The sequence below is a fragment of the Hyla sarda genome, chromosome 6, assembly GCF_029499605.1.
Source record: "Hyla sarda isolate aHylSar1 chromosome 6, aHylSar1.hap1, whole genome shotgun sequence".
NCBI classification, from domain to species: Eukaryota; Metazoa; Chordata; class Amphibia; order Anura; family Hylidae; genus Hyla; species Hyla sarda.
This window is the reverse complement of record NC_079194.1, coordinates 235,281,631-235,353,719: the sequence shown is the minus strand read 5'-3', so window position 1 is coordinate 235,353,719 and position 72,089 is coordinate 235,281,631.

The following is a 72,089-nucleotide window of genomic DNA, read 5'->3' as shown; positions in this document are numbered from 1 at the left end:
AGAGAGAGCATCGGCCCTAATGTTCTTATCGGCAGGACGAAAGTGAATCTCAAAATTAAATCGGGCAAAGAACAGAGACCACCGGGCCTGGCGAGGATTCAGCCGTTGGGCAGACTGGAGGTAGGAGAGGTTCTTGTGGTCGGTGTAGATAATAACAGGAGAACTTGATCCCTCCAGCAGATGCCTCCATTCCTCAAGTGCTAATTTAATGGCTAGAAGCTCTCGATCCCCGATGGAGTAGTTCCTCTCCGCTGGAGAGAAGGTCCTAGAGAAAAAACCACAAGTGACAGCATGCCCGGAAGAATTTTTTTGTAGAAGAACAGCTCCAGCTCCCACTGAGGAGGCATCAACCTCCAATAGGAAGGGTTTGGAAGGGTCAGGTCTGGAGAGGACGGGAGCCGAAGAAAAGGCAGACTTGAGTCGTTTAAAGGCGTCTTCTGCTTGAGGAGGCCAGGACTTGGGATCAGCATTTTTTTTGGTTAAAGCCACGATAGGAGCCACAATGGTAGAAAAATGTGGAATAAATTGCCTGTAATAATTGGCGAACCCCAAAAAGCGTTGGATAGCACGGAGTCCGGAGGGGCGTGGCCAATCTAAGACGGCAGAGAGTTTGTCTGGATCCATCTGTAGTCCCTGGCCAGAGACCAAATATCCTAGAAAAGGAAGAGATTGGCATTCAAACAGACATTTCTCAATTTTGGCATAGAGTTGGTTGTCACGAAGTCTCTGAAGAACCATACGGACATGCTGGCGGTGTTCTTCTAGATTGGCAGAAAAAAATTAGGATATCGTCCAGATATACAACAACACAGGAGTATAACAGATCACGAAAAATTTCATTGACAAAGTCTTGGAAGACGGCAGGGGCGTTGCACAGTCCAAAGGGCATGACCAGATACTCAAAGTGTCCATCTCTGGTGTTAAATGCCGTTTTCCACTCGTCCCCCTCTCTGATGCGGATGAGGTTATAGGCGCCTCTTAAGTCCAATTTAGTGAAGATGTGGGCACCTTGGAGGCGATCAAAGAGTTCAGAGATGAGGGGTAAGGGGTAGCGGTTCTTAACCGTGATTTTATTAAGACCGCGGTAGTCAATGCAAGGACGTAGGGAGCCATCCTTTTTGGACACAAAGAAAAATCCGGCTCCGGCAGGAGAGGAGGATTTACGGATAAAGCCCTTTTTTAGATTCTCCTGGACGTATTCGGACATGGCAAGAGTCTCTGGGGCAGAGAGAGGATAAATTCTGCCCCGGGGTGGAGTAGTGCCCGGGAGGAGGTCGATAGGGCAATCATAAGGCCTGTGAGGAGGTAGAGTCTCAGCTTGTTTTTTGCAGAAAACATCCGCGAAGTCCATATAGGCCTTAGGGAGACCGGTTACTGGAGGAACCACAGAGTTACGGCAAGGGTTACTGGGAACCGGTTTTAGACAGTTCTTGGAACAAGAGGACCCCCAACTCTTGATCTCCCCAGTGGACCAATCCAGGGTAGGGGAATGAAGTTGAAGCCAGGGAAGTCCAAGGAGAATTTCCGAGGTGCAATTGGGGAGGACCAAAAGTTCAATCCTCTCATGATGAGATCCGATGCTCATAAGAAGGGGCTCCGTGCGGAAACGTATGGTACAGTCCAATCTTTCATTATTTACACAATTGATGTAGAGGGGTCTGGCGAGACTGGTCACCGGGATGTTGAACCTGTTGACGAGAGAGGCCAAAATAAAATTTCCTGCAGATCCAGAGTCCAAGAAGGCCACTGTAGAGAAGGAGAAGGCAGAGGCAGACATCCGCACAGGCACAGTAAGACGTGGAGAAGCTGAGTAGACATCAAGGACTGTCTCACCTTTGTGCGGAGTCAGCGTACGTCTTTCCAGGCGGGGAGGACGGATAGGACAATCTCTCAGGAAGTGTTCGGTACTAGCACAGTACAGGCAGAGGTTCTCCATACGGCGTCGTGTCCTCTCTTGAGGTGTCAGGCGAGACCGGTCGACCTGCATAGCCTCCACGGCGGGAGGCACAGGAACAGATTGCAGGGGACCAGAGGAGAGAGGAGCCGAGGAGAAGAAACGCCTCGTGCGAACAGAGTCCATATCTTGGCGGAGTTCCTGACGCCTTTCGGAAAAACGCATGTCAATGCGAGTGGCTAGGTGAATAAGTTCATGTAGATTAGCAGGAATTTCTCGTGCGGCCAGAACATCTTTAATGTTGCTGGATAGGCCTTTTTTGAAGGTCGCGCAGAGGGCCTCATTATTCCAGGACAATTCTGAAGCAAGAGTACGGAATTGTACGGCATACTCGCCAACGGAAGAATTACCCTGGACCAGGTTCAACAGGGCAGTCTCAGCAGAAGAGGCTCGGGCAGGTTCCTCAAAGACACTTCGGATTTCCGAGAAGAAGGAGTGTACAGAGGCAGTGACGGGGTCATTGCGGTCCCAGAGCGGTGTGGCCCATGACAGGGCTTTTCCGGACAGAAGGCTGACTACGAAAGCCACCTTAGACCTTTCAGTGGGAAACAGGTCCGACATCATCTCCAGATGCAGGGAACATTGGGAAAGAAAGCCACGGCAAAACTTAGAGTCCCCATCAAATTTATCCGGCAAGGATAAGCGTATCCCAGGAGCGGCCACTCGCTGCGGAGGAGGTGCAGGAGCTGGCGGAGGAGATGACTGCTGAAGCTGTGGTAGTAACTGTTGTAGCATAACGGTCAGTTGAGACAGCTGTTGGCCTTGTTGCGCTATCTGTTGTGACTGCTGGGCGACCACCGTGGTGAGGTCAGCGACAACTGGCAGAGGAACTTCAGCGGGATCCATGGCCGGATCTACTGTCACGATGCCGGCTGGCAGGTAGTGGATCCTCTGTGCCAGAGAGGGATTGGCGTGGACCGTGCTAGTGGACCGGTTCTAAGCCACTACTGGTTTTCACCAGAGCCCGCCGCAAAGCGGGATGGTCTTGCTGCGGCGGTAGTGACCAGGTCGTATCCACTAGCAACGGCTCACCTCTCTGGCTGCTGAAGATAGGCGCGGTACAAGGGAGTAGGCAAAAGCAAGGTCGGACGTAGCAGAAGGTCGGGGCAGGCAGCAAGGATCGTAGTCAGGGGCAACGGCAGAAGGTCTGGAAACACAGGCAAGGAACACACAAGGAACGCTTTCACTGGCACTAAGGCAACAAGATCTGGCGAGGGAGTGAAGGGGAAGTGAGGTGATATAGGGAAGTGCACAGGTGTAACCACTAATTGGAACCACTGCGCCAATCAGCGGCGCAGTGGCCCTTTAAATCGCAGAGACCCGGCGCGCGCGCGCCCTAGGGAGCGGGGCCGCGCGCGCCGGGACAGAACAGACGGAGAGCGAGTCAGGTAGGGGAGCCGGGGTGCGCATCGCGAGCGGGCGCTACCCGCATCGCGAATCGCATCCCGGCTGGCAGCGGAATCGCAGCGCCCCGGGTCAGAGGACGTGACCAGAGCGCTGCCGCGGGGAGAGTGAAGCGAGCGCTCCGGGGAGGAGCGGGGACCCGGAGCGCTCGGCGTAACAATCAAATATAATTTCTTTGGTATGTCTATTTTCCTTACAAGCGAAGAGCTTCAAAGTTAGAAAAATTCAACATTTTCTAATTATTCATGAAATTTTGGAATTTTTCACTAAGAAATGAATCAAGTATTGACGAAAATTTGCCACTATGTTAAAGTAGAATATGTCATGAAAAACTATCTCGGAATCAAATTCATAAGTAAAAGCATCCCAGAGTTATTAATGCTTAAATTGACAGTGGTCAGAGGTGCAAAATATTCTCTGGTCCTTAAGGTGAAACAGGGCTTGGTCCTTAAGGGGTTAATGTAGAGAGCCAGGGGCGGACTGACCGGACGGTCCGATAGGATAGGGTCCAAGGGCCTGGCCAGTTAAAGGGCCTGGTTCAGCTACTGAGGGTCCAGGACACTTGTCCTGGATCCCGAGGCAGACAGCGCTGCCTTCTGCTGTATGTGCGGTACACGCACATACAGCGGAAGGCATCCCCTCTGTGTGAGCCGCATCTGCGGCCTACACAGAGAGGAGACGTGACCTCCGCTCCCACGCAGCATGCAGTGCAGGCACCGATGACGTCACTCATAGGCACCTGGACTGTGGAGAAGGGAAGATGCGGGCCCCTGCTGCATTCCGGAGGAGCAGATCGCTTTGTAGGACATCAGGGGAGTATAATTATTTTTTCAATGTGGGAAGGGGGGGGGAGGAACTCTGCTGCATTGACCTCCTGGGGGGGAGGGGGAAAAACTCTGCTGCCTACACCTACTCTGGGGGGGGGAATCCTGCTGCCTACACCTACTCTGGGGAGACCCTAATGCCTACACCTACTCTGGGGAGGATCCTGCTGCCTACACCTACTGTGGGGGGACCCTGCTGCTTACACTTACTATGAGGGGATCCTGCTGCCTACACCTACTGTAGGGGGACCCTTCTGCCTTCACTTACTGTGGGGGGGAACCTTCTGACTACACCTACTCTGGGGGACCCTGCTGCCTAAACCTACTGTGGGGGAACTCTGTTGCCTTACCCCTTAACGATGCAGGACGTAAATGTACGTTCTGGTGAGCTGATACTTAACGCACCAGGACGTACATTTACGTCCTATGCATAACCGCAAGCATCAGAGCGATGCTGGCGTCATGCGCGGCAGGTCCCGGCTGCTGATAGCAGCCAGGGACCCGCCTGTAATGGCGGACATCCGCAGATGTCCACCATTAACCCCTCAGATGCCGTGATCAATACAGATCACGGCATCTGCACCATTGCGGACACTAAAATGGATGATCGGATCGCCCGCAGCGCTGCCGCGGCGATCCGATCATCCAGCATGGCAGCCGGAGGTCCCCTCACCTGCCTCCACTGCCTTCCACAGGTCTTCTGCTCTGGTCTGTGATCGAGCAGACCAGAGCAGAAGATCACAGATAATACTGATCACAAAAAATGAAAATGTAAAAATGGGCTGAGTCCTTAAGGGGCTAAACCTACTGTGGGGAAGCTCTGCTGCCTACACCTACTGTTGGGGATACTCTGCTGCCTATACCTACTGTGCACTAACTCTGCTGCCTACAGCTAATGTGAGGGAACTCTGCTGCCTACACCTAATGTGAGGGACTGTCTACCATGTTCCTGCCTAGCTAATATTGGGACAAACTACCAAACTAATAGGAGGGCTACCTACTACCTACAAAGGGGGTTTTCATACAGGGAACAGCTATCTGGGGGATTTACCTACAGGGGGCAGGACTAACTAACTGGGGTGCATTAACTACCTGGGGGCTGAATCATGTCTAGCTGCTGAGGAAATTTCCTATGGGGGACCTGAAATGTGTCCAGCCACAGCCTTAACCCCAAGTACCACAATACCAAGTTCCTTTTCCTAGGATACAGCGCTCCTAACCTTCACCACAATTGTTTTCTTATTGGATAAGTGTGGATTGCTCTGCCACGAGGACGCTACCTGTCCATCTAGACATCCACAAAAGAAGCTCTGCAGTCCACCCGAAGTGAACCCACTACTTCCTCTGCACACCGGAGACGGCTTAATCTCTAGCAGCGCGCTCCCCGCCCAGGGAGCTGGGACCTCACCGAGACCTCACCGAGACCAGCGCATACCGGTAATGTACTCTATTTGACTATTTGCTTACTCCAGTATTGCACTTTGTGTCCACCAAATCTGTTCACATCTGCTCCATTGCGATACGCCCAAGTCTCCCGTAGCAGGCACTTAGCCATAAGAGCAAGGATTGACACACATACCAGCGAGTGGTAATCACAAACTTATTTGACGTTGCTACAAACTATTTCAGGCTGGATACTTTTTGGCACTACTAGCGCCACACATCATTTGGGGTTTAGCTGACCTGCAAGGGCTCTGTAGGTCGCACACCACTATATTGTAATTATATTATATATTTATTCATTGTATACTGCTATTATTGGTCATGAAAAAGTATTTCACCTACCTTAAAGTGTTTCTTATATTTAAAAATAAATTGTTTATTTTGTGTGTAGGGGTGGTGGAGGGATTTGGGTGGAATAGGGGAAGAAGTGTGACCAGCAGCGGAGCATCGCAGGGAGCCCTTGCTTTTTTTGGCCGGGCAGGGGGAGGCCCTGAGTGTTGTCAGTCCACCCATATATGGAGCAATACATATGGGGATTTGTTAAAGGGGTACTCTGCCCCTAAACATCTTATCCCCTATCCAAAGGATAGAGGATAAGATGTCTGATCGGGGGGTCCATCCTCTGGGACCCCCCCACCCTCATGATCTCCAGTGTGGCACCCCATTCATCTGGTTCAAGGAGAAAACTCCACAGTGGTCATGCCCCCTCCATTTATGTCTATGCGAGGAGGCGTGGCAGCTATGTACTAGCCATCACACCCCCTGCCATAGACATGTATGAAGGAGGCGTGGCGTAACATCATGAACACGGAAGCTCCATCAAACATCTTATCTCCTATCCTTTGGATAGGGGATAAAATGTCTAGGGACAGAGTACCCCTTTAAGAGGTAGGGATTAGACTTCAGTCAGAAGCCTAAATTGTTTGTCTGGCAGATTCTGCATGGCTGGTGGTCTTTCTTCTTTCTACAGTGATTTGTCAATCCATTTACTGTATTTAAAATGCAAAACATATTAAAATGTATAACTCATTTAGTCTGAAATATATTCGGTTACAAGATACAATTTCTTTGAACAATTTCTTCTTTGCAATTAACAATAATACACAATCCATTTCTCATGTCAGCTAATGACTGGTAGAGACCCATCAAACAAAGGTGACCTCCAAATGAGATTTCTGGTTTCATGTTGAAGTAGTATGTCAGTCTCCATTATCTGTAATTATTACACAAATGGATGTACGCTTCCATGGAGCTCTATGATGTGTTTTCAAGCAGCTAACAGCCAGCCCCAGCCCTCTTTATAGACACTAAATTAAGGAGCCTTAATGTATAAAGAGATAAATTATTTCTTTGTGAAATTCTTTGAAATTCCGTGATATGATTAGATTATTCTTGGTTTATAATACTTAATCTCATAATGTATAATGGGTTTTTGTGACACATTGGTTATAAAGTAACAACCTCCATACAGAGTATAACAGAATAAAATCCTAGCCAAACAAATTTACTGTAAAAGTACTGTTTTCCTTTCAAAGAGATTTATGGCATATCTATAAAGTGTTCCAGAAATGTCTAATAAATTGAGGTCCCAAATGTTTAAAATAGGGGTCCTTTGACTCCCAATCTGTCAGCTGATGTGGCCAGTACATCCAGAGATTAAATATGGAGGTGCAGTTCTAGGACCCTGATGAAAAATCAATCACAAACTGTGCTATTTCTATTGCTCACAAAGGACACATAAAAAAAGGAAACATTTAATACCTTTATAATAGGTAATAGTTGTATTAAGCTAGTGGGCATAGCAGTTCCCACTTTGGGGCTATACAAAGAAGGAGACCAATTGCCCCTCAGCCATAAGGTGCATCTAGTAATGACTATGAATAGTGGAAGGTGTGGGGAATGCTGAATATAGATCTATGTTCAGTTTTACTATGTAGACTCTGTCACTGTCATCACTCGTCATGCCCGATGCCGCTAAATATTTAGTGAGGCTATTCCGAACTCCAGAAAATTATTTGCTAACCAAAAACAAATAATAAATAAGGGTAAGGAAACTTATCATGTAACTAAGTGTGTGGCACAATACCCCTTTTAAAATATATTTTATTTTAAAAGGGGTATTGTGCCACACACTTAGTTACACTATTTCGAACTCCTCCTATTTTGAGACTATGCTGTAGATCACACCCAACTGCTTCAGTAAACCTTTTTGAATGGGTATTCCAAAAAGTGATATTTCAATAAAAGATATATAATAATTAGAAATGAGCGAATCGAATCTGATTAATCCAAATTCATTACAAATTTAACCCCTTAACCCCTTAAGGACTCAGCCTATTTTGGCCTTAAGGACTCAGACAATTTAATTTTTACGTTTTCATTTTTTCCTCCTCGCCTTCTAAAAATCATAACTCTTTTATATTTTCATCCACAGACTAGTATGAGGGCTTGTTTTTTGCGCGGCCAGTTGTCCTTTGTAATGACATCACTCATTATATCATAAAATGTATGGCGCAACCAAAAAACACTATTTTTGTGGGGAGATTAAAACGAAAAACGCAATTTTGCTAATTTTGGAAGGTTTTGTTTTCACGCCGTACAATTTATGGTAAAAATGACATGTGTTCTTTATTCTGAGGGTCAATACGATTAAAATGATACCCATTATTATATATTTTTATATTATTGTTGCGCTTAAAAAATTTTTTTAACCAAATTAGTACGTTTATAATCCCTTTATTTTGATGACCTCTAACTTTTTTATTTTTCCGTATAAGCGGAGGTATGGGGGCTCATTTTTTGCGCCATGATCTTTACTTTTTTTTGATACCACATTTGCATATAAAAAACTTTTAATACATTTTTAATAATTTTTTTTTAATAAAATGTATTAAAAAAGTTGGAATTTTGGACTTTTTTTTTTTCGTTCACGCCGTTCACCGTACGGGATCATTAACATTTTATTTTAATAGTTCGGACATTTACGCACGCGGCGATACCAAATATGTCTATAAAAAAAGTTTTTTACGCTTTTTGGGGGTAAAATAGGAAAAAATTGACGTTTTACTTTTTTATTGGGGGAGGGGATTTTTCACTTTTTTTTTACTTTAACTTTTACATTTTTTTACATTTTTTTTTACACTTGAATAGTCCCCATAGGGGACTATTCATAGCAATACCATGATTGCTAATACTGATCTGTTCTATGTATAGGACATAGAACAGATCAGTATTATCGTCATCTCCTGCTCTGGTCTGCTCGATCACAGACCAGAGCAGGAGACGCCGGGAGCCTCACGGAGGAAGGAGAGGGGACCTCCGTCCGGCGTTCTGAATGATCGGATCCCCGCAGCAGCGCTGCGGGCGATCCGATCGTTCATTTAAATCGCGAACTGCCGCAGATGCCGGGATCTGTATTGATCCCGGCACCTGAGGGGTTAATGGCGGACGCCCGCGAGATCGCGGGCGTCGACCATTGCCGGTGGGTCCCTGGCTGCGATCAGCTCGCTCCGATGCCCGCGGTTATGCACTGGACGTAAATGTACGTCCTGGTGCGTTAAGTACCACCACACCAGGACGTACATTTACGTCCTGCGTCCTTAAGGGGTTAAGGACGCAGGGTTTTTCAGTTTTTGCATTTTCGTTTTTTTTCCTCCTTACCTTTTAAAAATCATAACCCTTTTAATTTTCCACCTAAAAATCCATATTATGGCTTATTTTTTGCATCACTAATTCTACTTTGCAGTGACATTAGTCATTTTACCCAAAAATCCACAGCGAAAAAAAATTCACTGTGAGACAAAATCGAAGAAAAAACACCATTTTGTGAATTTTGGGGACTTCCGTTTCTACGCAGTGCATATTTCGGTAAAAATGACACCTTATCATTATTCTGTAGGTCCATACAGTTAAAATGGTACCCTACTTATATAGGTTTAATTTTGTCGTACTTCTGGAAAAAATTATAACTGCATGCAGGAAAATTTATACGTTTCTAAATGTACGTAAATTTATACGTTTCTAATTCTGACCCCTATAACTTTATCATTTTTCCACGCACAGGGCAGTATGAGGGCTAATTTTTTGTGCCGTGATCTGACGTTTTTATTGTTACCATATTTGTTTTGATCAGACTTTTTGATCACTTTTTATAAATTTTTTAATGGTATAAAAAGTGACCAAAAATACGCTTTTTGGGACTTTTGAATTTTTTTACAGTACGCCATTGACTGTGCGGTTTAATTAACGCTATATTTTTATAGTTCAGACATTTACGCATGCGGCGATACCACATGTTTATTTTTATTTACACTTTTTTTTTTAAAGGGAAAAGGGGGTGATTCAAACGTTTATTAGGGAAGGGGTTACATTATGTTTATTAAAACTTTTTTTTTACTTTTTTTTTTGCAGTGTTATAGGGACCTATAACATTACATACACTTATCTATTACACAGATCACAGGCATGTATTAACACCCCTGTGATCAGTGTTATCGGCGCTTGACTGCTCCTTCCTGGACCTCAGGCAGGGAGCAGTCATTCGCCGATCGGACACTGAGGAGGCAGGTAGGGTCCCTCCTGGTGTCCTGTAAGCTGTTCGGGATGCCGCAATTTCACTGCGGCGGTCCCGAACAGCCCGACTGAGCAGCCGGGATAGTTTCACTTTCACTTCAGACGCGGCAGTCAGCTTTGATCGGAGCATCTGAAGGGTTAATACAGGGCATCACCGCGATCGGTGATGTCCTGTATTAGCCGTGGGTACCGGCCGTTGATGGCCGCCGGGACCATCCCCAATTTTTTTAAGCGTACTGTAGCGCATTTTTCTCCCCTCATAAGTGCATACCACATACCTACACCTAAGTGGTGTACTATTTTGTACCTGTTAAACTCTCAAGGGCCTAGATACTGTGAAAGTCCAGGCAAAAGTACTCACCTGCTGGTGTTGTACTCAAATACTTTTTAAGCTTACTGTAGCACATTTTTCTCCCCTCATAAGTGTGTACCACATACGTACATCTAAGTGATGTACAATTTCATTCCTGATAAAGTCTTAAGGGCATAGTTACTGTTTGTTCTAGACAAATACTGTTTTAAGCGTAGTGAAGCGTATTGCACTTCCCTCATATATGCACTAAATATGTCAGACAGAGAAGTGCCAGGATTCTGAATAACAGTATTATTTCACTACCCCAGCACACTCCATATGCATGTAAGAACACAGCAAAGTGTTCTACACCCCTATTGAGGCTCTCTGTAGGCCACAAATAGCAGTTTTTAATATAGATTCGCCGTGAAAAAATTTGGCTCAAACCAAATTTTTTTGAAAAATTGGCAAATCGGCTGAATAGAATTTTTCTAAAGTTCACTCATCTCTAAAGGAGGCTAAAAAGAAGACTGCATTTTACACTCCGGAAGTCCTGTTTCAGTATGTTGTGATGCCATTTGGGTTACATGGGGTCCCTGCTACACTTCAGAGGCTGATGGATCTAATCTTGAGACCACACCATGATTATGCCGCTGCTTACCTGGCCGATCTGTTAATTTTTTTGTCTGACTGGAAAAGTCACCTCTGTAAGGTACAGACTGTGTTAGACGCCATCAGTGATGCAGGCTTAACCATAAACCCTGAGAATTGAGCAATAGGTCTAGAGGAAGCAAAAATACCTTACTTATATTATTGGTAGAGGGCTGGTTAAACCCCAGATCAATAAGATTGAGGCGATACAGAACTGGCTTAGGCCATTAACAAAGAAACAGGTGAAGGCCCTCCCTGGCATAGCCAGGTACTGCCGTCAGTTTGTGTCCAACTTTGCCTTAATTGCTACACCATTGACAGACTTAACAAAGGGCGGTAAGTCAGTAATGGTGAAGTGGACCCACGAGGCAGAAAAGGCTTTTCAGAGCCTTAAGTCTGCCCTGTGTGAACACCCAGTGCTTGTTTCCCCAAATTTCAGCAAACAGTTTCTGGTCCGGACAGATGCGTCTGATACAGGTTTAGGGGCAGTCCTTTCACAAGTGGTAAACGGGGAAGACCATAATTTACCTGAGTAGGAAACTGACCTCAGCAGAGAAAAATTATGCCATAGTGGAAAGAGAGTGTCTTGCCTTCAAGTGGGCATTTGAGTCCCTGAAATATTATCTGCTGGGTAGAGAATTTGTGTTGGTGACAGATCATGCTCCTCTGGCCTGGATAAAACAAAATAATGAGAGAAATGCAAGAGTGACCAGATGGTTTCTCTTAAAGTGGAACACAGACCTGGAAAATTACAAGGGAATGCGGATGCATTGTCCAGGATATACTGTATGGTCACTATAAATGCACAGACCTCTGGTCTGAAGAAGAGGGGGGGGGGTATATGGTAAAGAGGATGGGAAAGTGGTAGATGGGGTTATATATTTCCCCTGGTTTCCTCAGCCAGGCACGATAAGACTAGGATTCCACTTGGTTTTTTGTGCTGCGTTTTTTTGGATAAAAAAAAAAAAACGCCTGAAAAAACGCCAGTGCAATGTCCTGTTGTCAGGATTCGGCAGGCTGGAGGTGGATCCTCTGTGTCAGAGAGGGATTGGTGTGGACCGTGCCGGCGGACCGGTTCTAAGTTGCTACTGGTATTCACCAGAGCCCGCCGCAAAGCGGCATGGTCTTACAGCGGCGGTAGCAACCAGGTCGTATCCACCAGCAATGGCTCAACCTCTCTGACTGCTGAGATAGGCGCGGTACAAGGGATTAGGCAAGAGCAAGGTCGGACGTAGCAGAAGGACAGGGCAGGCAGCAAGGATCGTAGTCAGGGGCAACGGCAAGAGGTCTGGAACACTGGCTTGGGACATACAAAGAACGCTTTCACTGGCACAATGGCAACAAGATCCGGCAAGGAAGGGAAGGGGAAGGGAGGTTATATAGGGAAGTGCACAGGTGAACACACTAATTAGAATCAGGCGCCAATCAGCGGCGCACCGGCCCTTTAAATCGCAGAGAGCCGGCGCACGTGTGCCCTAGGAAGCGGGGCCGCGCGCGCCGGGACAGAACAGACGGGGAACGAGTCTGGTAAGCGGACCGGGATGCGAACCGCGAGCGGGGGCGCGTCCCGCAACGCGGATCGTATCCCGGCTAGGGGCATTATCGCAGCATTCACGGTCAGCTGGTCTGACCGGGGCGCTGGGAACCGGCAGACGCTGCGAGCGCTCCGGGGAGGAGCGGGGACCCGGAGCGCTCGTCGTGACAGTACCCCCCCCCCCCTTGGGTCTCCCCCTCTTTTTGGAACCTGAAAATTTGTGAATGAGGTCCTTGTCGAGAATGTTATCCTCGGGTTCCCACGACCTCTCCTCAGGGCCGCAATTCTCCCAATCCACGAGAATTTTTTTTTTACCTCTGACTGTCTTAGACGCGAGAATTTCTTTAACCGAGAAGGCATCTGAGGACCCGGAGACAGGAGTAGGAGCGACAACATTGGTGAAAGAAGCGGTTAAGGATAAGAGGTTTAAGGAGAGAAACATGAAAAGCGTTAGGAATACGGAGAGAAGGGGGAAGAAGGAGTTTGTAGGAGACAGGATTGATTTGGCACTTGATTTTAAAGGGTCCAAGATAACGTGGTCCCAGTTTATAACTGGGGACACGGAAGCGGATATACTTGGCGGAGAGCCACACCTTGTCTCCAGGAGCAAAGACAGGAGGAGTTCTTCTCTTTTTGTCGGCATGCTTCTTCATCCGGGATGAGGCCTGTAGGAGGGATTTTTGAGTCTCTTTCCAGATGATGGAGAAGTCCCGGGTAACTCGTCAACAGCAGGCAAACCAGAAGGCGTGGGAGTGTTGAGGGGGGGAAGAGGGTGACGGCCGTACACCACAAAGAATGGGGATTTAGCAGAGGATTCAGAGTCTTTGAAATTGTATGAGAATTCAGCCCAGGGTAGAAGTTCGGCCCAATCATCCTGGCGGGAGGAAACAAAATGTTGCAAATAGTCACCAAGAACCTGGTTAACGCTCTCTACTTGCCCATTGGATTGGGGATGATAGGAAGACAAGAAATTTAATTTGATTTTTAGTTGGTTACAGAGAGCTCTCCAGAATTTCGACACAAATTGAACGCCTCTATCCGAGACGATATGCGTGGGAAGCCCATGAAGGCGAAAAATGTGCACAAAAAATTGTTTCGCCAACTGTGGCGCAGAAGGAAGGGAAGTGGAAGTGGAATAAAATGTGCCATCTTGGAAAAACGATCAACGACCACCCAAATGACTGTGTTGCCATGGGATAAAGGCAGATCTGTTATAAAGTCCATGGCAATCTGAGACCATGGTAGCTCAGGGACAGACAAAGGATGAAGGAGGCCGGCAGGCTTCTGGCGAGGAGTCTTGTCCCGGGCACAGACTGTATCAGCAACATCAGCTTCCAGGGTAGGCCACCAATAAAATCGAGAGATGAGTTGGATGGACTTCTTGACGCCAGCATGGCCGGCGAGGTGCGAGGAGTGTCCCCACCTGAGGATCTTGAGGCGTTGGCGTGAAGGGATGAAAGCCTTTTCAGGAGGTGTTTGTCTGAAGGAAGCTGGGGAAGAGGAGATCAGACATTCAGGAGGAACAATGTGTTGCATGGGGGGCTTCCGTTTCGGAGGCATCAGAGGAACGAGAGAGGGCATCAGCCCTGATGTTTTTATCAGCAGGGCGAAAATGAATCTCAAAATTAAAACGGGCAAAAAACAACGACCACCTAGCCTGGCATGGGTTCAGCCGTTGGGCCCACTGAAGATAAGAGAGATTCTTGTGATCAGTATAGATGATAATTGGGTATTTGGAACCCTCCAGCAGGTGCCTCCATTCCTCGAGGGCTAGTTTTATGGCCAGTAGTTCTCGATCACCAATGGAGTAATTTTTCTCCGCCGGGGAGAAAGTCTTAGAAAAGAAACCACAGGTAATATTATGTCCAGAAGAGTCTTTTTGTAGGAGTACAGCTCTGGCTCCCACCGAGGAGGCATCTACCTCCAGTAAGAAGGGTTTAGATGGATCAGGTCTGGAGAGTACAGGAGCAGAAGAAAAGGCAATTTTGAGACGGTTGAATGCCTCGTCCGCTTGTGGAGGCCAGGACTTAGGGTTGGCATTTTTCTTGGTTAGGGCCACAATTGGAGCCACAATGGTAGAAAAATGTGGAATAAATTGTCGGTAGTAATTGGCAAACCCCAAGAAGCGTTGGATAGCTCGGAGTCCGGAGGGGCGTGGCCAATCTAACACGGCTGACAGTTTGTCTGGGTCCATTTGAAGTCCCTGGCCAGAGACTAAATATCCTAGGAAGGGAAGAGATTGGCATTCAAAGAGACATTTCTCCATCTTGGCATATAATTGATTGTCACAGAGTCTCTGGAGCACAAGACGGACATGACGGCAGTGTTCTTCGAGGTTAGAAGAGAAAATCAAAATGTCGTTCACAAAGTCTTGGAAGACAGCAGGGGCGTTGCAGAGCCCAAAGGGCATAACCAGATATTCAAAGTGTCCGTCTCTGGTATTAAATGCGGTCTTCCACTCATCCCCTTCCCTGATGCGGATGAGATTATATGCACCTCTTAAATCCAATTTGGTGAAGATGTTAGCGCCACGTAGGCGGTCAAAGAGTTCTGAGATAAGAGGCAGGGGATAGCGGTTTTTTATAGTGATCTTATTAAGACCGCGGTAATCGATGCATGGCCGTAAGGAACAGTCTTTTTTGGAGACAAAGAAGAACCCCGCTCCGGCAGGGGAGGAAGACTTGCGGATGAATCCCCTTTTTAAATTTTCTTGGATGTAATCCAACATGGCTTGTGTCTCCGGAGCTGACAGAGGGTTGATCCTGCCCCGGGGTGGAGTAGTACCAGGAAGGCGATCAATAGGGCAATCATAAGGCCTGTGAGGAGGCAAAGTCTCTGCTTGTTTTTTGCAAAAAACATCGGCATAGTCCAAATAGGCCTTGGGGAGACCTGGTATAGGAGGAGCCACAGGGGTTTGACTGGCGGGACTGGGGGCAGGCGTGAGGCATTTTTTGTGGCAAGAAGCACCCCAGTTCTTGATTTCCCCGGTGGTCCAGTCAAGGGTAGGGGAATGGCGTTGGAGCCAAGGCGGTCCGAGAAGAATTTCAGAAGTGCAATTAAAGAGGACCAGAAATTCTATTTTTTCGTGATGAGGTCCAATGCACATTAACAGGGGTTCTGTGTGGTAACGCACAGTACAGTCCAATCTTTCTCCATTGACAGAAGCAATGTAGAGAGGTCTGGAGAGACTGGTCACTAGGATGTTGAACCTGTTAACGAAAGAGGCCAAAATAAAATTTCCTGCAGATCCGGAATCCAAGAAGGCCACAGCTGAGAAGGAGGAGTTAGAAGAAGAAATCCGCACAGTCACAGTAAGACGTGGAGAAGCAGAGTTCACACCTAGAGCTGTCTCCCCTTTGTGCGGAATCGGAGTGCGTCTTTCCTGACGTGGAGGACGGATAGGACAATCCTTCAGGAAGTGTTCGGTACTGGCACAGTACAGGCATAGGTTCTCATTGCGGTGGCGTGTCCTCTCTTGTGGTGTCAGGCGACACCGGTCTACTTGCACAGCCTCCACGGCAGAAGGCACAGGAACAGATTGCAGCGGACCAGAGAAGAGAGGAGCCGGGGAGAGAAACCGCCTAGTGCGAACAAAGTCCATATCCTGACGGAGCTCCTGGCGTCTTTCGGAAAAGCGCATGTCAATGCCGGTGGCCAAATGAATAAGTTCATGCAGGTTGGCAGGAATTTCTCGTGCGGCCAGCACATCTTTGATGTTACTGGATAGGCCTTTTTTGAAGGTCGCGCAGAGGGCCTCGTTATTCCAAGATAATTCAGAGGCGAGGGTACGAAATTGGATGGCGTACTCGCCTACGGAAGAATTATCCTGGACCAGGTTCAGCAATGCAGTCTCGGCAGAAGAAGCTCGGGCTGGTTCCTCGAAGACACTACGAAGCTCAGCGAAGAAGGACTGTACAGTGGCAGTGACAGGATCATTGCAGTCCCAGAGCAGTGTGGCCCATGACAGGGCCTTCCCAGACAGGAGACTGACCACGAAAGCCACCTTCGACCGTTCAGTTGGAAATTGGTCCGACATTATCTCCAAATGCAGGGAACATTGCGAGAGAAAACCACGGCAAAGTCTAGAGTCCCCATCGAATTTGTCCGGCAAAGATAAGCGGAGGCTGGAAGCAGCCACTCGCTGCGGAGGAGGTGCAGGAGCTGGTGGAGGAGATGGTTGCTGTAGCTGTGGTAGAAGCTGTTGTAGCATAACAGTCAGTTGAGACAGCTGATGGCCTTGTTGCGCTATCTGTTGCGACTGCTGGGCGACCACTGTGGTAAGGTCAGCGACAACTGGCAGCGGGACCTCAGCGGGATCCATGGCCGGATCTACTGTCAGGATTCGGCAGGCTGGCGGTGGATCCTCTGTGTCAGAGAGGGATTGGCGTGAACCGTGCCGGCGGACCGGTTCTAAGTTGCTACTGGCATTCACCAGAGCCAGCCGCAAAGCAGGATGGTCTTGCAGCGGCGGTAGCAACCAGGTCGTATCCACCGGCAATGGCTCAACCTCTCTGACTGCTGAGATAGGCCTCTCACTCCTGATACCCGCTGTGATCCTCCTGTATAATGTATAGATGCAGCGGCCGCTCTCTTATGGTCCCCTGCACTGCCGGATATATACACATTCCGATTTCCCACAGAGAGCTGTGATTGGCTGGAACCATCTGGCCAATCACAGCTCTCTGTGGGAAATATGAATATGTGTATATGTACGGTAGTGCAGGGTACCAAAGCAGAGCGGCCAGACGCATCTATACATTATGCAGGAGGATTGCAACAGGCTATCTGTCAATTAGTACAGATAATACTACTCCCATCATGGAACAGTGTGTTCCATTCTGGGAGTAGTAATACTACCTAAAGAAAAAGTTTTAAAAAAAGAAAATAAAGTGAAAAACACACACACACCACATTTCTATTATTGTTGGCTACATTGTTAGGTCCCCACCCGCTCACATAAATTGATCCCTGTTTAAAAGTTAATAAAAATTTTGTAATAAAAAAGATACATTTTGTTAGATACTATTTTTTCCTTCACTACTTTATCTTTTTATTTATTTTTTTAATGGTACCCTACAAAATGTTATTTAAAAAGGTATCTCCATCACTTTTTTGGATCGCTAAAGTCCAAAAAAGAGTAAAAACTGCCTGCAAAAACGCCAAAGTTAAAACCCACATATAGTTTTTCTTGGTGTTTTTTCACTCCCATAGACTTCTACGGGAGAAAAATGCCACAATTTTGACAAAAAAAAAAACGCCAGTGGCTCAACATGCTGCAATTACCAACAATTTCAAAAACGAAAGAAAAGAGTGAAAAAACGCAAAAAGGATATAAAAAAGGCCAAAGTGAAAAACGCCAAGTGAAATAAGAATTTAGCGATTTCTCATTGATTTACAGCTAACATCTGGCCACAGAATTGGCGTTTTTCTTGGCGTTTTTCACAGAAAAAGTCTGCTAGGCCTCTTTTGATTAAAACAAACAATAGAAGTCGGGGGTACAGCTCGCAAAAATAGGTAAAACACAACTTTTACTTCACATGGATAAAAACATGGACAAAAGAAGAAAACAAAAACCTATGTACATTAAAAACAAACGCTGACGCGTTTCGAATGTACCAAGAGTTCTCATGGCAAGTAATACATAAAAGAAAAAAGGTTTTTATACATGTGTACCTGAGTACATGGGAGTAGCTCCTGCTGACTCTAGTTAATTTCCTGCGGTCGGTTCCACCGGAACTGACATCACACCCTAACCTTCTTTTATGTATTACTTGCCATGACTAAGAACTCTTAATAAGTTTGAAATGCATCGGCGTACCTATAGGTTTTTGTTTTCTTCTTTTGTCCATGTTTTTTTTATCCATGTGAAGTAAAAGTTATGTTTTACCTATTTTTGTGAGCTGGACCCACACTTCTATTGTTTGTTCTGCACTTTCCGGGATATGTCCCGCACTGTCCGTGCTCCAAGTCCACCTGCAAAGTCGCATGAAAGCCGCAATCCTATTCATTGATGTCTGCAGCGAGTGGTGAGCTGAACAATATTTCCCCTTTTTTTTTTTTCTACTCTTTTGATTAAACTTCATGGGCTGGATTTCCTGGACTGGACGACAGGTTGGATGTGGGAGGGCTCCAGTCCACACCCCTAGTCCACTATGGGTTTCCCTATGTCAAGGTGTCCTCAGGTGAGGTTGGGTGCTGCTGATTGTTGGAGAGACAGAGGAGAAACAGACAGCCAGAGCTGCATCTGAAAACCTACCAGGTCTGAACTTTATTCTATGGACATTTGTGTGAGTTTGCTTGGGTACAGACATTAGGCCCACAGTAGGATAGAGCAGTATCCTGATGTTTAGTTAGAGCTGGAGAGGCTTAGGTTTTGTTTTTTTGTTTGCACCATGCTCTGTGCCTAAAGTTTATTAAAATAAACATCCTCTTGGACGTTTGATACCTACTGCTTGTGTGAATACTGTAATTGCTGACCCCACCGTGTGAGAGGCTCCCTACAATGAATGTGTGTGTGTGTGTATATATATATATATATATATATATATATATATTCCATCTAGAGGTCTGTATTCTCAGTTTTTATATATTCTTCTTTTTACAAACCACTATACCAGAGAGCATCAGAGAGATATCGTTTGTTTCCAAATAGATACATTGTACTGCATTGTATCCAGTGTGCCTAAAAATCCATGGCTGACATTAAAGTCATGTGATGAATCTCTTCTTATAATGCAGTTAGTAAAATTGATTCCAACTGCTCTTAAACAGTGTATATTGCTTCACAATTCACCGAAATAGTCTGAAGATGAGCACTCGGATAGTAATCTCCCTCAAGTTCCATTTATTTACTACAGCCTCTTACATTTGGTTGACAGCTTAAATTAGGGAGAAATACATATCCAATTCTTTTTGGAAGAAGTCAGTCCCAGCTTGCTGTCAGTGAACGCCTCCTTTTTTCCAACACTAATTCCACAACTACTTGGAGATGTAGCAGTTCTAGATTTTGGTATGGTTTATTAGATGTACTGACTTTAAGGGGTACTCCAGCCCTAATACATCTTATCCCCTATCCAAAGGATAGGGGATAAGATGTATGATCGTGGGGGTCCCGCCGCTGGGGAAAGGTGTGTGCGGAATGATAGATTGTGAGGGTCCCCAGCGGCAGAACCCCCTGCGATCATACATCTTATCCCCTATCCTTTGGATAGGGGATAAGATGTTTTAGGGCCGGAGTACACCTTTAAGTACATTTTGTTAAAATGTCTTTCAAGGCTAGGAATCGATCATCCTTAGGCGAATCTCTTTGTGCTCTTAGAGAATCACTGGAATAATAGATAGAATCCAAGCACAGATATTATTTTCTATCAGGACATCTGTCTGTTTTATCATCCCGCTCCAGGTTCAGCATTTCAATGAGAAGGACATCAGGAACATATAAGAAAGATGCGGCAGCAAGGAAATGTTCTGAGGCAGAGAGTCACAAAAAATGAAGGATTTTATTACTTTCAGCCTTTATTTTGTCCGAGCAGCAGGTATGACATTAAAGGGATGTGACAAAGTAAAGGGAAATTATAGATATAAAGTAAGACTACATCAAGGAACATTTTGTGACTAATGTATTGCTAGATCATGTTTTTCTGTGTTAGGTTCTGATACAAAAAGTACTTTTGCTGCTCTGTTATTATATACAGTGTTTATTGAAGGATTTTATATACACAATTTCACGTTCTAATTAGTGTTGCTCGCGAATATTCGCAATGCAAATTTTATTCATGAATAACGCATATTCGCGAATATAGCACTATATGTTCGTAATTACAAATATTTATTTTTTCACAGTGATCACCCCTCTCTGCTTCCAGCTTGTGTGGTGTAAAGAAGGCTCTAATACTACTGTGTGAGACAGACGTGCAAATTTTCGCATATAATAAACGCGAATATTAAGTATATGCGAAATTTACGAATATACGACAGATATTTGTCCATATATTTGCAAAATATCGCAAATTTGAATATGGCCTATGCCGCTCAACACTAGTTCTAATAGACCTGGTATTTAAAATTAACAACTATTCATTGGGAGTAACGGTTTTCTTACTGTATGCATATGTTTTAGTTCCTTAATTATAGTTACATTTTGTAAAAAAAAAAAACTTATACAAAAATAAATCACAATATATGTTTTATTACAGTTATTTTGTTAATGTTAGCACAGTTAGAACACAGTAAAAATATGCATTTCTTCTTTTGGGATGCAGCAATGTAACACCAGCTGATGGGTGCTGGCAGCTGTCTCCTTATTCAAAATGGTAGGAAAAATAACTGTGTCGCTACAGTGTAGCTGCTGTGGTCACTTGGTCTTATAGTGGTCATGCTTTACTTTGAAGAAGCTGTAATTGGCAAAACGTCAGGGTTAGGCTGGATCTGTTTGATGTCTGTGTTTACTATCCTATAAATAAAATAAATTCTATGGTTCTATTGCCACATTCAGTACAGAACAGTTCAGACTAGTGCTCGCCCAAACTACTGTCCATACTTACTTGGACGATGCATCCAAAATGGCAGTAACAACTGGGCTATAGTATATAGGCTTCAGGCAAGTCAGAAAGGGCACATCATCAAGTACTTAGATGACAAACAATGTGTTAATCAGGGACAGGCCAGAAAGCCAAAAATGAACAGGGCAGTGCAGTACACAAACAGGAATTAAAACAGCATCAGAACATGGAAGGGTCAAGTAGCGTAGTACAAAATAAGAAAGCAGAAGGTGAAGTCAGGTCACAAGTATATTTGTTAAGATTAGATTATACAATATCAGAGTGACCGGATGGCAAGTGGATTGGAATTACCTACAATACTGGGAAATTGATGCAGACATAGAGACATTTAAATATCCCATCTCTGGAAGTGCTGGAACAGCAGTTAAATGGACTGGCGTCCATGCCTTCTCATTGGTTGGGTCAGCATGTCACTAGAGACGAATGGCCCTACAACATGCATGACCATTATTAGGACAGTGGAAGACTCTGCCGGGGACACCAAACAGAGACTGGAGACAGTACTGGACCTGGGCTGGGTAATTTGGACTGATTCATTTATTTGTCCACAGTGCATAAAATACTTCCGGAAGAGGTATAGTTGATGTGAGTTTGCAATAAGATATAGTATTACATTTTGGTCATACAACAAAACCTAAAAAACTAACCAAGACAACTTGGTGCACTGTGACTCAAACATTTGGATATATTTCCATTTACACAAGAAATAAATTTGGATATAGTATCTGAGGACTAAATCCTTTTTTGATATGATGTGATGTTGACAGATTAAGTGATATTTGTGATTCTTGCCATCTACTAGCAGAGCAGATTTTCCTTCTCCATTTATTTTCTACCGTTTTTTTTTTTTTTTTTGCCTTGGTTTGTTCATCTGCCTAATTTCTCCAGTAATCCCATGGCAGATTATTATTGCTGGAGAATAGCTATATCATTTGAAGTGACATATCTAAAGTCACCATGTGGTCCTAGCCTTTTGTGTCAGAAAGTGATCAGGCACCAGGGCCCGTCGGCAACTTCTAGCTCTGTTTTCCTGAAGTTACACTTCTGCATATTATGTTCCACAATGAATGAGGTATGATTCACATGAGGTCACAGCTTTTAACCACTGGGGTGTTGTATACTGTTTTTACAAAAATGCCATGCATTTTCAACACATTTAAAAATAGTAATGGAAGAGGATTCATCATCAACAGTGACTAAGTGTGAAACTAAGTGTGAAAGGCTTAATGGATCTGTAACTGTGAGACAATGTAACTGTAAAATAGTAAAACATTCTAAAATAATTAAAAAAAAATAAGTAGAAACTTAGGAGGAAGTGTTAAAGGAAATATCCTATTAATAAATATAAAATTTCTTAAGCTTGCACAACTTATAATTTTTCAATGTAGGGAAAAAGGTACTCCAGTATGTAGACATTACTGGTTCATACTTGCCATAGAGTTCTCTATTTTATATTTAAAATGCTGGTCTTTTATGGTGCAGATGTGCCTTTGGGCCCCTTTAGGCACCAGGGCACAATGCAACTGCTATTTCTGCTAGGGTACGTTCACACTATGGAATTCCACGGGCGGAATTCCACGGTGTGAAATTAACATTAGTGTGAATGGGTCTCCGAGACCCGTTCACACTGCGGAATTTCAGCAGCAGACAATTCCGCCGCTGAAACTGTTCCGTGCAAAGAAAGAACATGTTCATTCTTTGTGTGGATTCCGCGAGCACTGCATAGCCGTCAATGGTGACAGCTCAGTGCCCCGCGGCCCTAGCGCCGAAGTATCTTCGGCGGCGGCAGCTAGACGGAATCTCCGCTCGCCGACTTCAGCGAGCGGAGATTCCGCAGTGTGAACGCACCCTTATAGTTATGCTGTTGACTGTATTTCTGATATTAGTATTAGGAGAAACAAGGCATTATTTGTGTTATCAATTGCTGCTATTAAAGGCTGCTGACATCACACTACTTCCCATTTGTTTTGATGAGCTGAGAAGAAATACATTTATAGTAGTTAAAGGGGTACTCCGGTGGAAAACGTACTATTATTATTTTTTTTATGAACTGGTGCCAGAAAGTTAAACAGATTTGTAAATGACTTCTATTTAAAAATATTAATCCTTCCAGTACAAATTAGCAGCTGTATGCTACAGAGGAAATTATTTTCTTTTTTGTGTTGTCCAGAGTGCTCTCTGCTGACTTCTCTGTTCATGTCGGGAACTGTCCAAAGCAGCATAGGTTTGCTATGGGGATTTTCTCCTGCTCTGGACAGTTCCTTACACGGGCATCAGGTGTCAGCAGAGAGCACTGTGGACAAGACAAAAAAGAAATTCAAAAAGAAAAGAATTTCCTCTGTAGCATACAGCTGCTAATAAAGGAAGGACAAATATTTTTTAATAGAAGTAATTTACAAATCTGTTTAACTTTCTGGCACCAGTTGATTAAAAAAAAATCCACTTGTTTTACCCCTTTCAATGCTCAGAGAAGAGAAGAAAGCACTTTTTTTGACCAATCAATGTGGCCGAATTTTGAATGTACTCTTCTTATTGGTACAAATGCACAGGGATACAAAAAAAAAAATTTAACATAAAAAAAAAAAAAAATTTAATATATATTAAACTAATAGTAGTCAATGTATAGAAAAAAAAAATATTAAATGGTCCCTGCCATTTGACACATCTATCCTCAAGTTGCTAACCTATATATTCCAAACATTTCTTTAAATGACTTAATTTTGCAAAAAAAATACACCTCACTCCAGAAAAAACTGCTGCATGACAAAGACCAATGTATTTTAAGAGACCCACATTAATGGGGCCCATGGGGTTTCCCACTGCTGCCCGTCATTTTGCAGGATTCTAATAGGACAAAACATTTTACATGCAGTGCTATTTTGTCCTGCAATGATGGCACTGAACATAGCCTTTGGCACACATGTGAACATAGCCTTAGTACCATGGATAGTGATATGTAACATGCATGTATTTATCTATATATAAAAAAACTCAACGTGTGTATGTATGTTCCAGCATCACGTCCAAACGGCTAAAGATATTAACATGAAACTTGGCACACATGTTACTTATATGTCAACAACAAACATAGGATAGGTGATTTAACCCTTACTCGCCCCCATTTGCCAGGGGTGGGGTTTATGTGTAAAGTCCCATACAAGTCAATGGGAAATAAGTTACTGCATAACTTCCAAACGGCTGGAGATATTTCGATAATACTTGGTCACATGCTACTTATATATCCACTTAAAATATAGAATAGTTAATTTAACCCTTAACTACCCCCATTTGTGAGGTTTGGGGTTTTTGTTTAAAGTCCCATGCAAATCAATGGGAAATGTATGTTCCCACATAACTTCCGTACGGCTAGAGATATTTAAATAACTGGTACACATATTACAGGTCGGGATAGGAGGACCGGGATATGAAGTCAAAAGCTTCCTCCTTTGTTTATTTTCCTCCCCAACAAGGATTAGGAAGGAAAAAACGGGCAACGCTGGGTACTCAGCTAGTGTATGTGTGTATATATATATATATATATATATATATATATATATATATATATATATATCTCAATGTGTGTGTATGTATGTGTGTGTATGTTCCAGCATCACGTCCACCATGGACTCTGAAATAACTAATATTGGTACGTTGCCTAATTTATCTAATACCATGAGTGTCTTTTCATATACTGAGACTGATGTTACAAGGATACTTGGGAGTGCGTCTGAGGATCCTGCTTTTCTCCACACTCCGTCAATTATTGACATAAAAAGGAATTATGAGTTTTTCACTAAGAAATTGTTAAATTTACAGCTTCATCTAACTATGCTTGCTGAATATTATAAAGTTAAAAGAATCCCACGCGGTCTAAGGTCTCAACCCAGAGATAGTGCATATATGCATGAGAATGAATACCGTAATCGATTTGAGGCCATATCAAATAAATATGCATTGGACCTCATGTTGCTACAAATGGAGTTTCTTCACCAGGATTTGGTTAAAATCAAGGAATCTGTGTCACAGTTGGAATCGACACTTAGGGATAATTTACCTGATATGGACTTTGCTAGCACTCTGGAGAAGCAAAAGGACTTTTTGTCTAAATACCGAGTTGAGTTGGAGGACACTAAAAAACGTAAATGGCACCGCGACCAACAGGACTATACATCGGGTAAAGTCTATAACTGGGGTTCCTCATTCACTAATCAGAGAAGATTCAGGAGGAAAAATCCGGAAGAAACACCACTGCACAGGAGTAATAGTGCACCTAAGGAACGTAGAAACAACACCGAGGAAACCCAGGCACCTAATTTTTTAGGACAGAGCAATCCCCAAGGAGATGCCGTAGGCGGGGTGGCAGAAAACATAACAGAAAATTTAAAAACAAGGAACAAGAGATATGTAGTGACTCCCCAGAACAGACAAACCCGGAAGAAATGAACACAGTGATTAATATTTCTTCCAGAACATTATCTTATGACCAAATTAGACTTTTACAAAAAGGTTTACGTTTTTGCCCAAGTGTGTCTTTTGATTGGTTTCAGCTTGAACTTGATTTTTTACAGTTTATACGTAAACTTAAATTGAAAGTGTGGTTTTCAAAAAATTTGCCAATGTCTGATGTATCTGAATTGTCTGCCCCTGCCAATGATGTCTCTGGATCTCTCCCTCTTCCCTCCAGCAGAACCATGAAGTTACAGGAGTTCGGGTTAAAAACGTGAGTGATTTCTCACCAAACATTGAAACTCATGCAATTGATACTTACCTTGATTGTGTGAAACGTGATTTCTTTAAGTTAAGGTCTAATTGTAACAAATTAAGACATCCGAATATGACTAGGGGAGAAATGGATTCCCTGACTGAGCTTGTCCGTGACCGCATCGTAAAACCGGCAGACAAGGGCGGTGCGGTCGTGGTCATGGACAGGTCTCAGTACGTTAGGGAAGCGGAGAGACAGCTACAGGACCTGACAGTATATGAATGTTTATCTAGAGATCCGAAAAACAAGATTGAGAAAAAAATTAATATGGTTATAGACAGGAGCCTCAGTACAGGGCTCATTGATGAGGAGTTGGCCAAATACCTGGTAGTGTTGTTTCCTGTGACACCTCAACTATATTTATTGCCCAAAGTACATAAAGATCTTACTAATCCCCCGGGTCGCCCCATAGTATCGGGGTGCAATTCTATCACTTCAAAGATCTCGATGTTTCTGGATAAACTACTGAGACCCTTTGCAGTTGGGGCTAAATCGTACATTAGAGACACCTCTGACTTTCTACAGAAAATTGAATGTCTGGAGATACCCGATAATTGTATCATAGCATCTTTTGATGTAGTGAGCCTCTACACCTCCATCCAGCATGATGGGGGTGTGGAGGCAGTGACTAGGAGTTTGATTGATGCCTGCTTTCCTCGTGAGAAAATTGACTTTATTATTTCATTGTTAAAATTGGTATTATATAACAATTATTTTTCGTTTGACGGTAAACTGTATTTACAGCGGAAGGGAACCGCTATGGGGAGCAATGTTGCCCCCACATACGCCAATATTTACATGAGGAATTTTGAGGAACAGTTCGTCTATGTATCTCCCCACTCCAGATATTTACTGGAGTGGTGGAGGTACATAGATGATATTTTTATTATCTGGACTGGTAATTTAACAGATTTGTTATCTTTTCAGGGCTATTTAAACAGCAGACTATCGGACATCAGTTTCACCCTGACACATTCATCTCAATCGGTCAGCTTCCTAGACGTTTTGGTGACAGTAGAAAATGGACATTTAACAACTGACTTATTTACCAAGGACACAGACAGGAATACCATACTCAGGTATGATAGTTGCCACCCAAGGGCTATGGTCAACTCCTTGCCTTACAGCCAAATGCTGCGGGCAAGGAGGATTACTGACACCCCTGATAAATTGCACAAAGCTCTTGACCGGATGACCTTTAATTTCAGACAAAGAGGATATCCACATGAACTTTTAGAGAGACAGAGACGGAGAGTGACAATTGGCAGAGACGGACAAGGACCTATAAGGACACAAAGCAGACGGATAGCATTTGTAAGTACATATAATGACCTGTCACCAATGATAGCAAAAGTTTTGCGCAAGCATTGGCATTTACTAAGTGGATATGAGAGTGTCCCTGAATTTGTTCTTCCTCCTTTGATGTCATATAGGAGGACAACAAATCTCAGAGACAGACTCGTGGTGGCTGATATTTCAAAAAAGACTGGGGGAACACAAAAATACATCTCGGTGGACACAAAGGGTTGCTTTCCGTGTAGAGTGTGTGTCAACTGTAAATATCTAGTGAAAGGTGAAAAATTCCAACACCCTATTACACACCTTGAGTATCCTATCAGGTACTATCTTAATTGTAACTCCTCATATGTAGTGTATGTACTTTGGTGCCCATGTGGTCTTATCTATGTAGGTGAGACCACATGGGACATAAAAACTCGGATAAACCAACATCGGTACACTATTCGAAAAAAGAAAATGGATCTCCCGGTACCAAAACATTTTTTGGACTTGGGACATAGTGAAAGTGAACTGAAATTCATGATTGTGGATCATATCCCACCACTAAAGAGAGGAAGGGATAGACAGGCATTATTGAAGCGCCGTGAACTGAAATGGATCTTTGAACTGGATAGTTTGAAACCAAAGGGTCTAAATGTGGATTTTAAAATATCTTCTAGGACCCTGGGGAAATAGGTACCTTAGGATGTAGCCCATGTCCTCGTACATCAGTTTGAGTATACTCAGTATGATCTATAAATATGAATGTGTTAATATTCTGATTAACAATTTTTTTCTTGTTCCTTTTATAGTGTACTGATGTGGAGACCTCCTCGCTCACCGGATAGTACAGTGGAAGATATATATTTATGATGTAATATTGCTCATTAATAAAATTGTTGATACTTACATCATCGAGGTGTTGTCACATTCATGAGGATGAGCCTCAATCTGGGTGGTGCACATCTGTGTCATGGCAACTAGAAGGTTTTTTGTTTTATTTTTTATTATTATTTTTTCATTTGGTCCATGCATAATTCTGCTCATATGCCTAGGGGTTAATACTTTGTACTTGTAGTGACCGTGAGGGTCATTGGGTTGAGGTAGTGTAAACCTGACCTCTCCGGATATCCACTTGATTGATGGTGACCGTTGAGATGCCGGGTATATGTCTGGGCATCCGACACTTCATTGTGCCGGGTACCGAGCCAATATACTTACCTTACCTTCTCATGTTGCCTCTATACCCTGATTATGGCTAACAGCGGAGTAAGGGCAGATTTGCCAGTCTCTAATATGCCCGCCGTGCGCTCATGAACGCACGGTATTCATATATGGAACCTTTCCCTTAAGTTAAATGGCTGCCGCGCATATGCAGGCGATGTGCGCGTGCGCCGGATTAGTATACTACACTGCACGCAGGCGCAGTATGCAGTTGGTTTGTTGCCATGACGATGGATGATGCACTTCCGGCATTGGTGGCCCCGGCCGGATGTGACGTGACGCCGATGAGACGAATTTGTTAGATAGTGCGACAGACATGCGCATTTGTAATGTTTACAAGCCAGGAACACCTAATCATGTACCAGTGAGTGAGCGCTCCCATAGACACTGTATATTTTGTTTTTAATTGTTTTTAACCATCACCTGGGCATTATGATTTATATAATAATGTCCAATCAAGTAATGTAGCACCATTGGTTGTGATCATGAATGACATCCATGTAATTTTTGCACGTTTTTTCTATATTTAATATTTATATACACAATGTATGCACGTTGTTATTTTTTATATGAGTAATTTTGTATAATTTTGCACTAATTGTATGATTATTGTTATTGATGGCATTTGATGAATGCCCCTATATAAGATGTGTGTGACACTAGATATACTGAGCTTGAAAAAGACCAGGAGAGCTGGTTGAAACGTTGTTCTGGACACTCTGTTTGATGGAATAAACCACTTTTGATTTTTTCACCATTGGATGTGTGCTGTGGATATTCTCTTTTTATCTAAAATGGATCCCTGACCCGGGTCTGGACCTGCGAGCACCATAATACATTTAATATAATTTTTTTGGATGTGCTGTTTTCCTACAACTTCTATATCTATATATATATATATATATATATATATATATATATATATATATATATATATCAATGTGTGTGTATGTATGTGTGTGTATGTTCCAGCATCACGTCCAAATGGCTAAAGATATTAACATGAAACTTGGTACACATGTTACTTATGTCAAAAACAAAAATAGGATGGGTGATTTAACCCTTACTCACCCCCATTTTGTTTTTGTTTAAAGTCCCATTCAAGTCAATGGGAAATATATGTTACTGCATAACTTCCAAACGGCTGGAGATATTTTGATAATACTTGGTCACATGTTACTTATATGTCCACTAAAAATATAGGATATATATTTTAACCCTTAACTACCTCATTTGTGAGTGTCAGGGTTTTTGTTTAAAGTCCCATGCAAAGCAATGGGAAATGTATGTTCCCACATAACTTCCGTGCGGCTGGACATATTTCAATACCTGGTACAAATATTACGGGTCGGGATATGGCAACAATATATGAGGACGGGATATGAAGTCAAAAGCTTCCTCCTTTGTTTATTTTCCTCCCCGACAAGGATTAGGAAGGAAAAACCGGGCAGCACCGGGTACTCGGCTAGTATCTGTATGAAGTGTGTATATGTATGTAATGTGTACAGTAATATTAGTGTTGAGTGTGTATTTGATGTGTATATAAATGTACTGTATACACAGTAATATGTACTGTATGTACAGTATTTACTGTACACTTGTTTAATTTTATATTTAAGTGTCTGTAAAGGCTTCTATAAAGCAATGTCCAGCACTTCTTTCCGGTGTATTGATATTCACAGCTTTATTGTAGATCCATAATACAAAACACCATTGCTATCAACAGCTTTGGTATTTCCTAGCAAGGTTGTCTTGTATTATGGATGTAAAATAAAGCTGTGAATATTAATACACCGGAACAAATTGATGGACTTTTCTCTATGAGGTTTTGTTCTCTATACATTTTTATGGGCCATCTTTGAGTTGTAAAACAGCTGTTTTATGGCTCAAAAAATAGCCCGAATTAATTGTCCATTTTTTATATTGGGCTTCATCAAGCTCAATAGTAAGATGCTGATGGTGCAGATATCTATTATTTGACAGCCATTCTTGTTAACCATAGAATTAAGTATACTTCAACTTATTATTCTTCTGATATGTTGTGATAAGTGAAGGTCCGGCTGCCTAGTCCCCCAACAATTGCTAGAACAAAAGGTTAGAAGCACTGTGTTGATCATTGTTTCCCTTTCTTCTGAAATGCTTTCTTTAGAAAGCTGAGAACACGGAGTATGGATGTTAGTACAGTCTCTATGCCTCTCTCTGAGATTTTCATGGCATCCATACTCCATTTATTCAGATTTTCGGGTGCAGCAGTTGACATATACTTGTATTTTGGCTTGTAATTAAGCAAATATTCTGTGCTGTTCCAAATGAAAATAAATGTTTAGATTTTAGTTTTTTTAGGTTATAAAATATTTTTTATAGCATTTTGTTAGGGGAGGCAGATGCTTTGACAGTATGGCACCTCATAATTTCAGATAGAAGCCCTTGAACTGGCAATTAAGGAAGGAAGTAACTATAGATGTGTACTACTGGCAAACCCAGCTGTGGTGCCAAACCTGAAACAGAGAGAGAAATAGTTGAGCACTATGGAGAGGGCTCTCAGGGACTCAGTAACAGTAAAATCACTTTGTCACCATTTTGAAGGGTTAGTGTAACAACACCTTTGAAGGGACAGGTACACAATAAATAAATGGATGAAAATACATTGATATACAATACCTGTTATCCAACTTTTATATAGGTAACACAAACTGTGACACTTGCCACAAGGGAAAGCAAGGATGTTTATTTAGGCACATGATCCAGAACACACCTCATAGGAACAGCAGCCATTTCATGTGCCACAAAATACTTTATCTGGCCCTTACCTTACCAAGCCCCGTTCCTTAAGTCACATCTAGACATACAATAGTAATGAGTATAAAATCAACACACACAGCACAGATGAGTCGCCTGCATCATATATAAAGTATACAGCAAAATAAAACATATTATGATGTTTAAAAAAACTCTGAACAATTGTCCAGACCTAATGGGCCCAGAGATTCAAATCTCAGCATCAGGAGAAGAGCATCAAGGTTAGGTTCTCCTGACTCAACAGGTGGGTACTGGTTCAATCAGAGGCAAATGTACAAATCAGTGAAATAAAAGCAATGTCCTTGTTCAGCGTATCCTTGCTAAACCTTTGTGTAGATAATGCTGAAGATCAGAAATATCCTTACAGTGGGACTTGGGCTCATCCTTAGAGTGGGACTTGGGTTAGGCTCATTTGTAACTTAAAATAAGACAGGACTAACATTAATGTGGTATATTTGTGGTATATTTGTGGGAGGTTTGCTTGACATTCTTTACTTAAGTTCACAGACTTTATTCAGAAGTGAAAGCAGCTGAGTGATTGACATATGTACCTGGTAAGGAGCTTCTTCAGTGTCCTGTACAGTGCACAGAGTGTACTGGAGATACAACATGGAGCTGCCCCGAACTGGTGTCCATAGGAATAACTAGTCTTGGCATAGATTAACCCCTTAAGGACGCAGCCCATTTGGGCCTTAAAGACGCAGACAATTTAATTTTTACATTTTCGTTTTTTCCTCCTCGCCTTCAAAAAAATCATAACTCTTTTATATTTTCATCCATAGACTAGTATGAGGGCTTGTTTTTTGCGCGACCAGTTGTCCTTTGTAATGCCATCCCTCACTTTACCATTAAATGTATGACACAACCAAAAAAATACTATTTGTGTGCCGAAATTAAAAAGAAAACCGCAATTTTGCTTATTTTGAAAGGTTTTGTTTTCACGCCGTACTATTTACGGTAAAAATGACGTGTTCTTTATTCTTTGGGTCAATATGATTAAAATGATACCCATGATAACAAAATACTCTTCTATTACTGTTACGCTTAAAAATAAATTTGCAAACTTTTTTACCAAATTAGTACATTTAAAATCCCCCTATTTTGAAGGCCTATAACTTTTTCATTTTTCCGTATAAGCAGCGGTATGAGGGCTCATTTTTTGCACCGTGATCTGTACTTTTTATTGATACCATATTTGCTTATATAGAACTTTTAATCCATTTTTTATAAATTATTTTGGGAATAAAAGGTCATAAAAAAGCAGCTATATTTTTATTTTTACGTTCTTGCCGTTCACCGTACGGTATCATTAACATTTTATTTTAATAGTTCAGATATTTACACATGCGGCGATATGAAATATGTACATAAAATATTTTTTTCACACTTTTTGGGGGTGAAATAGGGAAAATGGGACAATTTATGTTTTTATTGGGGGAGGGGGTTTTTCAAATTTTTTTACTTGTTTTACTTTTATTTTTACACTTTAATAGTCCCCTTAGGAGACTATTCATAGCAATCACTCGATTGCTAATATTGTTCAGTGCTATGTATAGGACACAGCACTGATCAGCATTATCGGTCATCTTCTGCTCTGGTCTGTGGGAAGGCAGAACAGAGCAGAAGACGCCAGGAAGGCAGCGGAGCCAGGTGAGGGGACCTCCGTCTGCCGTGCTGGATGATCGCATTGCCGCGGCAGCGCTGTGGGCGATCCGATCATCCATTTTAGTGACCGCGATGCTGCAGATGCCGTGATCTGTATTGATCACGGTATCTGAGGGGTTAATGGCGGACATCGGCCGGATGTCCGCCATTACAGGCGTGTCCCTGGCTGCGATCAGCAGCCAGGACTTGCCGTGCATTATCCGGGCATTGCTCCGATGCTGGCGGTTATGCTTAGGATGTAAATGTACATCCTGGTGCGTTAAGTACCACCTCACCAGGACGTACAGTTACGGCACTCGTCGTTAAGGGGTTAAGAATAATACACTGCTCCAAAAAATAATGGGAACACTAAGATAACACATCTTAGTTCTCAATGAATTAACTAATCATAAGAAATACTTTCTTCTTTACATAGTTGAATGTGTTGACAACAAAATCACACACAAATTATCAATGGAAATCAAATTTAGCAATCCATGGAGGTCTGGATATGGAGTCACACTCAAAATCAAAGTGGAAAACCACACTACAGGCTGATCCAACTTTGATGTAATGTCCGTAAAACAAGTCAAAATGAGGCTAAGTAGTGTGTGTGGCCTCACGTGCCCGTATGACCACACCTGGGCATGCTCCTGCTGAGGTGGCGGATGGTCTCCTGAGGGATGTCCTCCCAGACCTGGCCTAAAGCATCCACCAACTCCTGGACAGTCAGTGGTGCAACGTGGCGTTGGTGGAAGGAGCAAGACATGATGTCCCAGATGGCTCAATTGGATTCAGGTCTGGGAAACGGGCGGGCCAGTCCATAGCATCAATGCCTTCCTCTTGCAGGAACTGCTGAAACACTCCAGCCACATGAGGTCTAGCATTGTCTTGCATTAGGAGGAACCCAGGGCTAACCGCACCAGCATATGGTCTCACAAGGTGTCTTAGGATCTCATCTCGGTACCTAATGGCAGTCAGGCTACCTCTGGCAAGCACATGGAGGGCTGTGCGGCCCCCCAAAGAAATGCCACCCCACACCATTACTGACTCACCGCCAAACCGGTCATGCTGGAGGATGTTGCAAGCAGCAGAATGTTGTCCACGGTCTCTATAGACTCTGCCACGTCTGTCACAAGTGCTCAGTGGGAACCTGCTTTCATCTGTGAAGAACACAGGGCACCAGTGGCGAAATTGCCACTCTTGGTGTTCTCTGGCAAATTCTGATCACAAACGTCCCCAAAAGGAATTCCGGGATTTGAACTAAATAGAACACAATTACCCCAGAGCGCAATGCCTGGGGTACAGATATCCCTATTGGGAGGGGATTCCTTAAAACATAACTTTTATTAGTATACGTTAATATGTAACCAAAACAAATAGTGCTCAGAAGTGAGTTTAAAAATTCATGCACTATATGCCCATATATTTTATATTAATGGGTTGAACACCACTCTCTATATATCCTAATGTGGGGTTGATATGTAAGAACCCACAAAAAAGGACATATGTGCATGTTCTCAAAAACAATCAGTGCCACCTCTACATGTTTCAGCGATAAATTGCCGTCATCAGGAGGTATGGCAACACCTCCTGTTGACGGCAATTTATCGCTGAAACATGTAGAGGTGGCACTGATTGTTTTAAAGAACATGCACATATGTCCTTTTTTTGTGGGTTCTTACATATTAACCCCACATTAGGATATATAGAGTGGTGATCCACCCATTAATATAAAATATATGGGCATATAGTGCATGCATTTTTAAACTCCCTTCTGAGCACTATTTGTTTTGGTTACATATTAACGTATACTAATAAAAGTTATATTTAAAGGAATCTCCTCTGGCAAATTCCAAACGTCCTGTATGGTGTTAGGCTGTAAGCACCACCTGTGGATGTCAGGCCCTCATACCACCCTCATGGAGTCTGTTTCTGACAGTCTGAGTGGACACATGCACATTTGTGGTCTGCTGGAGGTCATCTTGCAGGGCTTTGGCAGGGCTCCTCCTTGCACCAAGGAGGAGGTTGCGGTCCTGCTGCTGGGTTGTTGCCCTCCTACGGCCTCCTCCTCACTTCCTGATGTACTGGCCTGTCTCCTGGTAGCACCTCCATGCTCTGGACACTACGCTGACAGACACAGCCAACCTTCTTGCCACAGCTCGCATTGATGTGCCATCCTGGATGAGCTACACTTCCTGAGCCACTTGTGTGGGTTGTAGACTCCGTCTCATGCTACCATTAGAGTGAAAGCACTGCCAGCATTCCAAAGGGACCAGCACATCAGCCAGAAATCATAGGAACTGAGAAGTGGTCTGTGGTCACCACCTGCAGAACCACTCCTTTATTGGGGGTGTCTTGCTAATTGCTTACAACTTCCACCTGTTGTCTTTTCCATTTGCACAACAGCATGTGAAATTGATTCAGTCAGTGTTGCTTCCTGAGTGGACAGTGTGATTTCACAGAAGTGTCATTTACTTGGAGTTACATTGTGTTGTTTAAGTGTTCCCTTTATTTTTTTGAGCAGTGTACATTACAACACTATACTGTAGAGAGGTGCTACTGTCCAGCAAATCAGTGTATCCACTTCAATTATGCAGGGGTTTGCCAGTGAAATGCTCACTCTGAGTGGTTGGCTCTTCCAGCCATTAACATGTGCCACTGATCCAGACTTTTTATATATATTGTCTGTTGAGTATGGTGTCAAGTTAGAATGGTCCAGAAAAGAACAACGATCTCCAGCAGCCTATGCGGTAGAAACTGGGTTGCTTCTTTATTGTAACAACACTCGATCATGACAGTGCAGATAAAAGCAATAGTTCCAACTATTGCTTTTATCTGCACTGTCACGATCGAGTGTTATCACAAAGAAGCAATCCAGTTTTTACCACATCAGCTGCTGGAGATCGTTGTTCTATGGCAGTTGTTGGACTCATCCGAGGTCCAGTGGAGTGGATCATCATGTTCCTTGCACCCATGCAGGTATTGTAGGAGGTGGCCTGGTCGTGTCCACACCTGCCAGTAATGGATACGCATGGATTATTCAATGGTCCAGAAAAGACCATTGTGTGTTGGAAAAATTGTGGACATTGAGGACATTAAGGCTATTGAGAACTGTATTGTATTATCTTTTATTTTAATCAAGAGGAATTCCTTCTTGACTTCAAATCTGGCTATAAATTCCTGATCCAAAAAGCCATCTCCGGAATCTATTGACTAAAAGCTGTCATATTATTACTCATGACCACTTCCTCTAGCAGAGAGTACTATATTCTCACTGCTCTTACAGTAAAGAATCCCATTCTGTGTGGATGTATAAACCTTCTTTGCTCAAGACATAGAGGATTTATCTTTACTATTACTCTTTCACATATAAATATTTTATCTTTGCCTCAAATTAATCTTTAAGAGAAAAGATTAATGTCAGATGTGACCTTGAGGACGCAATTAGAAAATGAGCAATGAATGCAATCATAGATTAAAAAATAGCCCAATATATCATCCTACTGTAATATTTGCTTAACACAATTTCTGTATTGTCTTCCATTACTCCTTTATCAATATCATTACTCATAGCAGAAAGGAGCTTGCCTTAATACATTTAAAGGGACATTACCAGTATGCATCCATATAGTATGAGTATTTCACAAATTCAAGTGGTTGTAAAAATATGAAACCTTTTTTAATTTCTTAAAATGGACATTGTCATAAAAAAAAGTAAAAATAAACTTTTGACATGTTTTAGAGAGCAAAGCTCCCATTGACCAATAGAGCCAGTGGGGAAAAGCGATCAATAAGCACGTTCTTTCCTCGCTCTGTCATCTTGACAAGAACCAGACTTTCATTGAAAGTTTTGGGGCTTATATCCTACAGAGAGACTGGAAGAAATGTGATTATTGGGGGTCTTAACACCCAAACCCTGGCCAAAGATTACCGGCATCGCTCTTAGAATTACTGCCGCAGAGCAGCACAATGACAGAGCCTGGTGGTGGCATCAGTATGAGGAGACCATATAGTGGCTGGCTGACACAGTTTGGAGGTGTTGGTAGCAGGGGGAGACCATATACTGGCTGAATGGCACAGCGTGGAGGTGTTGGCAGCATGAGGAGACCATATACTGGCTGAATGGCACAGCCAGGAGTTGGCAGCAGCATGAGTAGACACTAGGCCTTCACAATCCCTAAGATTAAAAGATGAATTCAGAAATTTAAACTGAAGATTTTGGATAGCTAGTGATACCTACATAGTTAGTACGGTCGAAAAAAGACATATGTCCATCAAGTTCAACCAGGGAATTAAGGGGTAGGGGTGTGAGGTTATGGGGTTAAGGGGTAGGGGTACCTACCATTATTAAATTTTTATTCCCAGACCCAGGCCTAGCAGCAGTAGAAGTAAACCATATATTGCCTGAATGACACAGCCTGGAGTTGGCTGAAGCATGAAGAGACCTCTGGGCTTCACAATCCCCAAGAAAAAAAACACAATTTTTTTTAAAATTAAGATTTTGGATGGCTGGTGCTACCTACCATAACATAATTTTTATTCCCAGGTCCAGCAGCAGCATCAGTAAACCATATATTGCCTGAATGATACAGCCTGGCATTAGGTGAAGCATGAGGAGACCATTGAAATGTATGATTTTTTTAAATAAAATTTAAGATTTTGAAATTTAAGTTAATAACTCCCAAGTTTTAGTGTCCCAGACCCCGGCGTGTGGGTACAAAGGGCCAAATCTAACAAGCCCCCACAGGGCTCATGTGGCCGTGAGATGTAGGCGCAACGTCTCCATTGCCCAGACCAGCCATTACTTCCAACACTTTTCGCCAAGGCAAACCATGTGAAGAACGGCATGACACAGCCATGCCCTGCACACATGGTATGCTGAAGGGCCACTTAGACTTGTTCAGGCAGTGGAGGCTGAGGACACGGTGGAAGAGGAGGCAGAGTCGCACACTGTCACAGGACCAACGGGCTGACAGAGTGGAGCAGGAAGCAGCATGAGTACACAAGAGGGATTCACAACCCCTAAAATTAAAAGGTGAATGTTGAAATCTCTATTGAAAATGCTTGTTAGATAGTGCTGCCATCCAAAAATTTAAAGCCCAAGCCTAGAAGCATCAGTAAGCCAAGTAGTTCCTGAAACACACAGCCTGGATAAGGCAGCAGGATGTGTACATAAGAGGGCTTCACAACCCCTAACATTAAAAGATCAATGTTGAAATCTTTATTGAGCATGTATGTGTGCTAGTGCTACCATAAAAAATTGTAGGTAATATCCAAGACAGTCCCAACAGCATTAGAAAACACTATATTGGCTGAATGACACAGCCTGGAGGAGGGAAAGCATAAGGAGCCCATATAGTGTCTGAATGGCACAGCCTGTAGGTGGCTAAAGCATGAGGATACCATATAATGGCTGAATGACACAGCCTGGAGGTGGCATCAGGAGTCCTGAAAGTGACCCTAATGCAAGGAATTTCTGAAACTGGGGACCAGCACCTTAATTATGTTTTGCAGTATCCATGGCAGCACAATTATAGAACCTGGAGGTGGCAGCATCAGTATGAGGAGACCATAGAGCAGCACAATTAGAGAGCATGGAGTTGGCATCATCAGCATGAGGAGACCATATGGTGCCACAATGACAGTGCCTGGAGGTGGAAGCATCAGCATGAGGAGACCATATGGTGGCACAATGACAGTATGGAGGAGGTAGCATTAGCATGAGGAGACCATAGGGCAGCAGAATGAGAGAGCCTGGAGGTGGCAGCATCAGCATGAGGAGACCATATTGCGGCACAATGGCAGAGCCTGGAGGTGGCAGCAGCAGAATGAGGGCCATGCCAACTGAGGGTTGAGGGTGAGGAACCCACCGACTGTTGACTGGGGGTTTCGAATGTCACTTGAGATGAAGTGGATGACCCAGTGAACCGATCAATCACGGCTGCTGGATTGCTGGTCGCGACACGGCTGCTAGCTGACACCGGGAGCTTAGACCTCTCGCTGCGACTCTGGCTGGCACACTGCCCTACTCTGCTGCGACCTCTGCCTGCGCCTGATGAATTTAGGCCTCTGCCACTCCTCTGTGCACGTCCTGGCACTTCTCTGCCTGACATACTTATTGTGTATATGAGGGGAGTACAATACGCTTCACTACACTTAAAACAGTATTTGTCTAGAACAGCAGCAGGTGATTACTTTTGGCTGTCCTTTCACAGTATCTAGGCCCTTGACAGATTAACAAGTACAAAATAGTACACTACTTAGATGCAGGTATGCTGTATGCACTGATTAGTGCGGAAAAATGTGCTACAATATGACTAAAAACTCAGTATTTTTGTAAAACACCAGCCAGTGAGTACTTTAGCTTGGACTTTCACAGTATGCAGGCCTTTGACAGATTAACAGGTACAAAATGGTACACTTCTTAGATGTACATATGCGTTATGCACTAATGAGGGCAGAAAAATGCGCTACAACACACATTAAAAACATTACTTTTGGCTGTCCTTTCACATTAGGTAGAAAGTGGACCTCTGCGGTATGATCCGTCCTCTCTCTCTGCAGTGAATGGCATGAAATGAGCAGACGCAAAATGGCTGCCGATTTTATATATGGCTGTGACATCACAGGGGTCAATGAATGCTGATAGGCTGCATCCTGCATGTGATTAAGGGTCATCCCGCCTACCTCCCTTCCCACCTTCCCAGCATCCCCTGCCCCATGTACTGACATGTGGATCCACCATTTTAGGAGTCCTGGAGCCTGGAACGCTGTAAAATGGAGTTTAATGAAGTGATTTGTGCGATAGAATTGCGGCGATATTTGCATTTGTTGCAAATCAAATAAATCCTAAAATTTGTAACAAATTCAGGTTTGTCTGCTTCGATTCGCTCATCTCTGGTGAATATGCCATAGTTTAATCTTTGAAGCATGATGCCAGTGCAGTAAGCCAGGAGTCTGGCCTATTAATGACATACAGACTTGTGACATGTACAGTATGTGAAGAGATCTGATATTACTTTGTTGCCTGCAGAGAATTTTGTAGGTAATATAGACTAATTAGTGTGTTTGCTCCATAGGTTAATGACTGGAGAAAGATATTAAAGGGGTACTCAACTGGACTTGTTCGGAACATTTAGTTCCGAATGCTGTGCGTGCTCTGCGGGGGTTGGCCATGCCCCCTTATGACGACACAACCCGTCCAATCAATGCAAGTCTATGGGAGGGGGTGTGGTAGTCGTAATGTCCCCTCCCATAGACTTTCATTGATGGGGCGGGGCATGAAGGCACGAGGGGGCTTGGCCAACCCCCCCCCCCCCCCCCCCCCAGTGCGCACACAGCGTTCGGAGTGGAGTACCCCTTTTAGGTCCACAGGTAAATAAAGGAACCTAGTAAGCTGGGAAGCTGACCATCAAAAAGTTAGCTATTGATATATGAAAAGATTTATGTCCAACTCCCATATTTTACGCTTGCACTAACTGGATGTCTTACTATGGATCAATAAAGACTCCCTCAAAGTTTTAGCAAAGGGGGACATGGCTTTGGAGGGACCTATAGCCCCTGTATAATAGTTTATATTTAGGCAGGTGGTTCTGCTTTAAGAGTAAGAAGTATGTGTGCCTAGTACATTACTTTGAGAACAGTGGGGATTAGGAACAGATGCAACTTCTTTTTTTTTTCTCTCCCCTTCCTGTTTTAATCTTCATTCTACAAATCTTGTATCTATTCCTGAAATACTGATGCAAGCATTATTGTATCTCTTATTCTTAAAGGGGTATTCCAGGAAAAAACTTTTTTATATATATATCAACTGGCTCCAGAAAGTTAAACAGATTTGTAAATTACTTCTATTAAGAAATCTTAATCCTTTCAGTACTTATGAGCTTCTGAAGTAAAGGTTGTTCTTTTCTGTCTAAATCCTCTCTGATGACACCTGTCTCGGGAAACACCCAATTTAGAAGAGGTTTGCTATGGGGATTTGCTTCTAAACTGGGCATTTCCCGAGACAGGTGTCACCAGAGAGGATTTAGACAGAAAAGAACAACCTTAACTTCAGAAGCTCATAAGTACTGAAAGGATTGATTTTTTAATAGAAGTAATTTACAAATCTGCTTAACTTTCTGGAGCCAGTTGATATATATATATATGAAAAAAATATTTTTTCCTTTAATACCCTTTTAAGCCATGGTTCCCTAGTGGTTTCCTCTACAGGGGGTTTTCCTCTCCTGACTGCTAAACAATGACTCTTTGTCGAACAATTACTGTTTGGAGCACAATTGTCATATTCTTACCTGAACATGTAGTTTAAAGTTATACATTCATGAAATTGACTAAAAAATATATGGTCTACTTTATACAATGTCATGGATTTGGTTTTGTGGTTCAGGAGTCAAGTAGAAGTTGCATGCATGTTATAGTGGGCTCATTTTAACTAATAGAAGATAATAAACCTGATGGTGGTAAACAGACTGAACATTGAAAGTGGCCACACTTAATGGAAATCTGTCATCAGTGTCACCTGTACTAACCTGTTGGTACATACAGGTAGGGCAGGTGACATTGATGACAACAATACTTACCTGGCCCAATTTCATGCAGTGGTTCTCCCGCTTTCCTCTTCTGTATTTTCAGCTCGGGGCCCGACTTGGAGCCTGAACGGAGCTTATTGACATCACCGCCGCTGTTCTCTGCTGGGTCCCGCTTCAAACAGCAAACAGCTGCGGTGATGTCACTAAGCTCTGCCCATGTCTAGAGCCCAAGATACCGAAACTGAAGATACCGAAGAGGATAGCTGGAGAACCCCAGCATGGAACAAGACCAGGTAAGTATTGTTGTCATCAGTGTCACCTGCACTACTTGTCTGTACCAACAGGTTAGTGAAAGCGACACTGATGACAGGAGCAGGTACAGTGGATAAGCATAGGAATAAGGATTTAAAGAAAGGTCATTGGTGCCCTACCGGATTTTTTTTTTTTTTTTTCAGAGGTTTGAATTCAACCTAATATCTGCAGATGTGATTTGTTGGGGATATGGTCTGGCGTTAGTATTTATTTTGAACCTGGGGGTTTGTACGTATTTTTGGATCTAAGTCTTATGTACTTTTAAAGGGGAACTGCCAGCTGTATTTGCTGCTAAGAGCGGCAGACACAGTTAAATAGATGTTAGGGTATATAAATAAACTGTAGCTTTCCTAGAGCTGGTGGTTGCCTATCTCATAAAGTTGCCTTTTAATTTTTCAGCCGAGTGTCAAGGAGGTGGAGTGAGTTTCTCAAGTGCCACAACCTGGCATGTTTCCTTACTTGCTTTTACCAAGTGCCTCCTTATCACTTGGCAGAAAAACAAAAAGCCAACTTTATAAGTCTGGCCACCACCATCACTGATGGTCTAATTTTACCTTTCCTGGAGGTGATGGTTCATCATATACTCTAATAGTTATCCAATGGTGCACTTACAGCTGACAGATTTCCTTTAAAAAAAATGTCAGCTTAAACCCAGTTTCTTTTTGCTGCATGGCTAGTTACCATACATGAAAGAGAAGTCATTTTTGACACACTGAATAGATGAATAGACTATTATTATTTAACCACAAGTAAACAGCAGCAGGAGTAATACAATTCACATAGATGTATCTCTTCACTTACTTCACTTTAATTACATCTTCTGCTTTGAAAGCCGGAGTCTTTGATACTTAATAAATGTTGTCTTTGAACAAAAAAGCAATGTGAAAAGTTTATTGCCTTCGTTCACACTAGGGATAAACATGTGATCAATTCCCTACTTAAATTAAAAGGGGTTCCTGCTGTTTTATTGACATGGAGATTAACTGCCAAATATGTTTTCTTTGCTACTTCAATATAAATGAGTTAAATATTACAGTCAACTTGTCACAAAGTTCCTGATTTCACAGGAACATATTCGAATCTTTGCAAAACCAGCACCACTAATACCATCAAATGCATATCCATAGGAAATACTGAGGCTGGAGATGCACCCAGGCCCTGGATCCGGAGATTCCCTAAAGGTCCCTCTGCTCCATATGATGAGGTTAGCATGATAAATGTCTGGCAGGGCTGGTGCAAGGATTTTTGCTGTCCTTGGCAAAACCCCAATTTTGCCTCCATACACCCCCCCCCTCCAACCCAACCATTGGGGGTCTGGCCCTTGATCTAAAAAACATATTTTTGTTTGACCGGCAAACATGGTCTTAGGTTGTGTTCCCTCATTTGTTTGTGAACAATAACCTATACAGTTTTAGTTTTTGCACGGGAGCTCAGGAACAATTCTGAACACCATTAATTTTACAGTTTAGCAGTGATAATATTTGTTGTATAACTAGAATTCAATTTAGCTGGAGCTGCAAAGGATTAATTGTATTGCAGTACATAAAAGGGGTACTCCACTACTTTAAAACATATTTATTTATCTGCAGAATAGGTCATAAGTGTCTGATTGCAGGGGTCCAACCTCTGGGACCTCACGTGATCTTCAAGAAGGGGGCCCCATCTCTCCCTTCGCTTAGAGAAACAGGTTGTGATAAGTTTAAAAGTAGCGGAGTACCTCATTTTTTTTTTTTTTTTTTAATGAATAGTTTTTATTAAGTTTCAAGTTTTACAAAGTTAGCCAGGCGTACCCAGCGTAAGTCGCAAAGTTTACATAACCAGTCAAAACAAGGAAATAAACTCGGTATACATACAAGTTGGCAATACATAGAAGAAGCATATTTGACGATGATAGTATGGCAATCTTAGATTTTAACATCGCATTGCTGTTTTATAATGGGATGATAACTATGGTATAGCCATGGCAGTTCAATGGCATGATTAAAACTTTCGTGAGTGTGTGGGGGAGGGGGGGGGGGTGCAGGAGCATTGTATAGAGCAAAAAGGTTAAACACCCACATAGTGTGTAGAGCGGAGCCAGCAGCTCCACCTAGATAGGAAAGCTTGGTGAGTGCCGTTACCTAATGATAGCGTTTTCTCGTAGGCACAGGTAAGGTTAATTGCTGCTGGCAATTCGTCAGAAGCGGGTATTTCGGCAGAGTTCCATTTCCGGAGTAACACCGTTTTGGCAATGACACATATCATGCAGATCAGTGCTCTAAATTTTGTTGGTAAATCATTAACTCCTATCAGAAGAAGTACTAGTTGTGGTGACCATGGAATCGGGTAAGAGAGGGTCTCCGTCAGTAAGGATCTACAAGTTGTCCAATACGTTTGAATCATAGGACAGGACCATAAGGTATGGAATAGTGTGCCTTTACAGTCGCAGCCCCTCCAGCATTTATGTGAGACAGAAGGATACATAAGTGCCAGCTTGTCCGGCGTATAATACCATCGCAATATGGTTTTCATAACAGATTCTATATGAGATGAGCATTTTAGGTGTATTCTTATCATTTTGAAAGAACCTCGCCAGTCCTCCGGTGTGAAGATTCTGTTTAGGTCCCGTTCCCAACTTCTAAGGAGATGAGATTTGGTGAATTGTACAGAATGTGTTAACTGATTATAAAAGATTTTCAAGCCTTTTTGGGAGCCCGAGATCTGTAAAAGGGCTAACTTATTTTAGTCAGATCCCGATGGCACAAGCCCCTGTAATAAGTGGCGTATCTGCAGGTATTTATAGAATTCGGTTGAGAGTAGCGAGTATTGATTACTGATATCTTGAAAGGGTAATAGGAACCCCTGTGGCATAATATCTTTCACAAAACCCACCCCTCTCGCAGTCCAGCCACTCAGGTTAGTGTGGGGAAGTAATGTCTGTACCAACTTAAATGGTAGTTGGGAAGTGTGGGGTGTAGGTTCCGAGCCAGTGATTTTATGAAAAGTTGACCAGGCTGTAAGAGAGGCTAGAACTACTGGGCCCAGCCCATCCGGTGTGGGGATAGTCCAAAAGGGGATGAGTAATAAGTCTCGTAGGGAAAAGGGGGCAGCTAACGTTTGTTCCAAGTTGATCCATGGAATGTTACTGTCCGTATTCCACCAATTATAGAGCATGGAAACTAAAGTGGCTAAATAGTACAATTTCAAATCTGGGAGAGCCAAACCTCCTGAGTCTCTGTCCATGGTCAATATGTGACGGGCTATCCTAGGTTTCCTATAACCCCAAAGAAATTTTGTAAGGATTGAGTTAGCTTTGACAAAGAAGATGTCCGGGACCGGGATAGGCAAGGTGCGATATAAATATATAAATATATATATATATATATATATATATATATATATATATATATTATATAAAGAAGAAACATCTTAAAAGTCGCTATTCTACCAATCCACGATATTTCGTGCTTGGAAAAAGTCTGTAGGGACTCCTGCACATCCGACAGAAGGGACTCATAGTTCAATTTGTACATTAAGGATTGGGAGTTAGCTAATTTGGTGCCGAGATATTGGATATCTTTTTCACGCCAGTCAAAGTTATAGAGTGTTTTTAATGCATTGACCACTGACAATGGCATATTCACCGGTAAGGCCTGAGTTTTTGAGGCATTTAAATGGTAGTATGATAGTGCACCATAGGAGGAAATTAGCTCCATCACTGCTGCTAGAAATATCTCAGGGTTGGTTAAGGAAAGGAAAACATTGTCCGTGTATAATGAGATGGTGGGAGTAGTGTTACCTATTTTAACTCCAGAAATGCGTGGATCTTCTCTTGTGGCTTGAGCCAGTGGCTCCATAGCAAGCACAAATATTAAGGGAGACGGGCATCCCTGTCTAGTTCCGTTTGTGAGAACAAATTCATCCGATAGAGCTCCATTTACAAATGTCCTGGCAGTAGGGTTATGGTAGAGAGCCTTAATGGCCGTAATAATGGGACCCTCAAATGCCATGCGGTGGAGTACGGAGAAGGCAAACGACCACCTAAGGCGGTCGAACGCCTTCTCTGCATCAAGTGCCAGTGCCAACATGGTAAGTTTGTGTGTCGTTACATGGTGGAAAACTCCCAACATCCTTCTTGTATTGAAGTACGTCTGTCTGTGGGGAACAAAACCGGACTGATCTATGTGTATAAGAAGGGGCAAGAGTTTAGCAATTCGAGTGGCTAGGATTTTAGCAAAAAATTTTATGTCCTGGTTTAGTAAGGATATAGGCCTGAAGTTTTGGGGAACATCGGGTGATTTACCGGGTTTGGGAAGGGTTATTATAAGGGCTTGAGAATTTTCTTTGGGGAAAGATCCCCTGGTCATAGCTGATTGGAAGAAGTTTCTAAGATGGGGGGGTCAATATTTTTCTGAAGTGTTTATAGTAGTGGTTGGCAAAGCCATCAGGGCCCGGGGCCTTATCTCGGGGCAGCGTTTTAATTGTGGTGTCCACCTCTTCCAAGGTGATAGGTGCATTAAGTGCTTGTAAATGGGAGGGCGTTAGGGTAGGTAATTTTAAAGAGGACAGGAATGAGGTGATGTCAGTCGCTAAGGACGGGGAGGTAGGGATAGAGTCATTCAAATTGTATAAATGGGAATAATATGAACTGAAGCAGTTTGCGATGTCCGTCGGCGTGTAAAGTTTTTGTTTCGTAAAGGGGTGGAAGAGATATGGGATTCTGCTTTTTATATGTTGGGACTTAAGACGGGCCGCCAATAGCTTACCCGCTTTATTATTCTGCGAATAGTAAAGAGCCCTAGTTTTCCTGTAAGCTTTTTCATATGAGGACAGCATCAGTCCTCGAAGCTCTAACCTCAAATCTCTGATATTAGTAGCCAGTGACGAAGAGGGATGGTCCTTATTTTGGGCCTCCAACTGTCGGATGCTGTGCAGGAGCTCTGAAAGCCGTTTGTCTTTATTTTTCTTTGCAATCGCACCTTGCTTAATAAATGAACCCCGTATGCATGCCTTATGGGCATTCCAGAGAGTCCCCGGGTCTGGGGTAGATGGTGTGTTAAACCCAAAAAACTCAAGAAGGTCTGTCTCAATAAAGCTACTATGGGTAGGGTGGGACAGCAAGAAAGGATTACAAAGTTATGTAGGGGCTGTGGTCATGCATTCCGTTAGGGACAGGGTAATAGCAGCGTGGTCCGACCATTTGATAACGTCAATGGTCGTGCTCTGTATCTGGGGTAGTAATGTGCCGTCCACTAAGAAGAAGTCTAATCGTGAGTATACGTTGTGCACCCCTGAGTGAAAAGTGTAATCACGTTCATCCCCGTGTTGTATCCGCCATACATCATATAGCTCTTCCTTCCACAGGGTATCTGCCAATGCAATGGGGTGTCTCGTAGGGGGAGAAGTCGTGTCTATTGCTGGGTCTACTGTTAAGTTATAGTCTCCGCACATCACCAAGCGTCCCTGACGTACCGATTGGATTTTCTTTAACAACCTTCTAAGAAAGGGTAATTGCGCAGAGTTAGGGGCATATAGGGAAACTACGGTGTAGGTAACATTATTAAATGAACCGATCAATATGCAGTAACGGCCCAAGGGGTCTGGGTGGGTACTAATTAAGGAGAAAGTCACTGTATTTTTAATGGCTATAGCTACACCTCGGGTCTTGGTGATGTGATGAGCCTGGTATATATGTGGAAATGTCCTGTAGGATAATCTAAATGCATCTTGACATAGCAAGTGAGTCTCTTGGAGACAGAAAACATTGCACTTCAATGTTTTAGCTTCCCTCCAGAGGTGGGAACGCCTCATAGGACTATTAAGGCCATTGACATTCCAGCTGGCAAATAGCAGCACCATGGTACAATAACAGAAACAACATTATCAATTTCACGTAGGCAAAATCAGCGTAACGGAACAGAGCGCCTCCCAGCGAGGGCGTCCGTTTCTTTAGTGGAACAGCAATGAGTGATAAGGAACAGTCAGGACATACACCGACAAACAAACAAGAAAACAAACAGAACATAAACAAATAATGCACAACCAATGCATTAAAGGATACTTGAGCAAAGAAATATAGACCAAAGTCTATCAGCAACCGGGGGGTAACTGTCCGTATTGCAGCCTAGGTCTTCCTGCAGGCGGAGATAGCCGAGTCTCCTCCAAGCACCACGCTGTGTGAAGACGTTCTATGGAGTAGTCCAGCACTCATCGGGCAACAGCCCATTCATCTTGCAGCTTGGGTCGCTGTTTAGCGGGCTGGGAAGGAATAGGTACCTTCCATAGTTGGAGAACACGCCGCCCCTCTTCTATGGAGCGTATAATATGGAGTTCATTGTTGTAGTGTACAATAAGGTGCACTGGGAAACCCCATTTGTAGGGGATCTTTGCTTGCCTCAGAGCAGAAGTAATAGGAGCAAGATCTCTACGCAGCTGCAAAGTGACAGCCGAGAGGTCGGCGTACAGTTGAATCCCATGATAGGGAGCTGGTAATCCCCCATTTTTCCTTGAGAAGGACATCAGTGCTTCCTTAATCCTAAAGAAATGTATTCTGGCCAGTATATCTCGCGGTACTGAGTCAGACAGATGTTTAGGGCGGGGGACTCTGTGAGCCCAGTCCACTTCCAAGTCGCCTACGGAGCAGTCCGGCAAAGTGGTTTTAATTAAAGATTGAACATAGGCAGGGATATCTCTTGGCAAAACAGTCTCAGGCACCCCTCTCAGCTTGATGTTATTTCTTCTTCCTCTATCTTCGAGCTCCGCCATTTTTGCCTTTAGAAAGGTGACCTCATCCTCCAATAAGTTTTGAGCATCAATCAGAGAGTTATGAGAGTCAGCAAAGTCACTAAATTTCCCCTCTAAGTGGTCAACCCTACCTCCAAGTCCTGCGATTTCTGAGCGGAGAGGGTTAATTAACTCCTGCATGGCTGTGAGCATGGAGTGATTCTGGAGTAGAAGCATGTCTTTCATGTCCGTATCAGTCAGAGGGATATCTGAGACCGGCAGTGTCATTAAAGTCGGCCTGTCTGGATCGTCTGTGGTCTCAGAGCGAGAGGAGCTGTGCTTGCTCTCCAGGCACTGTCCCTGCTTGAGCGGGCTATGAGAGGAGGGAGCTGTGGAAGGGCGCTGCGGGGGAGCGAGAGAGGGCCTGTCTCCACTTACTACTAGGTCCGCTACGACGAGCGGTGCCGGCGGCCACTGTTGTTCATTGCGGCCGGGGGAGCGAGAATCTCCAGCGATGTCCTCCGGGAGGGATGGAACTGAGGTGGATCTGCGGAGAGTCTGAGTCTCGGTGTGGCGCGGCGATCCGGGGGATGATGAACAGTCAGGAGACGCGCCGCGGCCCCTGCGGCGGCCATCTTCGGAAGTCTCCAGACGCTTAGTAAAATAGAATTTTGACAGCTTAGCATGCTGTGCGGACTTCGTTCTTGTGGTAGGCATATTGAGGGAGTGTTCCGACACCCAAGAGTGGTAAATTCAGCTGGCTGGACGCAGTAAAAGTCGCTTTAGACAGCGTAGAAGCAGGAGCTCAGCACTCACGCATGCATTCAGCTAGGCAGCCAGACCACGCCCCCCGCGGAGTACCTCCTTAAAGGGGTATTCCAGGCAAAACCTTTTTATATATATAATATATCAACTGGCTCCGGAAAGTTAAACAGATCTGTAAATTACTTCTATAAAAAAAATCTTAATCCTTCCAATAGTTATTTAGCTTCTGAAGTTTTCTGTCTAACTGCTCAATGATGATGTCACGTCCCGGGAGCTGTGCATGATGGGAGAATATCCCCATAGGAACTGCACAGCTCCCGGGACGTGAGTCATCAGAGAGCAGTTAGACAGAAAACAACAACTCAACTTCAGAAGCTAATAACTATTGGAAGGATTAAGATTTTTTTAATAGAAGTCATTTACAAATCTGTACTCAAGTAGAAAACAGACATGATACACATCTACAATCTTGCACAATGATCCAATTGCTACTCAGCATAATATCAAAAACTAACAGGTTGTTAGTATATACGTTTTGATCAAAAAGTACAAAGCCCACTCGCCACGTCAAGGCCACCTATTTAGAGTGGGTCCCTAACGTCCCTAGCATAAAATGGCGTAGCACTGGGCGGCGACCACCACCGCCGCGACACCAGTGCCCACAGGGGGAACGACCCACTGGCAGAGCGGCCCCAGCGCCACTCAAACCAGTCCATGGGTCGCACCTTCCTGCAGACACGGCGCCACGGCATGGTAAGTGTGCTATAACATCCTGTTCACACTGGTGTGGTGCTGTGCTGTGTCCGTTGCTGCTGTGGCACTGTGTCTGTTTTCTACTTGAGTACACATTGTGTTTTCTATCCCCTCTTTTTTTTTATTTTTGAACATGTGTCTGCACTCTTCCCCACCCCTTCAGCCCAGCCCTATATAAGTAGTAGTTAGCTACACATGGGCCTTTTTTTTTCTGGCAGCCTCCCAGTTTGACTGGGAGAGCATTGTAAGTGTGCCATAACATCCTGTTCACACTGGTGTGGTGCTGTGTGGCGTCCGTTGCTGCCGTGGCACCGTGTCTGCGGGGAGGTGCGACCCATTGGCTGGTTTGAGTGGCGTTGGGGCCGCTCTGCCAGTGGGTTGTTCCCCCTGTGGGCACTGGTGTCGCGGCGGTGGTGGTCGCTGCCCAGCGCTACGCCATTTTATACTAGGGACGTTAGGGACCCACTCTAAATAGGTGGCCTTGACGTGGCGAGTGGGCTTTGTACTTTTTGATCAATATGTATATACTAACAACCTGTTAGTTTTTGAAATTATGCTGAGAAGCAATTGGATCATTGTGCAAGATTGTGGATCTGCCCCATGTCTGTTTTCTACTTGAGCACTCATTTACAAATCTGTTTAACTTTTCCGGAGCCAGTTGATATATAAAAAAAAGTTTTGGCCTGGAATACCCCTTTAAGCACAGTAATACCTACTGAAGAATCATGCTGTCAGAACATAGACATCGAAGGCTACATAACATAGTATGGTTACCAACCACCACAAAACTTTGCTTCAAATAAATTTTTTCTTATTAATTATTTTTTTATATAAATTTTGAACATTTCCATCAATTAAGGGTATTTTTTATTACTCTCTATTCATGAAGAAAAGTTTTATTTTACTTTTTTTTTTTTCCAGCAGTAATCCATCAGCAGGCCCGCATGATGGCTCAGTCTTCAGCCCCTCTCTCTTATCTCTGGACAGGCCTTCTGAGCTGATTTCTGATCACATAAAATTTAGCTTTGATATTAAGCCGTGAATTTAATCTTAGAAGCGGAGATGGGAGCTGGAGACTGATACTTTCAGGTAGCTCTTCTGATGGGTTTCACCCTGTTAGTACCGTATTTTTCGCCCTATAGGACGCACCGGCATATAAGACGCACCCAATTTTAAAGGTGCAAAACCTAGAAAAAAAAGATTCTGAACCCAACAGTGATCTTCAACCTGCAGACCTCCAGATGTTGCAAAACTACAACTCCCAGCATGCCCGGACAGCCGTTGGCTGTCCGGGCATGCTGGGAATTGTAGTTTTGCAACATCTGGAGGTCCGCAGGTTGAAGACCACTGGATAGGAGGTAATACTCACGTGTCCCCGCCACTCCGGACCCTTCACCGCTGCCCTGGATGTCGCCCTCCATCGCTGTCGCCGCGTCCCTGGGGTGTCCCCGTTGCTCCGGACGTCTTCTTCCCCGGGATCCACGCTCTCCGTCGCCGTCATCAAGTCGCCGTCATCACTTCGCTACGCACACCGCTCCTATTGGATAACGGGACGGCGTGTGCGACGATGTGATGACGTTGGAGAGCGCCGCCATGCAGGGGATCCCGGCACGGAGCAGACACGGAGGAGGCAGGTAAGGTCCCTCCCGGTGTCCTGTAAGCTGTTCGGGATGCCACGATTTCACCGCGGTGGTCCCGAACAGCCCGACTGAGCAGCCGGGTTAGTGTCCACTTTCGCTTCAGGCGCGGCAGTCAGCTTTGATCGCCATGTCTGAAGGGTTAATACAGGGCATCACCGCGATCGGTGATGTCCTGTATTAGCCGCGGGTCCCGGCCATTGATGGCCGCAGGGACCGCCGCGATAGGTGTGTATTCGCCGTATAAGACGCACCAACTTTTCCCCCCCCAGTTTTGGGGAAAAAAAAGTGTGTCTTATACGGCGAAAAATACAGTAGCTGGCACCCCATGTTAAAACCTACAGGCTGCAGAACAGAAACAGAGAAAGTTATTTTTTTGTATCCTATAATAAGTACAATGCAATCATTTTAAAGTCAATTTATTATTGAGGACACTTATATTAAGTAAAATCATTCACTAGAAATATTTTTAATAAATGGCTTTTTTGGAATGACTTTCAGTCTTTCTATTGCTTCTATTTTAAGTTACTTACTCTATAATAACAAAAGGAACTGATTATGACTACTACAATATATTGTAAACACACTGAAATTAAAATATATTTTAATGGGTTTACTAAAGCAGCTATGAATGCTAATTAGGGATGAGCAAATCGAATCTAATGAATCCAAATTCGTTACGAATTTCAGGAAAAATTAGATTAATAACTAATGCGAATATCACCGCGATTCGATTGCGTGAATCACTTCATTAAAGGGGTACTCCGGTGGTTTTTGACCACTTTGCATCTTCTTTTAATATTCATGTTTTTTGCAATTGACATGTATTATATGTTTGTGTAGCATGTGTCTTTTTTTTCTTACCTGTTTGTGGACCAAGAAGTTCTGTAGTTCTGTGTTGGATCTCATACTGTTGTCCACAGGTTAGGATTAGGCTGTGGACAACATGTCATGGCTTTTTTTTTTCTGTTCTTTCAGAACTGCATGAGAGAGATAAGCCATGCCCCTCATCTCCCCCTCCTGTAGGACGCAGGTGTGCATGAGAGAAAGAAGCTAGAGCAGGGGGAGAGAGGACATACACAGCTCCTCTCCCTGCTCTGTCTTCTGAAGACGCAGGTCTGCACTGAAAGACAGAGCAGATAAGTGTTATCTGAAGGGGAGGATAACAAAGTGCACGGGCTGGGGATGTATTGACGGCAGGGGAATAAATCTCGGACTGATGATGATTTCTATGTGTGAAGGGAGTCCCCCACTCCTGAATGACGCATGCTGGGAGTTGTAGTCCTTGTTATGTGTGTGTGTGTATGCTAGTGTTTACAAACCAGTGTGCTTCCAGCTGTTGCAAAACTACAACTCCCAGCATGCCTGGACAGACTTTGGGCATGATGGGAGTTGTAGTTTTGCAACAGCTTGAAGCACGCTGGTTGGGAAACTCTGTCCTAGCCTATTCAGCACACATATCATGTCACACCAGTGTTTCCAAACCAGTGTGCCTCCAGCTTTTGTAAAACTACAATTCCCACCATTTCCTGACAGTCTTTGGGCATGCTGGGAGTTGTAGTTTTGCAACAGCTGGAGGCACACTGATTGGGAGACACTGGCCTAGCCTATTCAGTATATAACAAACAAAGTGCATGGTTTCCCAACCAGGGTGTCTTCAGCTGTATCAAAACTACAACTCCCAGCATGCCCGGACAGCTTTTGGCTGTCCGGCAATGCTGGTAGTAGTAGTTTTGCAACACCTGTAGGCACCCTGGTTGGTAAACACTGGTGTATGCCCTATAGAGGTGTGATGAATTACAACCCCCAGGAGACTTACATACATCTAAGTGGTGTACCATTTTGTTTCTGTTAAACTCCAAAGGGCCTAGATAATGTGATAGGCAAGGCAAAAGTGCACACCTGCTGGTGTTGTAAACGAATACTGTTTTATACGTAGTGGAGCGCATTGTCCTCCCCTCATATAAGCACTAAGTATGTCAGGCAGAGAAGTGCCAGGACATGGGCAGAGGAGCGGCAGAGCCCTTAATTCATCAGGCAGAGGTTGCAGCAGACTAGGGGTGAGTGGCAGCAGGCGTCACAGCGAGAGGCTTGAGCTCCCGGTATCAGCTAGAAGTCGTGTCTCGACCAGCAACCCATCTGCCGTCATCGATTGGTTAACACGGTCATCCACTTCATCACAAGTGACATCTGACTCCACCAGTCAACAGTCGGTGGGTTCCTCAGACACAACCCTTAGTTGGCATGGCCCGGGAGCAGTCCCTATCCTCCCACTGCCTCAGTCCTACTCTGTTCCCTCCCCCACAGAAGTATCTTATGCTGTGGGTTCTGCTCCACTATTTAGTGAGGACAATATACTAGATGACAGTCAGCAGCTACTGCCCAGCCAAGAAGGGGAGGAGACATCCGCCGCTTCCTCCACTAGGCAGGCAAGTAGTGATGAGGAGAGTGGAGTGGGGGGTGGTGTTGCGAGCATTCAGGCCCCTGAAGCAGACACTGTTGAGGAATCTGAGGAGGACATCAGTGATGTGCAGACACAACTTGATGATTATGAAGCCTATCCCACTTGGGAGCCTGGTGCAGAAGGGTCTTCATCATCATCAGGAGTAGAGCATTGCAGGTTGAACATGAGGCAGCAGCTGAGCCAGCAAGGTGGTAACATGGTTAACAGTTAACATGGTGGCAGAAGTGCAAAGTCTGGAGCCAAACGTGCCCGGAGCAGACCACCTGCTTCATGGCAGCCTACCTTCCCGGGAGGTAGTGGAACAGGGGTTCCTAGAGTCTGCAACAGTAGCAGTCAATCAGTGCGGACTGTTGGTGGGAAAATCAGCTACTCAGCGGTGTGGCAGATTTTCATCAAGCATCTGGAGGATGTTATCCTGGCCACATGCAAGATATGTTGGCAGGTGAAGCGTGGCCAGGGTCCAAATGTTGGCACCACGGCCCTGCATCAACATATGCAATGTCACCATAAAGCTGCCTGGGAGAACCATGGCTCTGATGTGGTGGTCCAGCCTGCTGCATCACCTAGTGGCACGTCGCTCCCTGTTTCAGCCAGCCAAGGCTCCACTACCTCAGCCAAAGGGAGCTGTGTTGCATACCCATCTTCTGTCGCTCTATATGTTCATGCTCCTCCTACTTTGTGTCAGTCATTCCGCCAGCAATCCAACAGTATGCGCCCACTCATACAACGGCGCAGAAGCTGAATGTGCTCCTGTCCAAGTTGCTGGTGCTGCAGTCCCTCCCTTTTCAAGTGGTGGACTCTGCACCATGCGTCTTTTCTTTGCAATGAAGGCAGTACCAGCCCTACCCAATTTTGGGGAACAGAAGATGGGCCAGTCCTTGAACCTGTCGGTGTGTACCAAAGTGCACAGCAGCGTCAACGTGTGAAGCTGTAACTATGGTCAGGGACAATACATGTCATTTATGGCCCACTGGGTAAATATGGTTCCTGCACAGCCACAATAGCAACTTGGATAGGTCATGCCTCTTCAGCCTTCACACCCTCATGCAGTTGGTCCTGTGACAGTATGCGACTCTGCCTCCTCATACTCCATTCTGTACTTAGCCTCCACTGCACAGTCTTAGTGCCCCTCCAGCATACAATGGGAGGAACTGCTAAAAGCAATTCATTAAGAAATCAAATCATTGCTTACTCCACGAAATCTGGAAATGGGAACCATGGTGATCAACAACGGGAAGAACATCTTATCTGTGCTGCAACAAGGAAGCCTGAGACATATGCCCTGCATGGCACACCTGTTTAATTTGGTTGTCAAGCGGTTCCTGAAGTGCTCCCCCCATCTGCAAGACATCTAAACAATGGGAAGGAAACTTTGCATGCACTTCAGCCACTCATACACCGCAAAAACACACCCTCCTTGAGCTGCACGCCAGAACGGTATTCCCAACATAGTCTGATTTTCGACGTTTCCCCACATTGGAATTCCACCCTCCATATGTTGGACCGACCTTTTTGAACATAGAAAAGCCACCACTGATTTCTTGATGATCCAAGCGGATAGGGGGGCTCCCCTGTGTAACTTCAATGTCAACCAGTGGCAGCTTACACGTTACACCTGCCTTTGTCACATATAAGACCCTTTGAGGAAGCTACATTATTAGTCAGTCTCAAGGATTACGGGATGAACAATGTCATTACACTGCTTCATTTACTACAGTACATGTTGGAAACGATGGCTGGTCAGGAAACTGGAGACATGGCGCCAACTTCTCACGGCCACATGAGCCCTGTGGGGGCTGAACTGGAGGAGGAGGAAGAGGGGGAGGGGCACAGTGGAGCACAGATTAGGTTTTGCTAGATGGGTGGTTTTTCTAGTCATCTGACCGGAGAGGAGGAGCAGCTAGAGGAGCTAGAGCGTTATGAGGAAGACGAGACAGAGGACCCAGACACACCGTGGCAGTATGCAGTGGAGATGTAGGCAGGGAGTCTCTCCGAGTCACTTGCACAAATGGCATGATGCATGCTCACTTGCTTGCGTCGTGACCGCCGAATTGTCACCATTCGGCCGCGGGATGACTTTTGGCTCTCCACCTTATTGGACCCTCGCTACCGGCACAAATGGGGACCTTTTTTACACCCACTGAGAGGGAGGACAAATTGACCTTCTGCAGAGACATCCTACGTAGTCAATTGGCCGATGCCTATCTGCGCCATCATCCACTCACAGGTCTGACTCGGGAGGTCCTCTGTGCTCACCTTCCACTGCCATGGCTGCTGTGGAGGGGTGGGGTGGCAGGAGTAGTACCAGCTCAATCAGCAGCAGCCTCTTGCAGGCTCAGTTGCTGCCTTAAGGGCAAATTTGCAACTCTCTTCTCCCGATGATGATGAAGCCCCTTCTGCACCCGGCTCCCAATTGTGATTGGCTTCATCATAATCATATACAAGTGTCTGCATGTCACTGATGTCCTTCTCAGGTTCCTCAACAGTGTCTGCTTCAGGACCCTGAACCCTTGCAACACTGCCTACCACATCACTCTCCTCATCACAACTTGCCAGCCTAGCGGAGGAAGCGGCGGATGTCTCCTCCACTTCTTGGCTGGGTAGTAGCTGCTGACTGTCCTCTATTAGATCGTCCTCAGTGAATAGAGGAGCTGAACCCACAGCATAAGACACTTCTGTAGGGGAGGGAACAGCATAGGATAGAGGCAATGGGAGGACAGGGACTGCTCCCGGGCCATGGCACCTAAGGGTTGTGTCTGAGGAACCCACAGACTGTTGACTGGGGGTGTCAGATGTCAATTGTGATGAAGTGGATGACCGTGTTAACCAATCGACAACAGCAGATTGGTTGCTGGTCGAGACACGACCGCTAGCTGATACCAGGAGCTCAGGCCTCTCGCTGTGACTCCTGCTGTCACTCGCCCCTAGTCTGCTGCAACCTCTGCCTGAAGGATTTAGGCCTCTGCCACTCCTCTGTGCACGTTCTGGCACCTATCTGCCTGACATACTTAGTGCGTACATGAGGGGAGTACATTACGCTTCACTACACTTAAAACATTATTTGTCTAGAACAGCAGCAGGTGTGCACTTTTGGCTCATCTTTCACAATATCTAGGCCAGTGGTTCTTAACCTTGTTGGAGGTACTGAACCCCACCAGTTTCATATGCGTATTCACCGAACCCTTCTTAATTGGAAAAATAAAATATGATTTTTTTAAATTCAAAACACATTAGGCGCAGGCAGTGTTCCCCCACACATTAGGCACAGGCAGTGTTCCCCTACATAATGTAGGCAGTGTTCCTCCACAGACATACAGCCTCCAGCCATATACAGTGTATGGCTGAAGGCTGTATGCCTGTGTACTGCCCACTTCAGTGCTCCGACCACCGCATCGGCTATAGCAGTAGGTCCTGGGACCGGTGGTCAGAGCACCGAAGATGACGTGCCACTGGTCCCTTACCAAGCTTGCCAGTGGGCGTCTTCCTCCTTCTCGATCCTCCGTTCCTCGGCGCCTTCATTTCTATGGGCACACGCACGGGACGTCCCAGCGGCCCCTGCGTTTTTAAATGTAACGCGGGGCCTCTAGGAGTCAATAGTGATGGGGGAATTGCCCTGTCGCTACAGGCTGGGCAAACACCTGCTCTGCTCGGGGCCCCGGGCCAGCTCGGGGCCCCAACAATTGCTTGGTTTGCCTGTCCTGTTGCGACGGGCCTGGAGTTGGGTGTGTGTCTTGACCTCCGCCGAACCCGCGAGACTGACTCACCGAACCCCTGGGGTTCGATCGAACCCAGGTTAAGAACCACTGATCTAGGCCCTTGACAGATTAACAGGTACAAAATAGTACACTACTTAGATGTACATATGTGTTATGCACTCATGAGGGCAGAAAAATGCTCTACAGTACAATTAAAAAAGTATCTGAGTACACTAGCCAATGAGTACTTTTGCCTGGACTTTCACAGTATGTAGGCTCTTGACGGATTAAAAGGTACAAAATAGTACACTACTTAGATGTACATATACGGTATGCACTGATGAGGGCAGAGAAATGGGCCAACTCCAGGCCTCCATAACCCCCCACAACCTCTCATCAACCCCATAACCCCCCTGCACCACTCATCACACCCATAACCCCCCCCTGCACCTCTCATCACCCCCCCTGCACCACTCATCACCCCCCCTGAACCACTCATCACCCCCCCTGAACCACTCATCACCCCCCCTGCACCACTCATCACCCCCCCTGCACTACTCATCACCCCTCCCCCCCCGCACTACTCATCACCCCCCCCCCTGCACCACTCATCAACCCCCCCCCGGCACCACACATCAACCCCCCCCCCGGCACCACACATCAACCCCCCCCTGCACCACTCATCACCCCCCCTGCACCACTCATCACCCCCCCTGCACCACTCATCACCCCCCCCTGCACCACTCATTACCCCCCCCCGCACCACTCATCACCTGTCATTCCCATAACACCCCCCCCCGGCACCACTCATCACCCATGACACCAACACCATCCCCCCCCCCCCCCGCACAAGTTTACCTACCTTGCCGGGGATTGCAGAAACCATGTGAGGCTTCTGCTGCTCCTGGTGCTGGACGGGGAGGATGAAGGAGATCGTGCAGGGACGTGGACAGGTCAGGTGATTGGAGAAGACGTGCGTGCCTGCACGGGGCACGTGACGTCTGTACTCCAATCAGCCCTTGGCCTGTCGGGCTCTGCCATAATTCTTAAGGGGTCCGCGCCCTAGAAATAAATGTGTGGGCCCCCCGGACTATGAGGCCCGGTTATAGTCCTTGCGGGCACCCAGCGGTCAGTGAGTGACAGTCGCAGTCACTCACTGAAAAGCAGGGCCGCCATCAGGGGGGTGACAAGCCATAACAAAATTTATAAATAAAAAGGTCCAGAGACGTCCGGGCCCCATACAAGTGTATGGGTTGTACCCCCCTGATGGCGGCCCTGCAGACCAATATGTATCTCCAAGATAATATCCTGGAAACATGATGTCCACATAAAATATGTGATATGTTAACATCAAACTTAGCTGTAAAATATCATTAGTGAGTAAAGAATATGCACATTTTTCATATTTCCATAGGAGCCATACAGCTTATGGATTTTCTATTATAAACCACTGGGCACTGCTAGAGCCATTGCGCGACAGACCTAGTATATCGCTTTGACTAATAATGAGGTACATTGGGTTCTGCCCTGATGTCTGTTGTGTGAACAAGAAAAATCGCACTGCATTTGGAGCCTCCAATGAAGACATGAATAAAGCCTTAAATAAATATTAGAAGTCTCCCAATGAGTTCTGTCACCACACAAATGCATGGGGGAGGCCTACAATACAAATTTTAGATGTTGCTCCACCAGTTTGTAAAAAGAGTGAGAGAACTTCATTTTAATAAATTAGTGACTAATATTAAGTTCCTATTTATTTTATAGAAAATAAAAATTATTGTGGAAAGTATTGCAAGGAAAGGACAGAGGAGCAGCTAGAGCAGACATGATAAGCAGTGGTGCACTTTTTATACTTGTCCTTCAAATTCACACTATTTTCAAGATCTCTTTTTACCACCTATTAGGCCACATTCACACTATGAAATATCCACCCAAAAACATTTCAGATGGACATTCCATGCACAGCAGGCGCTCACTGATTCAGTTGTGGATACACTGTTTCCATTAACGGTAATGCATATCTGAGCAGATTCCACCCTTTGGGGCATTCACACTACGAAACTTCCAATTGGAGAAATTCCACTTGGAAATTCCGGTGCAGTTGCCTCCTATTGTCTTAAAGGGGTATTCCAGGATTTTTTTTTTGACTGTGCTACAGTTGCTGTAAAGTTAGTATAGTTCATAATATAGTATCTGTACCTGTGTCTGATGACTGTCTCGCAATTCATAGAAACATAGAAACATAGAATGTGTCGGCAGATAAGGACCATTTGGCCCATCTAGTCTGCCCAATAACCTGAATCCTATCAATAGTCCTTGGCCCTCTTTTATATGAAGGATATCTTATATGAAGGATAGCTTTATGCTTATCCCATCCTTCACTGTACTGTTTCAGTCTGTGAAAAGTCCAAGTTTCATTCATGTCAACACTGCAAAGAAATGTTATGGGGACTGCCTATCAAAGGCAGGACATGTAGTTGGTATTGTGACATCAAATATTTATTTTTGATAAGTGCCTGAAAATAGTCCAGGCTGACCCAGATGTGTGTTATGAATATGCCACCAATGTCTGGATGGGGAGCAAGGAAACTGTGATAGCTGATTATGCTTGTTCGTGGATAAAACAACCCACTCTATTGATGGTCTGTCTAGGTTGGCCATAGCCAGTTCACCATGTATGTGTGCCCTCACAAAACCAGCTTTAAACACCTAATGGCTTGGTCAGAATGGCCTAGATGGTTGGTGGGCAATTTGGCTTCTCTCAGTCTAATGATGTGCCTCCTCGCAAAGTCTGTCTCTGGGCAAAATGACTTCCAGTGCATTGTAGAGACATGTTTAGCAGTCAACGATCTCCCACTAAGAGGTACGCTAGTAAGAGCCTTTTATAGGGCAACACGGGAGGCATTTTTACACCCTCTTGCTAGAAGACTCAATGTCTAATCAGATCACACTGGAGTTTTGCATGGGTGCATATTTTTTTTGTCAATGAGTATATTAAATACCTTGACAACAAGCAGGTCTCAAGTGTCCCACTATCGGGATCCCCATTGACCAGCTGTGATTTGTGGGAGCTGTGAAACTGAAAATCTGGGAGTATGTAGAGAGCCCTACTTTTACCGCCAACACTTCCTGTGTTTTGTCTCGCCACAGAGACATATAGACAATAGCTGCAGAGACAAGACAATGTTCTGGACAGTGGATGGACCCTTAGTGGAAAAAAGTATTTTTAAGCGATATATTACAAATAATACATATACTGCTATTATCTACATTATTTTGAAAATGACAGTGCCTTTATTTTTGCAAATGACCGTGCCCATTTAAAGTAAGACGTCCTGCCTGTGATGATAAGGAAGAGGCTGCTGGAAATTTATATGTACAGCATTGCAGTGAAAGGCGACACCAGTAGATAAAGAAGTCAACAGATGAAGAACCAGTCATTAAGGGGTTAAATAATGTAATTCTCCAGATAGGAAATGTGTTTCTCTGTGAGCAAAGTGTATTTTTTATTTCTTCTGTAAGCGTTACACAGTGGTAAAATCTCAGCCGCACAATGTCTTTTTTAACCTGAGGTTCACACAATAAAATGCTGCATTCAATTAACTTGCTTTAGTCGGGAATCACATTTTACACAAAGGGCAGGAGGAGAAGCAGTGCATTACATGTATTTAAAGTTCATGATCTTATTAAAGACCAAAATGTCCACTTAAAGACAAAATGCAGCTTAGACTAAGGGGTTGTGCTGTCAGAAAAAAAGATATATAACAAATACGTAGAAAGGTGAATCCAAAGTCTTTCACCCTCTCTGTCCTTTTTTTTTGTACTAATGTACTGTATACTTTAAGTGAGTACAGAAAATATTACATATGTTAGAGAAACCTGCAGGTTAAAATATACAGGGGCCATTTACTATCTGCTGTGTTTTCTGCGACATTGTGTAATCATTTTGCACAATTTTTGTACAGTGTCTATCAGCTGGCCAGAATTTCCTAAGAGAAATGCATCTTGAATCAAACTTTAGCCAATTGTAAGATGCCACATTATAATGCCGGTTGGCACAGAAAACGGCTTGTCTGGTTTGTTTACTAACAAAAAACAAAATATGTCCAGTGAGCAGTAGATGTGTGGATGAAAATGCTTTGTTAAAGTAAAAGGAGAATGGGCAGACTGGTTCCAGATGACAAAAAAAAACAACTAACTCAACCCCTCATTACAACCAAGGTATGCACAATATGCCCATCCTTGAAGCATATGGGCTACAGCTGTAGAAGGTGCCACTCCTGTCCACTAAGAACAGGAAACTGAAGTTTTAATTTATACGTACTCACCAAAATTGGAGAATGGAAGGCTGGTAAAACATTGACTTGACTCATGAGTCTCAATTCCAGCTGCACCATTCAGATGGTATCAACCATTCAGGCTGGTAGTGTAATGTTGTTGAGGACATTTTCTAGTCAAACTTTGCGTCCTTTAGTACCAATTATGTATGCGACAGCCTACCTGAGTATTGTTGCGGACTATGTCCATCCCTTTATCACCACAGTGTACCCATCTTCTGATGGCTGCTTGCACCATGTCACAAAGCTCACATCATCTCAAACTGGTTTCCTGAACAAGACAAAATGTCCCCCCCCAGTAACCAGATGTCAATCCAATAGAGCACCTCCGGAATGTGGTGTGCAGAAGAAATAAGAAAAATAGACAATCGGTTCCAGGCGCTGCTGGCTCAAACATCAGGGTCATGGAATTTATTGTAAAAGATCCACATATGGATCACTTTTATTGTAATAGAAAATAATAATAAAACAAAACAAAACTGACGCATTTGAAGGATAATTCCCTCTTCCTCAGATCAGCATAACAGTACAGCAGTTTACAGGGTGTTTAAATGCACTGCGAACTTGCACCAAAACAGGGTGTGGGAGTGGCCCAATGTCATGTCAGGTAATCCATACAACAGGTATACAGTACAATATGAACAAACAATTGCCTACAGAAAGAAGGAGACTGCATAGAGTGCATCCAATTTTCCTTGACCAGCAGGATCACCTTTTTTTGTTTAGTTATGAGCGCTCTGCAGCGCTGTTGATCACCGGTGTGCATCCCGCTGTAGAGCTGTAGTTGCTACGGACACGTAGCTAGGTGCCGCGGTCACGTGTTGCGGCCGGACCAATAGGAGAGCTCCCAGAGCAGTGAGCTGCGAGCGTGGGTGCCTAGGATGGGACCTGCAGCGGTTTAGAAACTCTTATACAGCGTAAGGATGTGAACTACAGAGTGTTAAATTAGTTATTTAGGAGAGTAGTGGGAGAGTGGAAGGTAGAGTAAATATACAGGAAACTATTGGTCAAGAAATTTAATTATAATTGAAACTATAAAGGAAGCAATGTAACATCATCAGATTATAGAATAGGTGCAGAGGGTCCTAATATAAAGTATGGTTTCAATAAATAAGGAGATATGTATTTGTCATATAATGGTTAGAAAAACTCTGCATGATCATCATGGTTGTCACATAGGGTACCAGTGTGTATCCATATGGAGATCCTCAAGAAATATCTTAGGTGGGGTATGATGTACTGTAATAAATAAATAAATAAATAAATATATAGTCAGGTTATAGAGTAAAATGGCTATATATGTGGAAAGGATATATAAAAAGAGGGTTTGGAGTGTAAAAAATGGTATACTAAAATGTTACTGAATGCATACAAGGAGATATAAGATCATATAACAGACAGATCATACAACAAACAGATATGGTAAATTTCTTATAAGGAAGGAACAGTAAGTTCATTCAAACCCAGACGGAACGAGAGTTTGTAACCTGTAGATTCAGTAATTCTCTCTTTTTCTCAGGGTGCTGAATCTATGAGGGTCTTCTTTTCAGATGCTTTCTATGCAGTCAAAGTCTCGGTTATGTTCAAGGGTGAGGTGTCTAGACAAACTATGCAATAGGAAACCATGGGCCGTGTTATTTTGGAGCTTATTGATTCGTTCACGCAAGCAGCGAATAGTGTGACCTACATATTGGAGCTTGAATGAACATTCTAAAACATATATAACGTACTGTGAGGAACAATTAGGAAATGTCTTAATGTCAAACTGTTCCCCAGTTTTGTTGGAGGTGAACTGTTTGCATCGGTTATTGATGTTGGTACAGCACTTATCTAAAATACCAAACAAATAGCATCCTATAGTGCTCAGAAAATTGTTGGTACTGATAGTGCCTGTTTTGAGTCTGCTTGGGGCAACTATAATGTATAGTGTTCGTCCTCTTCTAAAGGTGACTGTGGGTTTTGGGGGTAAAATGTCGCATAAGTAGGGGTCCTGCAATAAGATTGGCCAGTATTTACACAGGATCCCTTTAACTTGTTTGTGTTCCCTTGTATACGTGGTGACTAAATTAGAGGACCAATCAAGACTATCTGTTTTATTTTGAGTGGGTTTAGTTAGACACGCTGCCTTTGTATGAGCATTGGCTCGTTTGTAGGCAGACTCTATGATGGTTCTGGGGTATTTTTTAGCCTTAACCCCTTAACGACCTGGGGTTTTTCCATTTTTGCACTTATGATTTTTTAAAGGTAAAGAGGAAAAAACAAAACTCTTTCAATCTTGCACCTAAAAATCCATATGATGGTTTATTTTTTGTGCCTCCAATTCCAAAAATCTACGGCAAAACAGAAAAAATGTATATAGGTTTGATTTTGTCGTACTTTTGGAAAAAATCATAACTACATGCAGGAAAATTGTCATATTCTGACACCTATAACTTTAAAATTTTTCCGCATACGGGGTGGTGTGGGGCTCATTTATTGCGCCGGGATCTGAAGTTTTTATCGGTATCATTTTTGTATTGATTGGACTTTTTTATTGATTTTTTTTTCATTTTTTTTTATGAATTTTTATTTTTTTAAATAAGCTATTTTGGACTTGAAATTTTTTTGCGCTACGCCATTGACTGTGAGGTTTAATTAATGATATATTTTTATAATTCAGACATTTCCACATGCAGCGATACCACATATGTTTATTTTTATTTGCACTGTTTTTTTTAAATGGAAAAAGGGAGTGATTCAAACTTTAATTAGGGAAAGGGTTAAATGATCTTTTAACTTTTTTTTTTTCACGCTTTTTTTTTTGCAATGGTGCAGCAATGTTATAGCACGGCACACACTGATCTTTTACATTGATCATTGCTATCCCATAGGGTAATATTGATCAATGATTCTGCTGCTTGACTGCTCATGCGTCAATCGGCAATCGGACACAAAGAAGGAAGGTAGGTGACCCTCCTTGTGTCCTCCAGCTGTTCGGAACGCAGCGATTGCGCTGTGGCAGTTCCGAACAGCCCGCTGAGCTAACCGACACTGATTGCCTTTCACTTTCGACGCGGCAATAAGCTCTATTTCTTCTGTTTCAAGGTGAGCGGCCACCTATAAGGGGCGGTACTGCTTGACCACTTGACAGCCACCTTACCATTGGGTAATACATGAGGCGTCATACGCGGTCTATCTTTTATTCTACATTAACACTGGAATATGGTGTTGTGAGCGCCTTGCTGTAAGTATATCAGGATGAATGAAGGCAGTTCTGAAGGCAAAAGGCAGTCCAACCACATACTAACCTAAGAAAGTGACCAGTAAGTGTAGAATTATGAGTTTATTCTAGTGGTGTTTACAGCGATTCTTCCTCGTGTCCTGTGAGGTCTCTAAACATTTCACTTTTGAAATTCTTCCAGAAAAAAAAGGCTAAAAGTCAATACCATTGTATACTCAGTGAAGTTAATCATTCAGGATTAGAAAAATATAAGTTATTTTTTTTTATAAATAAAAATAGATCTACACCTGTATATGGGTTGTATCTGGTACAACAGCGCTCCATTTGTCTTCAGGACTTTGCTTTATCCTGGTTTTCCTCCTACCTCTCTGACCGCTCTTTTAGTGTTTAATTTTCTGGCTCTATGCTTCTCCTTTTCCCCTTGCTGTTGGGATTTCCCAGGGATCAGTCCTGGGTCGGTCCTCTCCTCTTTTCTCCCTCTCCCCATTTGAAAAAACCTAAACCTGACATTTCCATCTCTGTGTGGTGCTACTATAACTCCCAGGCTCGCTGTCTTGGAGTTATACTAGACTCTGATCTGTCTTTCACTCCCTATATTCAGTCCCTTTCACGTTCTTGTCGCCTGCACCTCAGAAACATCTCCAGAATCCGCTCGCTTCTTACTATTGAAACCGCTAAAAGTCTCATTATTGCTTTGATTCATTTTCACCTTGACTATTGTGACTCTTTTTACTAATTGGCCTTCCTTTCTCTAAACTCTGCCTTCTCCAGTCCAACCTCAATGCCACAGCCAGACTCATCTTCCTTTCCAGCCTTTACACTGAGGCCATCCCCCCTGTATCAGTCACTATACTGGTATCCCATTCAGTCCAGAATAGAGTACAAAATCCTCAGTCTAACCCACAAAGCCCTCCACAGTGCCGCACCTCCCTACATCTCCTCTTTCATCCCTGTCTACCATCCTACATGTTCTTTCCGCTCTGTTTATGATCTAAAACTAACATCTTCTATAATCCGAACCGCTCACTCACGGCTCCTAGACTGTGCTTGTGTTGAACCAGTTGTCTGGAATGCCATACCTTGATCCCTCAGACTTATACCCAACATCCACCGTTTTAACCCCTTAAGGACCAGGCCATTTTACACCTTAAGGACCAGAGCGTTTTTTGCAAATCTGACCACTGTCACTTTAAACATTAATAACTCTGGAATGCTTTTAGTTATCATTCTGATTCCGAGATTGTTTTTTCGTGACATATTCTACTTTAACTTAGTGGTAACATTTTATGGTAACTTGCATCCTTTCTTGGTGAAAAATCCCCAAATTTGATGAAAAAAATAAAAATTTAGCATTTTTCTAACTTTGAAGCTCTCTGCTTGTAAGGAAAATGGATATTCAAAATATATTTTTTTGGGGTTCACATATACAATATGTCTACTTTATGTTTGCATCATAAGATTTATGAGTTTTTACTTTTGGAAGACACCAGAGGGCTTCAAAGTTCAGCAGCAATTTTGAAATTTTTCACAAAATTTTCAAACTCCCTATTTTTCAGGGACCAGTTCAGTTTTGAAGTGGATTTGAAGGGTCTTCATATTAGAAATACCCCATAAAAGACCCCATTATAAAAACTACACCCCCAAAGTATTCAAAATGACATTCAGTAAGTGTATTAACCCTTTAGGTGTTTCACAGGAATAGCAGCAAAGTGAAGGAGAAAATTAAAAATCTTCATTTTTTACACTCGCATGTTCTTGTAGACCCAATTTTTGAATTTTTGCAAGGGGTAAAAAGGAGAACATTTTTACTTGCATTTGAAACCCAATTTCTCTCGAGTAAGCACATACCTTATATGTCTATGTTAATTTTTCAGCGGGCGCAGTAGAGGGCTCAGAAGGGAAGGAGCGACAAATGGTTTTTGGGGGGCATGTCACCTTTAGGAAGCCCCTATGGTGCCAGAACAGCAAAAAAAACACATGGCATACCATTTTGGAAACTAGACCCCTCAGGGAACGTAACAAGGGGTAAAGTGAACCTTAATACCCCACAGGTGATTCACGACTTTTGCATATGTAAAAAAAATATATATATTTTTTACCTAAAATGCTTGTTTTCCCAAAAATTTTACATTTTTAAAAAGGGTAATAGCAGAAAATACCCTCAAAATTTGAAGCCCAATTTCTCCCGATACAGAAAACACCCCATATGGGGGTGAAAATTGCTCTGCTACAGGTCTCAGAAGAGAAGGAGTCACATTTGGCTTTTTGAAAGCAAATTTTGCTCTGGGGGCATGCCCCATTTAGGAAGCCCATATGGTGCCAGAACAGCAAAAAAAAAAAACTTCTTTTTCCCCAAAATTTTACATTTTTAAAAAGGGTAATAGCAGAAAATACCCCCCAAAATTTGTAACACAATTTCTCCCGAGTACAGCGATACCCCATATGTGGCCCTAAACTGTTGCCTTGAAATACAAAAGGGCTCCAAAGTGAGAGCGCCATGCGCATTTGAGGCCTAAATTAGGGACTTGCATAGGGGTGGACATAGGGGTATTCTACACCAGTGATTCCCAAACAGGGTGCCTCCAGCTGTTGTAAAACTCCCAGCATGCCTAGACAGTCAGTGGCTATCTGGCAATACTGGGAGTAGTTGTTTTGCAACAGCTGGAGTCTCCGTTTTGGAAACAGTGGCGTACCAGACGTTTTTCATTTTTATTGGGGAGGGGGGTTGTATAGGGGTATGTGTATATGTAGTGTTTTTTACTTTTTATTTTATTGTGTGTTAGTGTAGTGTTTTTAGGGTACAGTCACACGGGTGGGGGTTCACAGTAGTTTCTCGCTGGCAGTTTGAGCTGCGGCAGAAAATTTGCCACAGCTCAAACCTGCAGCCGGATACTTACTGTAATCCTCTGCCCATGTGAGTTTACCCTGTACATTCACATTGGGGGGGGGGGGGGGGGGGGACATCCAACTGTTGCAAAACTACAACTCCCAGCATGTACGGTCTATCATTGCATGCTGGGTCTTGTAGTTATGCAACAGCTGGAGGCATACTACTTTGGCTGGGGATTGTAGTTATGCAACAGCTGGATACACACTGGTTTGCTACTTAACTAAGTGTGCCTTTAGCTGTTGCAAAACTACAACTCTCAGCAGTCACGACATGCCAACGGGCATGCTGGGAGTTGTAGTTATGCAACCAGCAGATGCACCACTACAAATCCCAGCATGCACTTTAGCTGATTGTGCAAGCTGGGAGTTGTAGTTATGCAACAAGCAGATGCACCACTACAACTCCCAGCATGCACTTTAGCTGATTGTGCAAGCTGGGAGTTGTAGTTATACAACAGCTGAAGGTACACTTTTCCATAGAAAAAATGTGCCTCCAGCTGTTGCAAAACTATAAGTCCCAGCATGCCCATAAGGGAATGCTGGGAGTTGTGGTGGTCTGCCTCCTACTGTTGCATAACTACAGCTCCCAGCATGCCCTTTTTGCATGCTGGGAGCTGTTGCTAAGCAACAGCAGGAGGCTGTCACTCACCTCCTACTGCTGTTGCTGCTCCACGCCGCGCAGGTCAGTCCCGCTGCCGCCGTCGCTCCTGGGGCCCCAATCCCAACAATGATGCCGTGGATCGGGGTCCCCAGCTCCCGGGGTGCACGTCCCGCACCCACTCACGTCCTCCGGAAGAGGGGCGGAGCGGGTTGCGGGAGTGACACCCGCAGCAGGCGCCCTGATTGGTCGGCCGGGAAACCGGCCAACGAATCAGGGCGATCGTAAGGTGGCACCAGTGCCACCTCACCCCTGCTGGCTCTGGCTGTTTGGGGCCGTCTCTGACGGCCCCGATCAGCCAATAATTCCGGGTCACCGGGTCACTGGAGACCCGATTGACCCGGAATCCGCCGCAGATCGCTGGACTGAATTGTCCAGCGATCTGCGGCCATCGCCGACATGGGGGGTCATCATGACCCCCCTGGGCGATATGCCCAGATGCCTGCTGAACGATTTCAGCAGGCATCGGGCCCCGGCTCCGCTCCAGATGGCTGCGGGGGGCCGGTAATACACATGACGTTCTCATACGTCATGTGTCCTTAAGGACTCGGAAATGGAGACGTATGAGAACGTCATGTGTCCTTAAGGGGTTAAACATGCTCTAAAAACACATCTCTTCAAGCAGGCCTAAAACATTCCCTTATCGGCTTCCACTACTACCACTTTGCCCCTTTTGAGACTTCTGGGTCTTGGAGATATCAAAAGCTCTGTATTCGTCAGTCTCCCCCTACTCACTATGCACTTTAGATATTCGGAGATTAGCTAGTGACTGGTTCATCCTCATGGATGTAATCTTTTCTATTTAAAAAAAAAATCTATGTGGCTGGACCATTGTATCAATAAAGCACTTTTGTTTCAACCCACTCCTCGTAGTCTATAAGCTCTCGCAAGCAGGGCCCTCACTTCTCCAGTTTGAGTATTTAGTGTGTAATATTGTAATGTCTGATACTTGTTTTTATTTGTATCCCAAAATTGTAAAGTGCTGTAGAATCTGTTGGTGTAATAATAATAATAATAATAATAATAATAATTATTATTATTATTATTATTATTATTATTATTATTATTATTTATTATAATAATTATTATTAATGGAGCTGGGCTACAATACAACACCCAACCTATAGACAGGTGTGGCACTGTTTTTAGAAGAAAGCACCCATTCTTTCTATTTAAAATAAATAATCTGTCTGAAAAAAAAAAAAAAAAAACACTTAGAGGTGCACAATGACTTGACATTAACTCCTATCATTGGAATGTGGATGTATATCCAAAGTGTATAACAAAGAAGCCATGCTTATATCAGTCTGTATTACTTAACCTTACTTATATTCAATAGCTTTTGATGGTATTGTCCTGAAATGTATATAGTATACTTGAGAAAAGATTGAATAAAGAAAAGTACCGTATTTATTGGCGTATAACACACACTTTTTATGCTAACATTTTTAGCCTAAAGTCTATGTGCGTGTTATACGCCGATACACCCCCAGGAAAGGCAGGGGGAGAGAGGCCGTCGCTGCCCGCTTCTCTCCCCCTGCCTTTCCTGGGGTCTAGAGCCCTGCTGCCGGCCTTCTCTCCCCCTGGCTATCTGCGCCGCTGCCCGTTCTGTCCCCCTGACTATCGGTGCCGGCGCCCCATTGCCGGCGCCGATAGCCAGGGGGAGAGAAGGGGTAGCGGCACCCATTGCCGGCGCCGCTGCCCCGTTGCCTCCCCCCATCCCCGGTGGCATAATTACCTGTTGCCGGGGTCGGGTCCGCGCTGCTGCAGGCCTCCGGCGTGCGTCCCCTGCGTCGTTGCTATGCGCTGCACGGCGCGGCGCATGACTCCAAAAATGGGCTGGACAAAATTATTGGCACCCTTAAGTTAATATTTGGTTTCACACCCATTGGAAAAAATAACTGAAATCAGTCGCTTCCTATAACCATCAATAAGCTTCTTACACCTCTCAGCCGGAATGTTGGATCACTCTTCCTTTGCGAACTGCTCCAGGTCTCTCTTATTGGAAGGGCACCTTTTCTCAACAGCAATTTTAAGATCTCTCCACATGTGTTCAATGGGATTTAGATCTGGACTCACTGCTGGCCATTTCAGAACTCTCCAGCACTTTGTTGCCTTTCATTTCTGGGTGCTTTTTGATGTATGTTTGAGGTCATTGTCATGCTGGAAGACCCAAGATCTCGGATTCAAACCCAGCTTTCTGACACTGGACTGTACAGTACGACCTAAAATCCATTGGTAATCCTCAGATTTCATGATGCCTTGCACTCAATGCCAGAGGCAGCAAAACAACCCCAAAACATCATTGAACTTCCACCATATTTCCCTGTAGGTACTGTGTTATTTTCTTTGTAGGTCTCATTCCATTTTCGGTAAGCAGTAGAATGATGTGCTTTACCAAAAAGCTCTATCTTGGTCTAATCTGTCCACAAGATGTTTTCCCAGAAGGATTTTGGCCTACTAAGTTCATTTTGGCAAAATGTAGTCTTGCTTTTTTATGTCTCTGTGTCCACAGTGGCGTCCTCCTGGGTCTCCTGCCATAGCGTTTCATTTAATTTAAATGTCAACGGATATTCGCGCTAACACTGATGCTCCCTGAGCCTCCAGGACAGCTTGAATATCTTTGGAACTTGTTTGGGGCTGCTTATCCATCTTCCAGACTATCCTATGTTGACACCTTTCATTAATTTTTATCTTCTGTCCACTCCCAGGGAGATTAGCTACAGTGCCATGGGTTGCAAACTGTGTGTGTGTATGTATATATATATATATATATACACAGCTGTTGCGCCCCTCTAATAGACTTGCATTGAGGGGGTGGAGCCGTGATGTCACTATGCTCCGTCCTCGTGGTCGAGATGGACTCAGCCTGAGGACCTCCAGCGGTTCCGGAAGCCGCTAAAGGTGGGTGCTGCATGGTAGATTCAGGGGTCCCCAGCAGTGGGACCCCCGCGATCTGACATCTTATCCCCTTTCCTTTGGATAGGGGATAAGATGTCTAGGGGCGGAATACCCATTTAAAAATGAAAAAATCACCTCTAGCAGATATTGGCTGCCGCAAGCCGTTCTGGGAGAGTGGGATACCGTAATGCTGCTGGTATTGCGCAGTAACCTGGCCGTGCCTCACCCTTGCATTGCCATGACTCAGTTTCCATGTGATGTCACGGAACATGCCACACATGCT